We start from the raw sequence: 72,089 nt of genomic DNA, 5'->3' as shown, positions 1-72,089 counted from the left end.
ACATAAAAGCATCTATCATATATATTGGTATTAATAAAGAATTAGGACATTAATTGATATAACAATATGGCTTTTAGCCAGGGCATCTAGAAAAATCTGAATCTTACTTCAGTCAGTAGCCACTTCCTTCCACTGGAAGGAAGTCATATTTATGTTCAAATAACAATAATCCAAAGACACAGGTTCTTATTAGTTGGGCATGAGCTGACAGATTCCATTGCAGAAAATTTGGAAAAGATTGGCTGACCACAGTTCTTTAGCCAAACTCTAGATATAAATTATTTTTAACTAAAGGTGAGCAATCCAAACATGTGCAGCTTCACACCAAGAGGTCTGGTTTTCTAACTAAAGAGGGCAGCTTTGAGCCTGAAACAGTGACAACCCCACTGAGTCCTAGAAAAGTATATATTCCCTTCTGCTCTAATGGATGGATTCATCAGATGTCTAGGGTTTTGTGGCATATTTCAGGAGTAGGAGAAAGTTATATGTGTGTAAAGGCATTTAACACAGACTTACGCTCTAGAAAATGTAATCCAATCTATGTCTTCCAATCAGATAAACTTTAATGAGTGCTTCTTTTTTCTAGGGGTGAGGGGACAGGAGAAGAAAGCCTTGCCTATATTATAGTTGCATATTACATATAATCTTAGTGCACTTTAATAGTCTTTTTTTATACCTACTATTTTCATGTTATAGATAAGGAAGTAAATTTCCAATACACTAAATATCTCCCAAGGTTAAAAAACAAAAACCATAGTTAACAAAGCTTGCCCCTATCTGGTTCTGATGCCATGTGCAGTCTGTTTCTACCATATTACCCTACCCTTTATGGAAAGAACTGAATATATAAGGAATGCATTTATATTTTAGGCTTCTTGAATCCTGTTGCTGTGTGACAGTTGATTTCCATGTCCCCTCTAAAAGTGTGCTTTCAAAAAGTAAACTTGGTACCTGAACATTTGCTCTGACTGGGGAAAGTGACCCTATATTTCTGGCATATAATTTATAGTATCAGCTTAAAAAATAATTTCACACCTTTCAACCTGACACGTACTTTGCAATAGAAATGGCACCTAACCTGCAATAGGCTAAAACCCTGAATAATTTTAGAAATTGTGTTTATATAAAGAATTGTGCCACAAATTACCTACATTTAAAATCTACTCTTGTACAGTTGCCTAATACGTGAATTAAAATGCAAAATGAGGATGATTAATAGGCTACTTAGAATTTGGAGTGGCCATCTGGATGCTTTTCTATCAGATGCCATGAAATTGAAGCTACCCTGTGATTCTGGGCTTCACAGGCTCATCATATTATAGGATTTGAGTCTTTCTGCCTTCCTCAAAGATGAGTGCTCAGGTATTTCAAGGTTATCATTTCCATTATTCAGAAAGAATTTTCTCCTCCTGATTGAATGTGAAATTCCTGCTCTTTTGCATGTGCCTTTGTTATGACTAGAAGCTTATTTTAGGAGCATGATTCCAATGCACTCTAGTCTGTGTGAATATTCCATCAATTATAGGAATATTTCTCAGACCTAACTGTTCAGACCTTTTACAGTCATAGACTGATATTCAAAACAATGAATTTTAAACACATAGCTGATTGCCTTTTTTTTTTTTAACCCGGGTCTATAAGACATAAGTCCCTGCAAAAGGTGTCTGATAAAGTCACATCTATAAAAAACCAAAACAAATATAATGTACCATTTTAAAAAAAAGTAGTCACATCAATTTTTTCTCATTTCATTGTTATTGGTGTTCTATAATTATACATAATAGTGACATTCATTATTTCATATTTGAACATGCACATAGCATAATTTGATCAATCTCATTTTCCTCTACTTTCTTTTTTCCCTTTTCCCTCCCTCACTGCAAGATTTCACACATACACTAATAAAAATATTTCTTGTAAGTATCTCACTATTACAAATAAGATGATTAGATATCAGACCAACTTATTGGTTAGGAAAGACATTGCTCCCTCTTTGAGTAAGTATTAACAGCATCACTGGGGATGTGGCTCAGTGGTAGGGCACTTGCTTAGCATGCACAAATCCATGGGTTCCATCCATCTCTGGCAGTGGGGAAAAATGGTCTTGGCATTATCATTTGCAAGTTATTCAAAAGTCTAAAAAATGCCTGTGCATTTTTACTTTTCCAATCACCGCCATTAAAAATAAATCAGGGATTAAGGAAGTAAATGGGTCTGAATTCCATATTTGATTTTATCCTGCATCCAAGCAGCTGTTAGAGAAATTGTGATGGAGAATCTCTCAGTTGCCTTTGGTGAGCTTGATTTGCCACCTGGATGCTAATTGAAGAAGGGGAAGCAGGTTTTTAGAAAGAGTAAAAGTTTGTGTCAAAGTTGCCACCATGGTTTGGATGTGATTTGTCCCCTGGAGGTTCTTGTACTAGAAGCTTGGTCCCCAGGGTGGCAATGTTGAGAGGTGGTGAAACCTTTAAGAATGGGGACGTACTGGGAGGTAATTAGGTCACTGGGGTATCACCATTGGAAGAGATTAATGTAGTTCTCCTGAATCCAGTTAGTTCTCATGAGAATGGGTTGTTAATATTTTTGTCACTCTTAGACCTTTTACTATACGGCCCTTCTTGACTTCTTACTCAATGGATGCTCCACAAACAAGCAAGTAAGAAAACACAAACACACACACACACACACATCATCTCAGATAATTTTCAGTGAGAAGGTGTCCATTAGACCTATTTTGGTTTTCTGCGTTTCATGATCTCATCACTATTTGGCTTCTTCAAATCTGAGGAAAGAGGAAAAAACTAAATTCAGAGAGACTTGCAGGAAGGCTTTATTTCTAGTGTTTGACAAGAAAGGCCCTTTGTTTTGATACTGCTAGTGTGCAGTTCCCTTTCTTAAATGAATCCCTTAGTCCACATGTTTCCCCCTCCACACAGCCAGAATTACTAGGAAGAAATCTCCTTTTGGAGTTCACTCAGAGACTCAGAGAATTTTTCAAGGTCTCAGTCTTTGAGAGTAAGCTGTGTCCTATTGTCATTGTTAGTTCTCTGTGAATCCGGGTCTTGAGGGGTTTCCTTACTATCTTTCCTTTTTCATTTTGCCCTGAACTGGACATTTTATTTGTGACAGCTTGGAATTGTTTGAGCCCTGGGCAGATCTCAAATACTCATCACCTTATATGTCTGACATTGTGTTTACATAGGTTAAATTTGGGGAAAATGGTTTCTCTGGAACTGTGGATTCCAGAATTCCAGTCAGGAGATAAATAATGGTGCACATGCTCCTTTAGAGAAGGAAAAGGACCAATCCAGCTATGTGCATCTGAGGAGGGTAATAGTTTCTGTAGTGTTGTCTTTTTTGGGCAATGCTCATGAAGATCTTCTCTTTCATTCTTGTGTACTAGAGCAAAGACTCTGCAAATGTCCATTTCCTGGTACATAATGATGTTTTGCCTGGTTCTCAAAGGTACTTTGGCCACTGGTTATGTGCAAAGATTTTGGCTATTCTATTTTCAAACAGCCGTGGTCTGTTAGATCTAACCATCAATTTAATGGCGCCAAGGGCCATCAAAACAAAGAAAATTACACAGTCAGTCAGTCTTTCTTTTATGAAGGGAATCATTTTCATCTCATTGTGGTACAATGAGATGTACCCCCAACGCTTCTCAAACATCATTCACACAAGAGGGTGAACCAAGAATGCGGAGGTCATTTTATTTTCGTTATCTTTGTTTCAACGGTAGAAAGACTTTTCCATGGAATCACTTCTATTTTTTTTAAACATGTATAATGTGGAAGAAACTGAGTAGGAAACAATAGCTTTCCAGAAAGAGAAGGAAAGAGTGAGCCTAGGGATGGTGAAGAATGAGGTGCCCATGGGAAGGTCAGGGGCACACCAGGGTGAGGGAGACAGAAAGGGTTGCACACCTGTCTACAGGAAGCTTTCACTTGGCAATTTTAAAGTGTTTTAGAATCATACTTTAATGGAATACAGCGAAAGGTAGCATGAAAAGAAAACATCTTCATAAAGAGCAAGAAAATAAAATGTCACTTGATTCAACTGAATATTTCGTAGGAAAAATTATATGATTAAACTGTGGCCATGGACATTTGGTTTAAAATTTTATTACTTAAAATGGATAAGCATTTCCAAAGTGCTAATCAGTTTGAACCACAATTATATCAAAGGAATGAATGGGTCTCTTGTCATTTGCTTTGGGATGCCTTTTAACCAGAACACAAACTAAGTTTGATTGAAAAATAATCTTTTTATGTAGTAACAGCTTTTACCTAGTAATTTGAAGTTTTTTGATTTCTTACTATAGTTTGTGCCCTTGTGCTTGCTATGTGTCTGTGTCTGTGTCTAAGTCTACATCTATAAGTATCTGTGTATCTCTAGCATCTATCTGTGTATTTGTCTTGGAGAAGATAAACTGATACTAAGTTATCCCCTATAAATTCTTTTAGTGTCTTTCATTTCTGCTTTATTTTTTTTTAAACTCCATTTACCTTTTTCTCTCTTTTTATTTTGAGACAGGGTATCACTATGTTGCCGAGGCTGGCCTTGAACTTGTAATCCTCCTGCCTCAGCCTCCTGAGTTACTGGGATTACAGGCATGTACCACCATGCCCAGCCCCCATTCTTTATTGTAGCTTCTCTTTAGGTTTCTGTAAGACTATTATTATGTTTACCCCTTCATTTTCATGTTACAGTTCTTTTACCAATCATTGGCTCCCTTTCTTTATGTGACAACCTCATTACAATGCAGTTAGGGTCTGCTTTTTCTCAATCATCTATGACTACGTTCACTTACATGTCCCTACCCTCAAGTGTGATATTATTAGGTAGTAGCTAGCAATGAACCGTGAAATGCAGGCCAGGTCACAAGTGTTCTTTAAATTACTTTAGGGTCTACAAAGAAACTATTAGAGCTAATAAATGAATTCAGCAAAGTGGCAGGATATAAAATCAACACGCATAAATCAAAGGCATTCCTGTATATCAGCAACAAATCCTCTGAAATGGAAATGAGGACAACCACTCCATTCACAATATCCTCAAAAAAAATAAAATACTTGGGAATTAACCTAACAAAAGAGGTGAAAGATTTATACAATGAAAACTACAAAACCCTAAAAAGAGAAGTAGAAGATCTTAGAAGATGGAAAAATATACCCTGTTCATGGATAGGCAGAACTAACATCATCAAAATGGCGATATTACCCAAAGTTCTCTAAAGGTTTAATGCAATGCCAATCAAAATCCCAACGGCATTTCTTGTAGAAATAGAGAAAGCAATCATGAAATTCATATGGAAAAATAAAAGACCCAGAATAGCAAAAGCAATTCTAAGCAGGAAGTGTGAATCAGGCGGTATAGCGATACCAGATTTCAAACTATATTACAGAGCAATAGTAACAAAAACAGCATGGTACTGGTACCAAAACAGGCGGGTGGACCAATGGTACAGAATAGAGGACACAGAGACTAATCCACAAAGCTACAACTATCTTATATTTGATAAAGGAGCTAAAAGCACGCAATGGAGGAAGGATAGCATCTTCAACAAATGGTGCTGGGAAAACTGGAAATCCATATGCAACAAAATGAAACTGAATCCCCTTCTCTCGCCATGCACAAAAGTTAACTCAAAGTGGATCAAGGAGCTAGATATCAAATCAGAGACTCTGCGTTTGATAGAAGAAATGTTGGCTCCGATCTACATATTGTGGGGTCGGGCTCCAAATTCCTTAATAGGACACCCATAGCACAAAAGTTAATAACAAGAATCAACAAATGGGACTTACTTAAACTGAAAAGTTTTTTCTCAGCAAGAGAAACAATAAGAGAGGTAAATAGGGAGCCTACATCATGGGAACCAATTTTTACTCCTCACACTTCAGATAGAGTCCTAATATCCAGAGTATACAAAGAACTCAAAAAATTAAACAATAAGAAAACAAATAACCCAATCAACAAATGGGCCAAAGACCTGAACAGACACTTCTCAGAGGAGGACATACAATCAATCAACAAGTACATGAAAAAATGCTCACCATCTCTAGCAGTCAGAGAAATGCAAATCAAAACCACCCTAAGATACCATCTCACTCCAGTAAGATTGGCAGCCATTATGAAGTCAAACAACAAGTGCTGGCGAGGATGTGGGGAAAAGGGTACTCTTGTACATTGCTGGTGGGACTGCAAACTGGTGCAGCCAATTTGGAAAGCAGTATGGAGATTCCTGGGAAAGCTGGGAATGGAACCACCATTTGACCCAGCTATTGCCCTTCTCGGACTATTCCCTGAAGACCTTAAAAGAGCGTACTACAGGGATACTGCTACATCGATGTTCATAGCAGCACAATTCACAATTGATAGACTGTGGAACCAACCCAGATGCCCTTCAATAGATGAATGGATTAAAAAAATGTGGCATTTATACACCATGGAGTATTACGCAGCACTAAAAAATGACAAATCATGGAATTTGCAGGGAAATGGATGGCACTAGAGCAGATTATGCTTAGTGAAGCTAGCCAATCCCTAAAAAACAAATACCAAATGTCTTCTTTGATATAATGAGAGCAACTAAGAACAAAGCAGGGAGGAAGAGCAGGAAGAAAAGATTAACATTAAACAGATACATGAGGTGGGGGGAAAAGGGAGAGCAAAGGGAAATTGCATGGTAATGGAGGGAGACCCGCATGGTTATACAAAATTACAAATAAGAGGTTGTGAGGGGAATGGGAAAATAAACAAGGAGAGAAATGAATTACAGTAGATGGGGTAGAGAGAGAAGATGGGAGGGGAGGGGAGGGGAGGAGAGATAGTAGAGGATAGGAAAGGTAGCAGAATACAACAGTTACTAATAGGGCATTGTGTAAAAATGTGAATGTGTAACCGATGTGATTCTGCAATCTGTATTTGGGGTAAAATTGGGAGTTCATAACCAACTTGAATCTAATATATGAAATATGATATGTCAAGAGCTTTGTAATGTTTTGAACAACCAATAAAAAAAATAAAATAAAAAAGTAAAAATCTATTAAGCGCTGTTTCATCTAAACCACAGCAAATGATTATTTTAAAATTTGTAACTAGCAAGCCTGTAATCTTATAAGTATAATGCTAACTCAGAATCATATGAGAATCTTATTAAAAGCAAAAACCGAACTTAAGATGAGGGTTGTATCTAAAATTTTGGAGGTTTGGGAATCAGCATTTCACCATCTACTTCAGTTGGTTCTTAATACATGCTAAAGTGGGAAACTCACATTCCTACATAGTATAATATTAATGAAGGGAGTAGGCATATGAAATTATGAATAAGTAACTTGATGACATGGCTTAAAATTAACTATGCAAACCAACACAGATAAAAGAAGAAAAGAAAAATCTGACATTTGTGCATGGTGAGAGACTTAAACATCCCTGCTCCCAAGGGTACAAATATATATTCAAACAATATGGGCATTGAATAACCTGGGCTGGCGAAAAGAGAAAAATAATTCTTTTCTAAGTATAAAATTAATCTATTTTCAATATTCAAGTATGTTTTTGATCACAGAGAAGATCATTTACTATGATTGATGTTAAAAGTTCAGTTAAAATTGAAGAATGAGGGGTTGAAATGTAGCTCAGTGGCAAAGTAATTGTCTTGCATTGTGAAGCCTTGGATTTGATCCCCAGTTCCAAAAGAGAAAAGATATATTTTTTTTTTCTGTAGGGACAGAAAGCAGGATCATTCTAAAGCTGGGGAGGAGAGGAGGTTCTGATTGTAAATAAATGCAAAGTAAATTTTTGGAAAGTGATGGAAGTTCTTTAAAACCGGACCATGAAAATGGTGGCACAAGTGCATAAATGAACTAAAAATTATTTAACTTTACATTTACACTGGTCAAATCTTATGTTCTATAAATTATAACCAAATAAAACTGCTAAAAGCTTAAATATATATATATATATATATATATATATATATATATATATATATATATATATATTTTTTTTTTTTTTTTTTTTTAAGAATGAGAACAGTTAATTTAAGTAGAATTTCACAGGTGTGGCCAAACCAACTACTTGAGGATCTTCTCACTTATTTTAGGAACTTTTCATTTCTGTGCCTGGGAAATGATTCTCTATGAGCCTTTCATGCTTTGAGGTGCCATGTGAACAGAGACTAGAGACTAGCAACCTTTGTTCTTGATTATATTTTCAAGGATATTCACACTTGGAACAGCCTTGAAAGTTAGAAGTGGTGTTCCCTTCTGAGAAAAAGGAAAGGAATTTTTTGCTGTCTAGGAAAATTAAGGAAATGTGTCCTTTCAGGGCAAAATTTGAGCAAATTTATTTGTAGTCTACTATGAAGGATTAGGGTTTCCTAGGAAGAAAATCCATTTGTACCTAGCTAGCATCTCCCTGGTCCACTCAGGGTCACTCTTGTGGGACTTAGGGAGCTTGGGAAACAGATGGAACACAAAATTTAAGCTGTCTGATGCTTGGCATGAGCAATGAAGTCTTTCTTTGACTTAGAGGTGTTTTATGTCTTCCGCCAGCATCCACAGAACAATAATAAAGTAACTTTTACACTGCAAGTAGAGTAAACCCTTAGGCCCTTTATAATTGACAATGCCTCAACCATTTCCACAAAATTGAAGAATTAGAGAACGTAGCTGTTTACGTCCTTATGTTTTACATCTGGGTTTATACGATAGATGCCTCAGTACCTCTCTTTAGTATGGAATAGTTCACCAAACATTGAATGGACACAGTTATCTAGTAGATATTTTCCAAGGTCTAAAGAATCCAAAGATAAATAAAACATGATTTTTGACCCTGAAATGCTTCCAAGTCATTCAGTATGCAATACATAAATGATATATTTTCATAGTATGGAATATATGTTATGACAACAATATTCAAAGGGTGTTTTATGAGCTCACAGAAGTGCACCTATCTCAGCTTGTTGTGAGAAGCCAGGAGAAGCTTCTGGAATGAGATGTCACTAAGCAGTTTCCAAGGAGGTATATGAAGACAAATGAAAAGATAATTTTATAACAAAGCAACATAGACAAATATAGAAAAATATAGCACAATGCCTAATCAGGGATCTAAACACAATCTGGTATTGCTAATTTGTATTAGTGTTGTATGGCGGTAGGAAGTTAAAGATGGAGCTTACTTGAGTTGGAGCAACTTAGACTTTATCCTTAGTTGACTGACTCTAGACTTTTTGATTCTGTATTCATTTACTAAAACTTTTAAAACTCATTTCTTTCAATATACTGTGTTTTCTGTGTATTAAATGTTAGCCATTTATTTTATTTTGTAGGAAAAAAAATAAAAACATGACATTTCTAATATGTTCTTCAAGATCCCAGTTGATTTTTTCACGCCCCTTAAGGACTTTTATGCTGTTTACAGGTTCTAAATAAGGACATGGGGGAGATCACAGATTTGCCTTTTCAGTCATTCATTGTTTCCACTCTGTGGATAGAGTTCAGGGTGACAGAATTGGCAAGAACAATAGTAACCAAAATGTTGCAATAGATCAAGTAAGACAAAATGGTGACTCAGAGAAGTCATGGACGTGGAACGAAGGGATAGATAAGAAATAATGTCTATTGAGTAGGAGTAGAGGGTGGATCTGAGAGGTAGGGGTAAAGAACAGAGAAGAAATTGTTGTACATTTTGTTTAGGTGGCTAGAAGAATAGTAGCGGTGTTTAATGAGACAGAATTCAGTAGATAAAAGGACTTGAGGTCATCTTTTCAAAGATTCATTTCCTTTCACTTTTCTTTGTACATGTCATCCAAACTTTGCCTGTGGCTTTCTCCTAAACAACATGTGTTGCTCTCCTTTCTTTTCCAAATCTCTATACTTCAGCTCAATCTGTGTTCATTAGTGAATACATTGTTTTTCTCCTGAAATGTCAAAGTCCCCCTTTCAAGTACCTTCTTTGTTATTTGTTACACAGTGTCTTTTATTTTAATTTTCTATATGGCTTGTTTTTTTTTCATGGTAAAGACAAATACACACACACACACACAAACAGACACATTCATTCACTTCAGACTCTGCTACTTTTTAGAACAAATAACCTCAAAGTTTCAGTGGCTTACAATAAATAAAATTTATTTTCGCTCAGGCAATTTCATTTTATTTCATGTTACTTTCATCCCAATGTACACGTCAACTTGGGACCCAGAACAAAACAACCATTCAAGTACAAGTGGTTTACTTTGTAGATATTCCTATGAGAATAAGTCAGACAGGGAAGGAAATAAAGATTAAAAAGTCTTTACTTACAAGTGAGTTACTACTATGGAGAACTAGAACTTAATCCTCCTGTAGAATTCAAGGATCCAGGGTAAAATATGTACCTAAGTAATCCCACCCCAGGATCAAGGGAGTTGTGATATTTATACAGCAATTTCCATCAAGTATTGCTTGAGACTATGCCTAGGGATTCTTCAGTACTTTGGGTCTAGAGAAGGTAACCAAAAGGGCTTAAGAGTCAGAGAAAGGCCTCATGCTGTCATTTGTAAATCTGTCAGGCAAAATTGATGTGGTGAGAGTAAAAATATAGAAAGAAACCAATAAATTTATTAAGAAATAAGCAAAGAAATGGGGGGGGGAACCACTTTTGAATTAATTCAATAATTTCATTCTTACCACTATTTCTTGACCTTTTTTTTTTTCTACCATCTACTTGTGACAGCTAATGTGAAAATCTTATGGTGTGCATTAATTTGAATCAAATATTTGTAATCAGTAGAACACACCATACTTTTATATAGTCTTCAGGCTATTCGTCCATCTTTCCTGACTTTCTCTGTGTGTGAAATCTGACTGAGGAGTCACATTCTGTCTCAGATAATATCTTTTAAATAAAGACTTCCCAAAACTTCAGTCAGAATCAATCACTCCCTATTGGGTGTTCTTGTAAAATGTTACCTATACTTTTTCCATCTTACTATGTTACATTATACTTTATAACTGTCTCTTTAAAAATAGTGAACATTCTTCAAAGTCTGAATTGTGCCTTGCTTACTTTCACTTATCTTGCAATTGTCACCCAATAAAGGCTTGCTCACATTATCAGTAAATATACAAATAGGTGCAACTAAAATTTCCTTGAAATTATGAAAGTTGATCTTGCTTTGGAAAAATAACGAATGCCTTCCATTTTTAAATGTACTTTTATAAATTTCTTAACAACTATTTCATATGTATAGAGCAGTTTAATTCTATGTAAAAAGGAATTTGGTTACATATAGCATTACATATTTTTATCAAATGAGCATCACTTTTTACATTAGCTTTTTTGTTGTTGTGAACAAAATACCTGACAAGAACAACTTAGAGGAGGAAAAATTTACTTGGGGCTCACATTTCAGAGGATCAGTCCAGGTGAAGCAGAACACCATGGTGGAAGGGCTTAGCAAAGCAAAGCTGCTTACCTCTGGGCAGTGAGGAAGCAGAAAGAGGGGGAGTCAGAAGCAAGATATAATACCTAAGAGCATGGCCCCATGACCTACCTCCTCCAGCCCTGCCCCCCTTCCCTACAGTTAACCCCCAGTACAGTAGTCCTTTCTTATTAATCAATTCAGTAAATTGATTAATTATGAATCCATCAAACTCATCAAACTACTGATTAGGTTACAGCTCTTATAGTCTAACATTCTCTGAAAATTCCTGCATTAACACAGAAGTTTTTTTTTTGGGGGGGGGGGGAGGAGGAAAGGGGAGTCATATCATATCCAAACCATAATGATTTTTCAAAGAATTTCTTAAAAGAATTGAATGAATATTAATTAATGAATATTACAGAGTCCTTGGACAGAAAACATTAATGAAATTGCTTAAATGTATTATTTGTTATTTTGTAGAATAGGAATTTCTAATACAAAAAGTATAAGAAGTACTTCATAACTTAAGAGCATCCACTTAAAGTTGTAAAATAGAGCTAGTTATATTATCATTTAATGTTTCATATGAATAGCAAATTGATATCAATGAGAAACTTGAATATTTGGGAATGATGCACAAATTGTTCCTATGTGGTCTCTGTCTTAAGTTTTGGCTGTGCTCAATATATCTGGCTATAAAATTCTTTAAAATTCTATATAATTTAGAAAGCAAATCCAATGTATGTACAGCTGAATTTCCCTTGAGACAATTTATTACAGGAGAAATTCCACTGACAAGTATCTTGCAGCCCATAAGGTGCACAGAGCATTCAGAAAAGTTATGGTAGGGGAAAAAGAAAAGTCATTGGAACTACATTGCCTTAATTAAAGTTTTGGAGCAGGCTTTCCAACAACCAAAACCACCTTCAATTTGCCTTTTTGCGGTAGTATTTATCATTTATGAAAAGAAATTCCAACCCTTATTTTCTTGCTATAATTAGTCAAGGTTCATGGTCAAAATAGATTGCTCCCAGAATTACCACAAGTGGTCTTTGGGCAGCAGCAGAACTGTATTGGAATACTTATTTGTTTGTGTGTTTAATATATAGCTTTACCCATCTTGAGGCAGAACTGCACGTGCTGGTCTTGGTTTTGATGAATGAGATGTGGTGCACAAATGGAGAAAAGGTAAATATCTCCCCAAAACATACCTCTGTGGTTCATAAATAATTTATGAAATTATTCAATGTGCTGTTGCAGTGGTCAGAGCCAGTTTCTCATATGGAGACAAGAGCTCTTTAATCACATCCTTTCCCTCTACAGAAAGAAGATTGGCATTTAACAGAGAGCAATAAGCCAAGAACAGGATAGGAGTATGACTGTAAACGTGAATTTCTGATTAGAAGAGGAGTCGACTATCATTTAGAGACCTTGAAAGTTGACTGCCAATTTCCTGAGCCTACATAGTAATAGCAATGATATCTTAAATATATCTAAGTATTTTCTCCATAATGTCCTGAAAATAGTTTTAATCTATTACCAGCATTTTATAGATCTTTTTAACAAGTAGAAAGTGAGCACACACTATCTCTGTGTTCCATAATCAGAAAATATCACCACTTTCCTGGGACAAAAATACGTAAGTTTAAAATTTTAGTGCTAGTCCAGCAGTCACAATTTATCAATAGTACTTTTTATTATTATTAGCACATATTATACAAATGCATGGCATTCATGATGCTATTTTCATACACTCAGTCATGGTTAATTGATGATGTTCATCCACTCCTTCTCTGTACCCCTGCCCCATCTTAGGCCCTAGTAATCAATCCTCTGTTTCTGCTTTCAGTCTTCTTCTTCTCTTTTAAGTTTCTACACATGAGAGAAAACATGCGACACTCGTCTTTTTGTGTCTGGCTTATTTCACTTAACACGATGTCTACCAGTTCCATCCATTTTGCTGCAAATGACAAGATTCATTCTACTTTGTAATATTCAACTATGTATATATACCACATTTTCTTGATCCATTCATCTGTTGACTAGCATCTACTCAGAGTCTATAACTTAGCTATTGTAAATAGTACGATAGTAAACATGGTTATGTAGGTATCTGCTTTGCATGCTGACTTTATTTTCTTTGGATATACACCCAGGAGTGGTACATACTGTTGGTGGGAATGTAAATTAGTACAACCATGATGAAAACAGTATGGAGTTATCTCAGTATTTGTATTTTTGTGTTTTCAGTGATAACTATTCTAATTGGGATCATATGGTATCTCAATGCAATTTTGATTTGCACTTTCCTGATGGCTAATGATATTGAAGTTTTTTTCACATCTTTATTGGCCATTTGTATTTCTTATTTGAGAAATAATATAATTTGTCTATTTTTAAGTTGTAATACTTACATTTTTCTGAGTTCTTCATATTCTGTATATTAACCCTCTATCAGATCAATAGCTGCTAAATATCTTCTCCCATCTGTAGGATATCTCTTCACTCCATTGATTGTTTCCTCTACTGAGCAGAAGTTTTTAGTTTGATGTAATCCTGTGTGTCAATCTTTGTTTTTGTTTCCTATGCTTTTGGAATACTATCTAGGATCTCATTGCCTTTATCAATATCTTGAAGTATTTCTCCTGTTTTTTCTCTGTTAGTTCCAGAATTTCAGGTCCTACATTAAGGTCTTAGATCCATTTTGAGTTGATTTTTTTTTTGTACAGGGTTAGAGATAGGGGTCAAGTTTCAATCTTCAACATGTCTGAAATACCCCAGGACCAGGTACCAGACAATTGAGAGCAGTCCCTATGCCCTATAGACCACTGAAACATCCAGCTCAGCCTGCGGATCCGGCCTTTGCCATTCTCTCCCATTAAAATAATAGAAAGTCTCCCAGCCCCCCCACAGCCTCTTCCTCTGCCTGCAACCAACTCTGGTGTGGCCCTGTGTGGCATGGCAAGCCACCCTTTTTTCTTGGAATTGCCAGTTGTACACTATCTTTTCAATGGCAATTTGTCATCTGCAGGATTCACCATTCCTGAATAAAAGTAAAATCTATATTGTAGAAAAGTGACCGACTTGCTCTCATCTCTGCCTTCTCTGTATTTCTGTCTTGTGTGTCTTCTAAGGACACTTATCCTTGAATTTAGGGACCACCTAGATAATACAAAATGATCTCATCTGAAGATCCTTAATTTTATAACTAATGAACTCTTTTCCAAACCAGACCATAATTATAGGTTCCTGGAATAAGACATGGACTTACCTTTTGGGGGACAAATAGCCCAGTACAGAAAGAAGACTATGTATTCAGCTCTCTGGAATTTGAAAAGAGGCTTCTTTTCTTGCCTTGATCATGGGCTGAAAGGGAAGCCAAGAAGGGCTTTGTTTTGATATTATTGTAGGCCTTGATCTAGACATACAACAAAGCTTTCTCTGTTTCACCCCAGTGGAGCACGATACAGAGAATTGATTGCCTGTAATCAGAAACTGGATCATTTTTCTTGGAATGTATTCATGGCTTCTCTTCCTTGAAATCTTAACAGAGTACGGTGAGGACAGTCGCTGATGGTACTCCCTCAGCCCTCAGTGCTCCCAAGAACATCACGCTCTTGTTACCGCAGCAGTGTACAAGTCAGCAGCCCAAACCAGCAGGTGGGAAGGACAGGCCTGGGAACAGCTCTCAACCATGATGAAGGAAATTAGCACATCAGGACTCCCAGCTCGATGCTCCATTGGTGGAACAATTTCGAGACCATTTCTCAACAGTTTTTCAGAGGTACCAGTAGAAGTAATCTCAGTTTCTTATAATACCAACCCATTACCATACCCTACAGTTGCTTCTTTTGTCTCATTTCCACATTTTCTAAGTGCATCTTGGGACCAATTCCCAAATGAGCAATTTGCACTTGTGTTCTGAAGACCCAACACCTAGGTAAACCTAGGGATCCTAGCACACAGATTCTCAGAATGAGATTCTGGGGATTAGATCATGAGGCAGCTACATAGCAACAAAGACTCTGTTGCTAGCTGTCATTTGAGTGGTGATAACTACTGGCATCCCTGGCAACATGGTTTGTGAGTCTCACCTGTAGGAATATTAGAGAAGGGAAGAGAGGTGGAAGGGTTTCTACAGCTCAATGAAACAGTTTGGATATCCAGACGACAATGGGTTACTACAAATAATGTGGAGCCCTCTGTTTCTTTTCAATATCCAATAAAGCCCTGCCCTGAATATTTAACGATATTCTCCCTCCTGAGAATGCAGAATATGATGAATGTCAAATCCAGGCTCAATTTTAAGAATGATGTTACAAAAGAGGCTGTATATTAATTTCCTAGGCTTGTTGTAAAAAATCATCCCAAACCAGGTACCTTGAAATAATAAGAATTTATTATTTCACAGTTCTGGAAGCCAGAATTCAAAACTAAGATACCAGCAGGACCAAGTCATGCTGCCTCCAGAGGTTCCAGATAGTTTTCACTTCTTGCTTCTGTCACCGATGGCATTTCTTGGCTTGTGCCTGTGTCACTGAAATCTCTGCCTCTGTCCTCATATGACTTTGTGTCTTCTCTTCTATGTGTCTCTGTTATGGACACTTGTTATTATATTTAGGGATCATATGAATAACTCAAGATGGTCTCATTGTGAGATTCTTAATTATATCTGCAAAGACTATTTTTCCAAATAAGGTCAAAATCAAAGGTTTTAGGGACTAGAGCATAGATAGATATGTCTTTTGAGGGGACCATCATTTAACTCACTACAGGCTAAATTTATAGTCCGAAAAGGGCTTCTACACAAAGTAAGGAACTTCATTTTAAAAATAAAGAGAGAGAGAGAGAGAGAGAGTCTTGAGATGTGGAATAGGATCATGTGGATGGAACATTCAACTAATTCCTCTGGATTCTAGGAGTCTTTGGAAATGACTCCTTCCCATCTCAGGTTCAAGATGATGCAAAGTCTCTCTTGGCTTCTTGCATGAAAATAAGTCTAAGTCTGTTACAGACGTCTTTGTCTGAGACTATCTTTCACTTACTTCTTGCTTTCTGTATTTATCTATTTTCACTATTTTTAAAAATTTCTTTCTTTGTAAAAAATTTTTTTTAGTTGTTGATAGACCTTTATTTTATTTATTTATATGCAGTACTGATCCTTGAACCCAGTGCCTCACACATGCCAGGCAAGTGCACTACCGCTGAGTCATAACCCCAGACCAGTATTTTAAAAATTTTCTTAAATAAGATATTTACATGACTTATTCATTAAAATTTCTTCAAAAAACAGTCTTTGAATAAAAATTAGTAATGCTTCCATTTTATTTTAGTCAGAGTTTTACTTTATTTTCTTCTATATTTTGTTGGCATTTAAATATTTTTCTTGTGTTTATGTTAGTATCATTATTAAAGACCACAGAATATTTTCTGGGTATAGATTTACCTGCATCATATAGGTATTTATTTTTTTATTTTGGGGGAATACCAGGGATTGAACTCAGGGGTATTCAACCACTAAGCCACATCCCCAGCCCTATTTTGTATTTGATTTAGAGACGTGGTCTCACTGAGTTGTTTAGCCCCTCACAATTGCTGAGGCTGGCTTTGAACTCACGATCCTCCTGTCTCAGCGTCTCTGAGCCACTGAGATTACAGGTATGCACCATCCTGTTGGCAGACTTTTGATGTGTAGTTGTTTATATTATAGTTCTTTTAAATATATTTGCCAACAAATATATTTAAAAGAACTATAATGGCCCTTGTGAAGCTTTTTGAAAAATGCGTTCTTTATAGCATTTTGAAGTTTTATTTATTTTTATTTTTTCTTCATTTTAATAAAGAAATGCTGTTGGTACTTTTTTAAAATACTTTTTGGAAAGGAGATTTTTTTTGGTGGTCTTTTCTGGTTTGAAATAGGATGAAGTTTTTTTTTTTTTTGTTTATTTGTTTTTGGATGATCTGTGGATTCGTGAATTCTTCAGATAAAAAGGGCATTTTATATTTTTAAGTTGCCAGGCTTGATATACATCCATTAGAAAAACCATTTAAGTATGTTATTTAAGTTTGGTTCACTGATGTTTGTTCAGTAGTAGATTTTTAAGCACTCCTGGAAACAAAGTTCTCTTATCTTTGAAAATTCAAAATCAGTTTATGCTGCATTTCTGCTTGAATAAAAGTATGGTTTGGTACAAAATTCCTGGGTTGCTCTTTCTTGCTGCAGAAATTTCATGGATATCAACCCACCCATTTGTGAATATGGCTAACCCACTGTACCTGTGATTACAGATTCAACTTAGGCATCAGACTAACATGAAACAGACAGGCTTTCATCTGACAGGCATTTAGTTAGTTTTGAAGAAGGATAAAGGCTAAGAGACATCAGCTGTATCTTGGGATTCCTAGCAGCAACTTTTTTTTTCAAGTAGGGCTCATGGTCCATAGATGGCCAACTCCATTATTCTGAACCCATGGTGAGGCAGAACATCATGCCAGAAGGGTATGGAGTAGGAAAGTATCTCAGGACACGATGATAAAGAAGCAGAGAGAGCTCTCTCTCTTTTTTTTTTTCTTCTGGTTGTATATAAAGTTTATTCATACCATTCATGTCTTCATACATGCACTTAGGGTAATGATATACATATCTCATTCCACTATCTCTTTTACCCCCATATCCTCTCCCTTCCCTCCCACCCATCTAGTGTTCCTCTAATCCTCCCATGCTCCCCCTCCCAATCCTACTAGGAATCAGACTCCTTACATCAGAGATAACATTTGGCTTTTGTTTTGGGGGGGATTAGCTAACTTCATTTAGCATTATATTCTGCAACACCATCCATCCACCTGCAAATGTCATGATTTTATTCTCTTTTAATGCTGAGTAATGTTCCATTGTTTTTATATACCACATATATCCTTTTGTCTCTTCCCTCCTATTTTCCAGTTTCTTTTTTCAATCCTTCCTTTTTTTGAGGATGGGTAGAGGTAGAGAGTATTGCCAGAATTGTATTTTCCTAAAGCCCTTCCTGTTTCTTCTTTTTCACCCTGGATCATTGCATGTGTATTTATGAATGTGTGTGTAAAAGAATTGCAAAAGTTGCATGTACACTTTAGTAAGTAGATGGCCAGCCAATGCTATGTAACACCTGCACAGGTGAAGTAGAGATGGTCCCCAGCTTATGTTCAACTTTATGATGCTGTGAAAACACACTCATGTAATCATTTTGGTTTTCACTTTCTGTACAGTATTCAATAAATAACATGAGATATGCAACTTTTTATTATAAAAATAGGCTTTCTGTTAGATGATTTCTCCTACTGTAGGCTAACATAAAATATCTGACCACATTTGAAGTAGGCTAGGCTAAAGTAGGATGTTTGGTTGTTCAGGTATATTAAGCGCATTTTTTACTTAAGATATTTTCAACCCCTGATAGATTTATTCAAACACAACCCCATCATTATTCACTGAGCATCTGTATTGCCAACACCTCAGCATCTTTGAAGGGGTCCCTCCCCATTTACAACATTACTCTTGCCCTCCAATCTCAAAATCCCCCATAGGCAAACACTTTTCTGCCTTAAGTACAATCATTTCTTAATTTTGCTACTTATATTTTCATTACTAAAAAAGGTTGCCCTCCTTATTTTCTTGTTCTTATTGTAGATATCTTATTGTATCTTCAAGGATATTGGAAAAAGTTTTAAAAATGTAACTTCTGTTTCTGCAATTTCTCTTTTTCTACTGGGTACCTTACATCTCTTTGATCCTGTTCCACTTAACTAAAAGTTTGTCTCAAATGCCTATTGATTTCCATTTTTAAGAGGGATGAACCAGCACATCATTGAAAGTCCAGTATGTGTGTGGATTTTTTGGTACGTGGACTCTTAAGTGGAGTGAGCCTTTTCTATAGGGCATTAGCAAACTTCAGTGATTAGAGGACAATCTCTTTCTTTGGCGGTCATGTCTGACTACACCCTTCTGGGAGGAGACAGGAAAAGGCTTGTGTTTCACCATTTAAAATGCATGTTATCTGAGGCTGGGTTGTGGCTCAGCGGTAGAGCTGCTTGCCTAGCACGTGCAAAGCCCTGGGTTCTGTCCTCAGCACCACATAAATAAAGATATTGTGTCCAACCACAACTAAAAAATAAATATTAAAAATAAAATAAAATGCATGTTATCTATAGGACACAATGATGCATGCCTGTAATCCCAACAACTCAGGAGACTGAGGCAGGAGAATTGCAAGTTTGAGACCAGTCTCAGCAATTTGGACCCTAAACAACTTAGTGAGGCTCTAAGCAACTCTCTTAAAAGGTTCTTAGCAAGAACCTGTCTCAAAATAAAAAAAAAAATCATGTTATCACTTAAGTCCTCAACTTTAGCTTCATACTTTCATAGTTCAACCAATCTACTTTGGTCCTGTGAAAATCAGAGGAATGTTACAATGAAAGCAACACTGAAATTGCTTTTCAAAATTCCAAAGTGGAAGGCACTATGGACACAGTACTTGTGCAACATTCTAGCGCTTACTTAAAATATAAACTTTGGTCCTTTGAATTTTGTTAATGGCATCTGGGAGGACATAAAGGACCAAATAATTACATGGTGCCCAGAGGCTCAAGATACACAGCAATAGCTACCAAACTCCTTTTGTTATAGACATTGCCATTCTGTTTGCACAGTCTTCTCTTTTTTTCAGGCACCTATCACCTGTTTCTTGCCAACAATCAATAGCTTGGGCAAGCTCCCACTATTTCTGCCTTCTTTGGAACACTGATTTAGAACTATCTGAAACTATGTCTCTTGAATCACAATTCCTGAGTCCCCAGATAAAGCCCTTTTTACTTTTACAGTATCTGAGTTTGGATTGAGTGTCAGTCCTGTATATTTGATGGGTGTCTTCTGTCTAATTGCTTCAGAAGTGGAACGCTGGTACACTTTCTTGGAGAGCTGAGTGTGGGACTTCTTTCATACAGATATTCAGCCAATTCCCTCACAAAGTTTAGCTTCATATTTGCTGATGTATCAGTGACTCCAAGTTACAAAACTTTCTGAAATTCTCTGGGTGATTATTTTTTTCTTCTAATACTTATAATTTCCTTTATCCCACTAAATCAGTTACCATTAATCTTTTAAATGCCAAAGAAATATTCAATTTCTTGCCTGCTAATTTTACCTCTAATTCTTTTTCTCCTGTGTACTTATATGTTTGCAAAATTTCCTTGCTCTCCGTTTTGTTTATTTTCTTAAAGGAGAGTAGATTCACAAATGTGCTCAAACTATCACACTTGACCCCATTTTTAATCAGGGTAGTTGAAAAGGAAGTCTGTGAAAAGATTTCACCTTTTCATCTATTCTCTTTGCAGAATCTCTTTAATATTTTTATTACTGGTAATGTTTTGTATGCATGCCAAAATGGGACATTAGGAGTTGTCGAGTTCCAGGGTGGTGATATTAGACATTTATTTTAGTAGTGAAGCTAAATGTCCACATTATGCTGTCTCTTTAGAAGGTTTCACTCATACTTTTTTTCCCCGAATCAATGCAGAGATAACATTTATATCTCCGATTTTATGAGATTTTGCAGATGACATATGGTAGAACAGACACTTTCAAAGATAAAGGAAGGTTATAAAATTGTAGAGCTCGGTTACCTTATTCATGAACACGGTTCTCCTAATCTAATAAACTCAATATCTTAGCATCAGTAGGACTTTGAGATTTACCCATGACCAGTTTCTTCTTTCTTCCTTCCTTAAAGCCTTTGTTTTACTGTCCCATTTTTATTACTTTCAATTACTGAAGTTCAATTCTGGGACCAAGAACTCCTGAGGTGTTGGCCAATCACCGGATCCTCCCTACTGCCATTCTATTCTATCTGTTCAACCACTCCTCACATCTCAAGTTAAGGTCATTAACCTCACATCACGCTCCCTATTTCCCCTTCTATTGTCCTCAATTTTCCCAGTGTGGGTAATTCAAATGTAAATTGTCTTGGTCACAAAATACAAATTCCTTGTTCACTGAATACCCACTGATCTGCTTTTTGCCATCATCAGTTCTTTCTGGAGGGCACGTTGACATCCTCGATTCCAAAGGCAACCAGCTCTGCCATGCTACAACCTCCCTGTAGCTTTGAACTGCAGCCTCTCAACTCCAAGGAGGCCACCAAAAAAAAAAAAAAAAAGGTTTTTGCTTTTCCTTGTTTGACTACCTCTGCATCTCCTAATTATTTTAAAGAGAATGGTGGTGTGAAGGACAGAGACAACTTTTCTACATCTTGATTTTAAAATGTTAGTCCCGAATGCTTGAGATTAGAAGTGATTTTTTTTTTTTCCTAAACAGAGCATGGTTCCTTCACTATAAGCATCGCTGCCTAGGGAACATCTTAAGAGATGCTCCATTGTAGTAAAAGAACATGTTCTCTTTTTTTATTAATTTTTTTTATTGGTGCATTATAATTGTACATAATATAGGTCATTTTGACATATTTGTCCATAAACATACATAATTTAGTCACTTTTCTTCCACAGCACTTTGAAATCTGATGGTGCTGGGGTTAAACATGGTCCCACCTCTTATTAGCTTTATATTAGGATGGTAGGAATCCTCTCTTTACTTCTTTACTTGTGGGAACTGGATCCTATCTCCAAGAGTTGCTTAAAGGATTGAATGAAAACAATGCACTTCATATTCATGGTAGATAAGAAGCACCTTATAAAGAGTGATACTTTTTATCATCCATGGTGTAGACATTAGTTTGTGAGGATGCTCTAGGATTATTGTACTCTATAATTCAGTAGTGGCTTCATATGCTCTGAAAAACTTCTCTAGGATACTGATAAAAGAGTTTTCAGTGATAGTTTACCCCATTTTAGATACTTTTTTTTGAGCTGTCTAGCTCTGAAGAAAGAAAAAGACAGTTTAGATTTTTTGTAAAAAATTAGCTCATTTATTTTTCCTGTTCATATTTCATATCTGAGGGGAGACTCCATAAATCTCTCACCCTTGGCTTCCAAAAACCACAAATACACTTTTATATCTAGGGAGGAAGAGGGTAGCAGAAACTCAGCAGAAAACTCAGGTCTTCTTGTTTTCCAATACTTCCAGGCATCAATTCTTGTATAAAATCCCAAAGTGTTTCAGTTAGTGTTGAATATTGGATTCGGGCCAATCAACTAGATCATATTCCACTGAAAGGTCACATCTTCTAATTTCAATGTTTATGATGCCAAGTGAAATCTATAAATACCTGTTCAGAGTGTCATAAAATTGAAGATCATCTTCTCCCAGATGGATCATCAGGATCGTCACAGTATTTGGACAAGTCAACAGTCAACATTAGAACAGTAGGTGTGTGTGTGTGTGTGTGTGTGTGTATTGAATTTTAGGTACAGCTTAAGACATTTTACAGAAAATATTCTCAGGTATGGAAAACTTTTTTTCCTTTGAGATTAAAATAAATATAGTCTATTTCCTTGTAAGACATAATCTATCTTTGGGCCTTTAAACAAAAAGATTGTAAATTAATACAATCACTGTGGAAATCAGTATGAAGCTTCCTTCAAAAACTAGGAATGGTGGGGCTAGGGATGTAGCTAAGTGGTAGAGTGTTTGTCTCCCATGCACAAGGCCCTGGGTTCAATACTCAGAACCACCAACAGAATAAAAGTAGACTAGGAATGGAACCACCATGTATCTCAGTTATACCACTCTTTGGTATTTATCCTAAAGAATTAAAATCAATATACTATAGCAATACTGCATATCCATCTATATAGAAGCATAATTCACTATAGTCAAGTTATGAAACCAACTTACTTGTCCATCAGCAGATGGATGGGTAAAGAAATGTGGTATATATACACAATGGAGTTTTATTCAGCCATAAAGATGAATGAAATTGTGTCATTTTGCTGGCCAACAAATGAAACTGAAGAAGATCATGCTGATGCAATAAATGCAACTCAAAAAAAGTCAAGAGTCACATGTTTTCTTTTATAGGTGGAAACTAGAAATAAAAAAGTAAAAAAAATGACGGGTCTCTCCTGTAAATAGCAGAGACCAGTAGTATAGAGGAAGTAGACAAGAACAAGGGGGAAGGGAGGGAAAAAGGAGGTATTGGGGAATGAAACTGACCAAGTTATACTCTTATATTGTGCACATGCACAAATATGTAACAAAAAAAATCCCACTGTAATTTGTAATTATAATGTACCAATAAAAAAATTATTTTTGATTGTTATTTTCTCCAAGAAAGTTTTTATCTTTCAAATCAGAAGAGCTGATGATTCTTTTTCCTTAAATTTGTCCTTGATGCACTGATGTTTTTTAAAAATCTCCTCAAAATTTGAAAATTTATTTAAATCATTAAACTGCCTTTATCAAAAATGAAAACTTTCCATGGTCCCTGTTGTGATTTGATATGTTTCGCTAATTTCTGTTAGTAGTCTTGGATGTTTTCTAAACTGGTGAGTAGTGTGTACAAACTTGTCTGGGATAGTTCTGTTTTTCATAGCTGTTGTCACTGTGCCACATATTTGCCTCCCTGTCTTTTTCCAAAGAACTGGGTAGATCTTGGCTATCCTCTAAGATTTATTGTCTTTGAACTGCCACTTATTCTGAGCTGCTCACATCCATTAATCAGTCTGACTTACTGACTCTGGTGTTATCTACAATTGTGTGCTTATCTCAGATAGGTTGTGGCTAAAGTCCATTCATTATTTCTAGACTCTAACTTCTCTGCACAATCCTAGTTTAATCTTGCTGGCAAATATCTAGGTAGCATTTATTCCTAAGGGGTTCTGTACGGAAAAAAAAATTCCAATTGGGCTCAGACTATACACTCTAATCCAGAGTCAAATCAGTAAAAAGGTCAGCTGTCATTTATAAGCTATAGGCGTTTCAGAATTGTACATTTTAAATGGAGAAGAATATATACTGATGGCACTCTTAAAACACAAAGAATGAAAACAATGAACACACAGATTCAGTGTATCTTTGCCTTGGAAAAATAGGTAGGCTTGGGTGGTTGCATTTTACCTGGTCGTCTATGGTTCGTTGCTTCTGACACCTAATTAAATTGATCAGCCACAATGCTGATCAATTGCTACTAAAACAATTGTTTGTCAAATATGCTGGAAAATAAACTTATTATGTACTTCTGATTTATTGTATGGTTTCTGTCCAGAATTAGAAGCAAATAAGACATTTGTTTTGAATTAAAAAATGGTTCACAATTCTGCGTCATGATTTATGCTGCTATAATAACCACTATATATTTGCTTGTTTCTTACTTTGATAGCCTTCATGGTATTAATTTTAGGGTTTTCCATTTTTATTGTTAATTCAATTTTGCCAATGTTTTCTTTCAACAAAGCTTGCAATTGCATTTAATTGTTTTTAAGAAAAGAAACTAAAAGTGTCAACTTTTGAAAAATATAATGCTTTTGTTAAAATCAATCTTTGTTAAAGCAAATATCATTTAGAAAAATCAAGCAATACATAACTTGCAAACATTTGATTAAAATAGTTTCAATAATGGATTTTTGGCTTGAGTATATCAAGATTATAAGTCTATATATTCTCTCAAATTGTAATAGCATGTGCTAAAAAATGTCCTTCAAAATAATAATAAAAATCAAGTAAATCCAATCAAAGAGGTTACTGATGACTTTGATTCCTAGTTGAACTCAATTTAAAAAGCAAATCCAGTAGTTAAATTTAAAAAATTAGAAGGAATAAAAAAAGGGGGATTTTAATTTTTCTCAAGAAAATGCTTTCTTAGCATTGGTTAAACAGTGTGTTCATTTACATGTATTTTTATTCTATAATTCTGTGTGTTAAAATTGAGGGTGTCCTGTTTAGTTTTTGTTTTATTGAATGACATTACATTAGAATAGCCAAGATACGGTTTTGAATATGATTAAATAAATATCTGCAATAATTATCAAAAAAGTAGTCTTTCCATCAGTCAAAATGATTTTTATGTGGCAGAAAAACATTTTATGTATATTGCCCTACTATCTTTATTCAGTTACTTTGGTAGAAATGTTAAGAAAGTATAAAAATGCAAGAAGAGACTTAGCTGGTATAGCACATGTTAATCCCCAGACAAATTTCATGGGTGAAAAAAAAATACCCGTTTGTTTCTTGTAAAGTTGAATGTCATGTTTATTTTCTGTGTTCTTTTCATCCTATTGTGGAAACTTGGTACCAATTTAGAGTCTCCTTTGACAGTGTAGGTGTCCTCTTTGTCCAGATGAAATCTAAGTTCTTGAAGTCATTTCACAAGCCACATATGTGAGGTAGAGAGGCTTCTTGTCCTTAGTCATGCTCATCTCTGCACAGTGACATCCACAGAGATGTACATTATCTCCTTTGGCCTCCTCAGTTACCAATTCTCAGCTGAACCCTCTCTTTGTGTTATGCCTCTTTGAACCCTTTCTATATCTATATCTTTCTTTCAGTTCCTTCTTTATCCTTCTTTGACAGACCAAAGCACTTAGGCATTTCCTTGACCTAATAGGGTTCTCTGGTAGAGGCCTCCAAGAGCCCTATACCTGGGAGTTCAGACACAACAAACAGATATTGTCATGTAGTATTCCAGAGTCAAGATAAAGATCATAGAGTGGCTGCCATTTTCCCAGACTCTACTAAGGGTGAAGGCATACCATAGGCTCTTGTACCTACCAAACATTTCTGAAGTTTCTAGTACAATAACAGGAGGAATGTGATGCCATTTTGTGGCACATAACATGGTAGAATTCATTAACATCAAAGAGAAGGAAAAACCATAAAACAACAGGAAATGAATGACAGTGTCTAGAGGAACATAATGTTCTCACGCTCATTCACCATAATGGATTGTCTAAGGATAGAGAATCTACTTCTGATGAAAAGTTAACCCAGGTTTGGTGCCACAGTTTGCACTCAAATATTTTTTTTGAAATTGACTATAAGAATTTTTACATTTTTTTTCTTATAAAAGAACAAACACTTTTGGGCTGGGGTTGTGGGTGAGTGATAGAGCGCTTGCCTAGCATGCATGAAGCACTGGTTTCAATCCCTAGCACCACATTAAAAAACAAAACAAAACAAAAAACCCTTCAAAATCAACATGTGTAGCTGAGCTAACTGAGTATATGTATGTGTGCAAGTACATAAATAAATGAACTTGTTTTTCCAAATTAGGTACTTTAAGATAGCTAATTCTAAAAAACAAGTACAACTTCATTAAGTTCATTTAAATTTATCTATATCACATATGAATATACACATATGTTATGGAGCTGGAGCCCTCCAAGAAACCGAGGCAACATGAAGACCCCCTGTTCAAACCCTGATTCTTGCAAACAAGTCAAAAAGATTTCATACATGTTGCTCAAAGTAACAGGAATGAATTTATTGAAGGAATAGGGAAAAAAAGGAAAGGGGACACTCTCAGGAGAGAGTAGGTCTTTTCAGAGAGGAGAGGGACAATGTGCCTCTCCTGTACTCCAGTTTTATTGGGGGCTCCAGAGATTCCCACCCAGGTCCACTTCTTGATTTACGACTGACAGCAGGGTGATATCAAATCCCCACTGTCATGGCAGCTCTAGGTCACCTATGCCCATGCTGACTCTCTACTTGGAGTCTTAACCATACAGATTTTATGGTTAGGAGTAACTATCTTTATCTCCCAGAGTTTCAGGATCTGGTCACAAAAGTCTCCTCCTTCAGAGTAACTTGGGTTCCTCTTATTAACCTTATTTTGGGCCTGCATTTCTTGTGCAGTGAACAGGTAGTTTGCTGAGGAATGTGACATATCCTGTGCACTGAAGCCAGACAGGGCTGCAGGTAAATTGCTTCTTGAAAAAGAAAGCATGTGGGGTAAGCACAGTGGGCCCATTTTATAGAATTATTCTCTTAACCTCAGTTTCCACCAGTTAACATCTAACATTTATATTATATTAGTAAGGATTCTTCAGAGAAACAGAACTCCCCCCAACACACACCCAGACCCAAATATATGTATCCATGTTCCTATCCTACCCTGAATTTCTCATACTCTTATATTCACAATTATTTTTATTTACTTGGGAAGAGGTTAGTTATCAAGATTCCTCTAGAGGAACTGTCTGTGTGCTCCTGACTTACAAACCTTGACTCTATCTAATCCAAGTTAAACCCAACAGTGAATACTAAATACATTTGTTTTATGTATAATATTTTAGCAGATAAAAAATTTCATTCCAAAACATTTAGTGAACACATACTATATGTGTTCATACATTTTTGGCTTTGCAATACATAAACAACATATATCCCAATGTGAAAAAAAAACAGATAATAATAGAGGATTGTAGAGAATTTCAAAAGAGGGTAAGTTTATGGGCAGAAAATAGGATAGGAATTATAGAGATTTGTTCCACAATTTTAAACAGTGTGCATGGCTGAAAAAAAATTTTTAGAGTGTTGCTAATACATTCAATGACATTTTAGAGAATATTGGACAGTCATATAAATCTAGAATTAGGAAAATAGCTATAAAGAACAGAACTGAACAGAACTGAAAATTCAAAATTAATGTACTGAGAAATATTTGAAACTTTTAAATTATGGCAAGGTCACTAAAATATATTATTTTCACAAAGACATCAATTTCATTTTGTTTTCAAGGATTAGGCCAAGGCTATTTAAATCTTCATCAGTACAGCTCACCTTTGTAGAAATGAGAAAGTGCTGCAGCTCTTGGTAAGCAGGATGGAATGCTGGAAGAACAGGGATGTGAGCCAGAGCTGCAGTGATCCCAAGTGGTAGATCGATTGAGACAATGGCTTTCAATTTGCTCATACCTCCCAGTAGCCATTCACTTTGGTAGTATCCTCTCAGACAGACTCTGGGATTGGATAGCTAATTGCTTTGACAAATGGGACATTAGCAAATGTGATGCATGCAGCAACTTGAAAAGGAAGGTGCATTGAGGCTTATTTGTTGCTACTCATAGAGTCCTGAGACTATTAAAAACAAAACATAAGCCCAGAATGGCCCACTGGAAGATTGCAAACACTGGACTCCAACAGCCCAGCCAAGCACCCATCATCCTCCTGGTATCTGAGAGGTCAGATTGCTGACCCACCAGCTGACCAAGGTAATCATAGACATGAGTCTACCTGAGACTGAAACAGCCAGTTAAATTCTCCATTCATAGAATAATGAACTAAAAAATGATTGTTATATTAAACTACTAAGATTAGATGGCTTTTTACACAGTAAAAGCTAATTGACAGTGTATTTCAGTTCTGATAGCCTGCCATCAGATATTTTATTTCAGAATTACTTAATCTTATTCATGGGCTTTTATATTTTCCTCTGTTGAAAATATTTCTTAGAAGTAAACTAGACCTATGGAAGTGAAATGATACATCATTATGCACACTTTTTTGTAGACTATATAGAAAATTAGGCAATATGATTGTTTTGAAGTCCTAGGAACACTTACAACTTCTAGATTGACATTTATCAAAATTTATTATGTCTAAGCAGTCTTTCTCAACTTCTCCAAATATCTACCTACTAGGTACATATCTATCATATGCATTTGTCAACCCTAAGGAACAAGGCCAGCAGTAATGTTTAATTATACAAAAGAAATACATACTATGACAATTCAAATGAGACATGCTCAAGATAAAATGTGATGATTATTTTCATTCAAGGACAAAATTTAAAAACTATCAATAAGAATTGAACTTGAATTTGCTAAGGCTGGAGGGAGCTAACTTCTACCCAGCAATATTTGAAGAGAGAAGCTGGCAAGGCCAATAACCTGTTTGTCACCGGTGATAAAATTAAAAAGAAAAAAAGTCAATAAATTACTTTTTACTACAGGAGAAGTTTCTGCTTTATATGCCAACAAAGAGTTGAAATGCCAGAAGCTGTTGAGGACTAAATTACTAAACACTTATTTTATCACAACAGAACGCTAATGCCAGTGCTTGATTACAACAAGCAATCCAATTGCATGAATTTGGATTGCAAGGCACCCAGGCTTTTATATTCATTAGAAAAGTTATTGATTCTGGAAAGTTACCACTAATAAAACTACACTATTTTCTCAGGCCTGTTATATGGGCACAGACAGATTATTTGATCAATGATATTGAGCAAAAGGAAAAGCATTCATTGCTTCTAATCTCTTTTTCCCTCATTTTTAAATTGTACATTGATAACAGCAGAAACGTGGAGAGTAAAACATGCATCCCACCACAAGTCCAACGTCAGTAGCTCTGTGCACAACAGAAATGCCTTCTCTGGAGTCATATACCTATATATAATTTTTGATAAATTTATATTACTTGGATAAAAATTATTAAACAATCTAGTTTTAAAACTGACACAATAATGTGATATGATAATAAAAATGCCTTCAAGTTTATAAGAGGGCATAATTCTCTACTGTAAATTGATTGAGCAGAACCATCCCTGAGACATACAAGTTATTTCAATTGGCAACAGCTTGAAGTTCTTTCTTTGCAGGTTAGTGTTTTGTTTGTTAAGAATGTAGTTCTATAGCTTCTATAAAACATTATTAAATTAATTTTAATCAAAAAATACTGTTTCACAGTTTTCATACTGAAGGGGATTTTCATTTGTAAAATTAATGAAGATGTAATTTTAATCACTTTTTAATTTTTAAAAAAATAGGATGAGAGCTATTCTGTAACTATTCATGTTGCCATTTAAATACTAGAATTACTTTGGAAATTTCTACAAATAATTTTGCTGGCATTGTATCAGTTTAGGGAATCTTAAAAATATTGATTATTGAGTTTTCTAATCCATGAACAAAGGTACCTCACTGTTTATTTAAAAATTTTATTTCTTTCAGCAAGTTTTTTGGGTTCAGTATGAACAGTTTATACATTTTTTTGTTAAATTTATCTCTAAATATATACTTTTTATGTCTTTGTACAAAGTATACATTAAACTTTTATTTTCTAATTGTCACTAATATATACAATGTATATTGACTGTTGTGTTTGGGCATTGTGTCTATTGACCTTGCTAAATTCACTCATTACTTGTAATATCTTTTCCCAGATTTTTTAGCGTTTTTTTGCAAAGAAGAAAAATTAAAATATTTATTCAGAAAATCAGTTAAAAAGATGAAAATTCAAACCACCATTTGGGAGACAATGTTTGCAATACATGTGTCTGACAAAGGGCTTGTTTCCAAAAGGTACAAAGAATTTACAATTAATAATAATAATAAAAAGAACAATTGGAAATAGGCTAAGTTGTAACAGACACTCACAATATAAGACATATGAATTAAAAGCTGATGAAAAGCTGCTTAGCATTATTTATTTTCAGGCAAGTGCAAATTAAAACCAAAATGAGACATTAATACAAACATTAAAATGACTGGAATTAAAAACACAATAAGACTAAAATCTGGCAAAGGTGTGGAGTCAGGAGAATTCTTATATATTGCTGACAGATTTGTAAAACAACACAAATACTTTGGCTCCTTTTCTTTACTCTTAGGTATTTACCCCAAGAAATAAAACACAGGCCCACAAAAGTACTTGGAAAAAGTATGCATAGCATAATGAGAGATAACCTATCTTATCCCTCACATCACAAACATGAAAAAATAAAATACAGTGTGTGTGTGTGTGTGTGTGTGTGTGTAGAGATAGAGATGCAGCAAAATAGGGATTATATTATTTTAGATAAATCTCTTTGAAGCACATATGAATTTTTTTTCAATTCAGTAAGATAATCTTTGGTAGAAAACTAAAAAATTCAGTCAATTTATTTATGTGGTTATTTGATGTAGTTATATTCAATTCATGTTGTGATGATATTTAAAAGCAATGAATCTTAAGCAAACTGCCTGGTTTAACTTTTGCCTCTTCTGTTGGACAGTCATTTAACCCATTATGGACTGAATGTTGCATCCCCCACCACCTCCCAAATTTGTACGATGAAGGCCTCACCTCCTAAGAGATGGTATTTAGAGACGGCACTAGGGAAGTGATCAGAGCTACATGATATCATGAAGGTGCAGCTCTTATGATGTGATTAGTGCCTCAAAGAAAGAGACACCCTAAGTGCTTGCTCTCTCACACGCCTCGCCCATATGGTCACCAAGAAAAGGTCAAGTGAGCATAGAGACTGCAGCTGTCTGTGAGTCAAGAGATGAGGCCTCACAATGAAATCCATCTAGCTGGTGCCTTTATCCTGGACTTTCTAGTTTCAAGGAGTGTGGGAAAAAAAAAGTTTTTTTGTTATTTAAGTCACCCGGCTTGTGGCATTTTGTTTTGGCAGCCTGAGGAAACCAGGATAACCTCTCTGCCTAAGTGTTGTATCTATAAGCTCCTAGTAGTGCTGGCTCAGTGTCTGTTGTGAGTGGTAAATGACTTGGTATATTTAAAAATGATCCAAACATTATCAAATTCAATCCCAGTATTACTGAAACATTTACATGCCTTGCTTTCCCTGTGTCTTGTCTCACTGCTCCTCTTATTTCTGGCTTCTTTTGAAAAGCTTGTTTAATTTTCTTCTCCTTTATTATTCAGAATTCCTGTCCTATGTTATATTATTTTAATGGTTACTTTTATGGTTTGGATGTGAGATGTCCCCAAAGCTCACACATAAGACAATGCAAGAAGATTTGGAGGAGAAATGATTGGGTTTTAAGTGTCTTAACCAATCATTTGTGATCAGAGTTACATTATATCATGAGGGTGCAGCTCTCGTGATATGATCAGTGCCCTCAAGGGAAGAGACACCCTAAGTGCTTGCCCTAAGTTATTCCCCTGATAGTGATTATCTGAGTGATAACTGAAGTGATAGGGTTGCCTGAAGGAGGTGGGAGTTGGGGCATGTCTTTGGGGTATATATTTGTGTTTGGCCTCTCTCTCTCTCTCTCCTTTGTGATCATCATGTGAGTTGCTTCCTTCCACCATGATGTCCAGTCTCACCTCGAGTCGAGAGGAATGGGAGCCAGCCTTCTATGGACTAAGACCTCTAAAACCATGAGTCTTCAAATAGATCTTTCCTCCTGTAGAGTTGTTCTGGTCAGGTCCTTTAGTCACAGTGGTGAAAAAGCTGACTGCAACAGTTACCCTTAAAATCTAAAGATGTGCATTTGACATAAATCCTGAAGTTAATCTGTTACTTCCTTTCTTCTTGAATTCAAGATGCTTAGACCACTTTATTTCCCATCACCTCTTCCAAAGCACATTTGCAATTAACATATTTTTAAAATGTCTATCTTGTTTTCATAACCGACAAACGAAAGCTTCACATTTTATACAAAGTTCACTACACGAACCCTGATGTCTCATCCTCTCCCTTTCTTGGTGCATTTCAGATTGTCCAGGATCCTTTTCCCTTCTTTTTTGAAGGACTCCCTTAAGGAGTTACTTAATTGGGGGCTGTTTAGAAGCAAATTCTCAAGTGCTGCTGCTTTGTTGTTATTTTGTCCTCATTCTTGACAGACACTTTAGCTGTGCAAACAATTCTGGGTTGACCGTTAGTTTCTCTGAAAAACATATTTCACTATATTCTTGGTTCATTCATCATTTTTTTTTTTTTTTTTTTGTGGACGAGCTAGCTGTCACTCTAAATGCACCTTAGTAGGATTTGTGCTTGTTTATTCTAGGTCTCCATGAGCACTACAGGCTCAGATCCACTTTATATTATATTTGGGGCTTGGAACTGAGGTCCACATAAACAATATGGATTCAGGCTGCAAGCCAAGGGCAGACCAGTGGACATCAAATTAGCAGGGAAGATGTTTGTTTTCCCTCCACCCTCATCCAAGTCAAGACAGCAGTTAGCTGTATTATTTTTCCATTTCTTTGGGTTCTGACTTTATGTAGATGGCCTCATATCTGAACCTCTAGGCCACAGGACTCTGGATGTGGTCCAGGGTGCCTGGTGGCTTCCTTGCCCACTGTCCTCCCTGTGCTTGTGCTCCTACTTTGCTCCTGCCCATCTGGACTTCCTTTACTTCCATGCAGGCTTATCTGTTGCTTCAGAAGTTATATCTGCCATGTGTGTCTTCATTAACCATTTTTATTTGTCATATAAACAAAAATCAGGAAAGGTGTAAAATCTCTAGTCAATCATATTTGTAAAAATTGAAATCCCTACACAAATTTACATTCATTCAAATTTATTAAGTTTAAGGGAAAACAATGACAAGAAAGCAAGTGTAGTGGATCTTAAAAAGTGTAGCTTTAACTTGGGAGTTACTGTGTCAATTACATAGTTAAGGGAAAAAACGATTATCTTTTTTATATTAAAAAAGATTTAAAAATAACATCTTCATGTCCATTCCTTGTATATCTATGAGGCAAAACAGACAATGGAGTATTATTTTAAATATTATTATCTATGAGCAAATTGAAAGAAGGATGATTTTGATATGAAAAATGTGATGAAGATAAAATCTCACCTAGACTAGAAAAATATATTATTTTCTACATGTTCTAAAATATTCTTTTATATAAAATACAGCTAAGCATCAAAGGGCCATTGACTACTGCATCAATCATCTTATTTGCTGAGGCTTAAAAGGGCTACTGAATTGCTTCTGCTAATTAAATATCAAAAATATCAATGATTTTCATATTTCATATCTTGTACTTTTCTCCTATGTCCTATGCCAGATGAGAAATCTTACAGATTGTCTCCTGTCCAGATTCTTTTGTTAAATCACTTATGTTGGGATTAGCCAGTTATTAAATTCAGTAACTGCCGCAGTCTGGCTGGGCACACAATCACGAGCCACCACACAGCTTGTAGATTCAAACAGCAACTCTTTATTCCCGAACTCACACCAGCCATCTACAAACACGTTCTGGGGAAATCCACGTTCTCTGCCCAAATCCACCTCCACTGGGCTTCTATCTCCCAAAGAATATACTGTCTGAATCCCGTGAGAACTCAAGGGGAACTCAGGCAGCAGGATACGCCCTATTCCCAGCAGGAATAATCTTAAACCTTAAACCTGGAACCTAAACCGGGAACGCCCTAATCCGCCTTGGTCCTTGAACAAGGTCACCTACATTCAATGTCACTGCAACATGGGGTACACTGGCAAGGAAATTGTCATACCTACTTGGCTAATGGCTCCCAGCAAGTAACCCCTTGTGCATCCAAAGGCTTCCTCATATCAGAATCTCATCGATAAGTTGAGGAGTAACGATGTCATTGCATGCCATAGATTATCACAGCTGAGAGAAGCACATCACCACCACCAACACCTTTACCTTTGCAACAGCAGTGCTTTTTATTTTGTAGCACTTTAAAGACTACAGATCATCTCACATAGATTAATAAATTTAACCTTCAATGCGACCCAGATACTTCAGTCTTAAAAATATGAAGTTTGAGGCTTAGAAATAAGTTAATTACTCAAACAGACTAGAAAGTAATCGTACAAACCTGGATTCTAAATCTATTGCAAGTCAATTTTTCTTTAGTATTTTATTTTGTTCTAGTTGATTATAGTAATCTTAGGAGACTAGGAAAAATTAAATCTAAAAATAAGACAACTATTCTTTCTCTGTATCGAAAACTAAATAGATATGAAGATAATTTATCCAAATGAGCCAAGTCAAATAAAAACATACTTCAATTCTCTAGATACTGTAAGAAAATAGGTAAGAGAAAGCTTTGTGTGTTTAATGAAGAGTGATCAGGCATTTGTAAGATACAACTAATGACATAATATTTATCACTTCTTGGGCGTCTATTGCTTGGTGTTCAATAGTCTTGTAAGATGGTTATAATTATGCCTTATTTGCACATGAGAAAACTGACTCAAAAAAGTTAAGCAATTTGCTCAGAGCCATGCAGATAGCAAGTGGCCCAGGCAGTATTTGAGCCCAGATCAGTCTCACATCTGACATTTCCTGTACACAATTCTACCTTGTCTCTGTTTGCCTCCCTTCAGTTTCACTCCCATTGTCCTATTGATTTATCTCTTTTAAAAAAATATGTATGTACCTTATTTTAATAAGCACATAAAATTTGTTTCTATACATGGCATAAAATATGCTATTTTTAATACACATGTATTATAAAATGGCTAAATCAAGGAAATTAGCATACACTTTACTTCACATGCTTATTTTGTGCCTGTGTGTTGAGAACACTTAAAAATCTACTCTTTTAGCAATTTTTAAGTATCTAGCATATTGTTGTAAACTATAATCACCATGATGTGCACTAGATCTCTCAAACCTATTTACCCTAACTAAAGTTGTGTATCCTTTGACCAGAGCACCTTGATTAATCTTGAGTATATTTTATTGCTACATAGTAGCAGGCAGAATTTTTGTCTTCATGACCCAGCCTCTTATTGTCCCATCCCTAGTGAGGTTATGTTACAAAACAAAGGATCTTCGTGGCTGTAAATACTGTTACTAGTCAGGTCTTAAAACAGGGAGATTATATTAAATTATCCAAATGGGCTTGATCTAATCCCATGGCCCTTTAAAAGTCAGATGAGGATGGCAGAAAGGGAAATAAAAAAGATTGTTAAGTAAAAGGGTCGCTCATATCATTGCTGGTCTTGAAGACCGAGGGAGCTTTGGGCCTTGGAATGAGTGGTGACCTCTAGGAGTTGAGAATGATCCCCAAGCAATAGCCAACAAGAAAAGAAAGAGGTGGGTGCTCCCACAGCAATACTCTGCCAGCTATCTGAGGGAGGCTGGAAGCAGATTGTCACCTATCCCCCAAAGAGCCTAAGCCAGCTGACAGTTTGACTCACCATAATACACACATGTACACATGTGCACACATGCAATTTCAGAGCTACTCCGATTGTAGTCCTTCAGAATATGCTCTTTCTTGTGTTTAAATCTGTGAGTCTCTGCATTCTGACTGAGCCATGTTATTGCTTTCATACCATTTTGAACAACTGTCTGTGTTGTCACCCTCAGTTTGTTTTTCCATTGTTACCTCTATTTTCCCCCTCTTCTCTGTTCTCTATTAGTGTTTCAGTTCCTTGTTTATTTTACTAATTCTATGACATAATTATATACACAGCCAGTTGATTAACACATGCATATTTTTTTTTCATTAGGAAACCAAGGAAACTCTTGGCAGTATGTAAAATGTTTGCTTTCTTAATCTTCATAGTATGCTTACTGAAAAGTGGTACGTGGATGCTTCTTTCCTGCTAGATATTTTAATAGAAAAATTCCTCATTCTAGGACTGCATGACGCTTGAGATAGGAGAAAATTTGGCCTTAGGAAAAGTGAATCATTGTCATATTTGGTTTTAATTAGATTTGATATGGTTTTGTTATTTTATTACTATCTGGAGAAAGATTATATTAAAATAAACAATTATGATTTTAGTTAGAGAAACAAAACTGCAATTCATCAGTCTGCCTATTAATACAAATTCAACAACCAAAAATTCATGCTATGTTTTTTTGTTGTTGGTGGTGTTAAATTAACCTTTCTTAGTTTCATATATAGGTAGTCCCAACTTACCATTGTTTGACTTATGGTTTTTCAATTATATGATGATAAAAGAGTTAATACTCATTTATATATTAGATGTATATGCACATTTTGAAACTATATTTATAATTTCAGCCCCCAATCAGCCACATGATAAAAAGGGTGAACATCAAATACTTGGTAGTGTATGATATGACTAATTCATAATGCTTCATAGGTTAGGTGTACTAAGTGCATTTTTGAGCTAAGATATTTTCAATTTATGATAGGTTTATCAGGATGTTACACCACTGAAAGTTGAAAAGCATCTACAAATGTAAGCAATCAATCTTGGAGTCCCCCTGGATTCCACTCTCTCCTTTACTTCCAATGTCTAGTCAGTCCTTGAGATTAGCCCATAGTTTTTCCTACATGCTTCTGAATGACTCTGAGGAGTAGAAATAGAATTGAGCAGTTGGGATTTTATGATTAGCTACTGCACAGGAAAACTTTTAATCATTGACACTTTACAAAAGTCTGATTTATCCTTTGGTGGAAAATATTTTTCCTTTATTTGGCATTTGCTGACCAGACAATAGGACTATCCTAGGAAATGTGTTGATCTCAAGTTGTTGAAAGGTCTACTGCAAACATGGGCATTTCTACTTCTGCAATCAATTTCATTCTCCCAAGAGCGCTGGGTGCTCTCGGGGTAGGTTCTAGACTTTGTTCAGAACTTAATCAGTTTTCATGAAGAAAGGGTCCTCAGGAAATGCTTTTGAACAAATTAAATGGACTTTAAGGAATTTTTAATGTTTTTTTTTTGTTTAGAAAATTTTTGAATCTGTTGAATTACTTTGATTAAATATAATAGTAAACTTTTTACAGCATTTTAACAGAATATAATTTGTAGATTGTTGTCACCTTGAAATGATGGTCATTACATACATATTTTCAGAAGGAACAGCATCTGTTTCACAAAATAAGAACTTGAATTTATAGCACAATCAATACATGATTGAGGTTGATTCAAACAGCCTTCTTTAAACTTTTCTAAATTTGGCTACTAGCATAGTGTGAATGACCTCATAAAATGCAATTCTGTGAACCAAAATATTTTCATAAAAATTAAATGAAGTCAAAGACGTTTGATGATTATTTTTTCCTAAAGAAAAATAATCTACTAAAATCTATTGACCTAAATTATAGTTTCTTACAGTATCAAAATAGGCCATTTTAAAACACACACACACACACACACACATACTTCATAGCATACTTTGTCACCTAATATTTACTATTGTATGATAATAACTCCATAGAAGTCAAGTTGTTTTATGAAAACAACTATGTAAAGAGTCAATTTTTTTCTTTCAGACAACAGTTAAATGTTGGAATCCAAATATTTTTTGAATTCCATTAAGCTGGTTGCATTTATGAAATTAATCTGTGAGATTTAAGAAAAGAGAATGGAATATATAAATTCCAGCCAGATATGGTGGTGCACACCTAAAATCTCCCCAACTCAGGAGGCCGAGGCAGGAGAAGCACAAGTTCAAGACCAGTCTTAGCCACTTAGTGAGACCCTCAGCAACTTAGCAAGACATTGTCTCTAAATAAAATAATAAATAAACATTGATTGGCTTTATCATTGAAGTATGCTGATTTTGGTTCTTTTGGATAAATACCAAGAAGCAGAATAGCTGGATCATATAGTGATTCCATTCCTTATTTTTTGAGAAATCTCCATACTGCTTTCCAGAGTCATGTACTAGTTTGTAGTTGAGTGTGCATTTCCCCCCACATCCTCACTGGCATTTATTATTATTTGTATTATTGATGTTAATAGCAGTGCAACTCACAATAACCAAGTTATGAAACAGCACAGGTACCCTTCATAGATGAATTCATTAAGAAAATGTGGTCTATATTATACACAACAGAGTTTTACTAAGCCATAAAGAAGAATGAAATTATGGCATTTGCTGGGGAATGGGTAAAAATGCAGAACATCACGCTAAGTGAATAAGTCAGACTTAGAAAGTCAAGGGTTAAAAGTTTTCTCTCATATGCAAAAGCTAGAACAAGGTAAAGAAAAAGATGGTGTGTGTGTGTGGGTCAGGTACCTTAGGGTAAAAGGAAGACCAGTGGAAAAGAAGGAGACTGAGGAGGAGAGAGGAGCAACAGGAAAGGGGAGGAGATGCAGAATAAACTTGCCAAAATTACTCTGTGGGCATGTGTAAATATACCACAGTGGGTTTTACTTTTTTGTATATCTATAAAGCCCCAATTAAAAATAAGTAGATAAATAAATAAAAGGAAGTCCAGTAGAGTAGAGAAAGGGGAATAGGGAAAGAAGGAGGGGAGATGAAGAGAAACACCAGGAACTGAAATAGAGCAAATTATGTTAAAATGACTCCATAACTATAATGCACTGGTAAGAGCATTTTAAAAATAAAATAAAATAATAAAAAATAAGAAAATGCCTGGTATGTCACTCATTGGTACCGTACCCCTAGGTTCAAGCTCTAGTATCGCAATAAATAAATAAACAAACAAACAAACAAATAATCAGAAAAAAGGGGACATATAAATTTTATTAAAATAACATCATTAACAAAACCATTGATATAGTAAAAAATTATATAGCAGTATCAAGTAGGTTATTACACTTTAATTATGTTCAACTTTTTATTAAACAGTGTAACTGTTAATACTTTCCCCCCAAATTTACTATTGCACTGGATTCCTCTCATCTGTACATAATTTAGATAAAGCATTAAGATATTGGGTAAGATATCTCTTTACCTTATTCTAGGGAATATTTTCCTAAAGAAAAATAACCCATTGTATGTTAATTATTCTAATTAATGAATGTGCATATTCTAAATTGTTACAAGGCATTATTTCATTCAACAAACATGTATTAAATGCCTATTGGGCATCAAGTTCTAATATTCTGTCCTAAATATTAGAGAAACAATATTTAAAAAAACTGTCAAAGTCCATAATATCAGAGTTTATATTATAATGAAATAGATAGATAGTAAATACAGACTATAATGTCAAATGGGGATAATATTTTTTAAAAAATAGTAAAATAACCCACGGGAATGGAAAGTGATGGGGGAAAGGGTAGGAACCTGGGAGTGGCTGGGAAGACATCTCTAAGGAGACACTATTTGTGTAGAGAACTAAAATGGAAGTGAAAGTCCTGCAGATATCTGGGGAAAGAGGATTCCTGGCTGGAGGAACAGTGGCATCTTAGTCTGTTACTATGTTTGAAGAATAATAGGGCAGAGGTCACTGTGGCTGGTGAAGAGGAAAAATGTTGACATGCAGAAGGAAGATGAGGTCAGATGAGGCCTATCAGGCATGTGAAGTTTGGCTTATCATGACTAGGCTTTGGAAATTATTTTGAATGTGTCAAGAAGCTATGGAAGGATTTTCAGCAGGAGAGTAAATGTAATCTTGTCTACATTTTGAAAGGACCACTTTAGTTCCTCTAAAACAGAAGCAGAAAACCCAGGTAGCAATTATTAGAGTGGCCAGGAAAGAATGGGTGTCATGGAGGAGTGAAAAGTGAAGATAATTTGTAGACAGAAAGATACAAAGAAAGAATCTACTTGAGTTTTTCTTTGTACCTTTTTCTTTTCTATTTTTCTTTCTTTTCTTGTGTGTGTGCACGTGTGTATATTTGTATGCGTGTGGTACTGGGAGTTGAATACAGGGCCTTGCACATGCCAGGCAAGCTCTCCGCTACCGAGTTACATCCCTGGCCCTTTTCATTTTATTTTGAGTTAGGTCCTTCCTAAGTTATCCAAGATGACTTCAGAATTGGAATGTGCAATCCTTCTGTGTCAGCCTCCTGATTAACTTGAGATTACAGGCATGTACCACCATGTCCAGTTAAAATTACAGTGTACTCTGGAAGCTGCAGAAATCCAGTGTGATTAAGCTAATGGGGCAGGGTGTGGAGGGTGGAGCAGAGTAGCATGAGATGAGATTATAGAAATAGGTAGAATTAGATTACAGGAGGCCTCGTAGGCCAAGGGACAGAGTTCCGTTGTATTTTTATATGAGAAGTCATTGGAGGATATGGGTGCAGAATGATACAGTCTGACTTAACGTTATATGAAGTTTATTCTGTCTAGTATAGGAGGGGAGAGTAGCTCACAGGGAATGAGGAATAAAAACTGGGACCAATTTAAGCAGTCACTGCCAGAAGTTAAGCAAGGGATAATGATGGTGATGTGTATGGAGGTGTTAACAATAGAGGTGGAAAAAGTGAGTTTATGCGAGGTTTGAAGTTGGAACAGATTAGATAATTGGATATAAGGGAAAAGGGAAATAGAAGAAAAAAAGATGTTCCAATTTGGGTAACTGAGTTATAATAGTTCAGATAATAACAAAACTATACATATAAAAATAGACATACACACTTCTAAAGTCCTTTATTATTATTTTTTATTTTGACCGAACAGTATTGTATCGTACTGTACCTGTTACTCTAAAGCACACCTTTATCACTTAACATTTTAAGTGCATGGAATATAGTAACCTTAAATAATATTTGGTTAGCTGAGCATCCTCTATATCTTATGCATCGAGGTAAAATCTATTTCTAGTCTATCCTTTGTGGAGAGTGAACTTCAAAAAATTTCTAAAAACTAAGTCATGCTCTTTCTTCAAAGCTGCCATTGGCTCTTCTCTGCTGCCAGCAAAAGAACCAGGGCTGCAGCAGAACACACAGGCCCCTCTTCCACTAGTAGATTTATTTTTCACATTTTTATGATTCAACTTTTCCTTTTCCCCTTCATTCAATATTGCTGCTAAAGTGAACTACACAACTGAATTATAACTTCTTAAATGTGATGCTTTTTTAATTAGTAATTTCCTGCTGCCCCTCTTTATGCTATTATCACACACTGAAGGATTTCTTCCTATAAGACTCTCCAACTTTCCAAGTCAAAGTCAGGTTCCATCCATAAGCCACCTGTAACCCTCTATTATAACAGTATGTCTTTGACTTGTAATTGCTTATTTATTTTGTGTTTCTTCCATTGAGCAATAAATTCCTTAAAGCTGGAGATGTTTTCCTGTAATTTTATTCTCAGAACGTAGTACAGTGTGAAATGCTCAGAGCTTGGTAAATACAACATTGCATGAATAAATTAGAATTACTATTATAGAGCAGAGAATAAATTTTCTATGGAAAGCATGTAGAGTGGAAAGAGAATAGGCTAACAAAAAAGACCTGGGGAACAGCAATATTTGAAAATTAAAACACAAAAAAAGGAAAGTTAAGAAATAAATGGCCATAAGGCATGAAGAGAATATTCAGAGTGTTGTATCATGGTCATCCAAGAAAAATAGAATTTTAAGAAATGATCATCAATGTCAAATATGCATAAAAATCATGAAAATGACTGTGGAATGTTCAATAGATTCAGCTATTAAAAAGACTTTGATGCCTTTATGGTACCAATTTAGCACATTGGTGGAGACAGAGCCAGATGATAGGGTGCTCCATAATGAATGGAACACCGTGGGTCGATCACAGCCAGCTCCAGTGTGAACTGCAGGCACACCCTGTGTTCAATGTCATCCTCACTGTCCTCTGTAGATGGTGAGTCCTGGTAACTAGTGGGTATTTAATTTCCTGAGAGTGAACAGTCATGGCTTTTCATACACCTGAAGATACGTATGATGGGTGATGCAAACTTGCATCACCCTGCAGAAAAGAGAAGGGAAGAAGTGTAGAAAAATCACTGGAGATGATGTCTTCAGTGAGTGAAGTTTGAAAGACTACATCAAAAAGAGGTTCCTTGGGAAAGCGGGTGGACTCTCCAGTAGATTCCAGAGCAGACAGACTGTGAAGGGACACTTGTGGTGGCCAAGTGAATACACCTCGCCTATGCACAGCTCCAGAGAGAAATACTGTATCTGACTGTTGAGCTCTCAAATGCTGTGGTCACTTTTCCCATGGGTGGCTCTCCAGTCTGTAACTGAAGGAAGCAGAGATACTGAGGCAGTCTGTTCCTGGGGGTTTGGGCTTCTTTGTTGGCCCAGGTTGACTCAAGGACTCCACAGTGGCCTTGATGACCCTTCCTTAGGTTGGAAAGTAGTTTGAGATGCTTTTTTCCCCAGCCTTCTCCAGGCTTCACAATTTTATCTTATAGGAATTTTTCTTTTTCTTTCTTTTGTGTTGGAAGTGGAAGGATTGTGTTTTTTATTGTTCCTTATTTTATGTTTAAAATTCATTTTTAACTGACACAAAACTATTTATGGGATGCAGTATGATAATTTGATACATGAATACAATGTATAATGATCAAATCAGGGTAATTAGTATTTCCATTTCCTTTTCATGTCATTTATGGCAAAATGGATGGAACTAGAGGACATTAAATGAAACAAGCCAGGTGCAGAAAGACAAATACCTTATGTTCTCATAAGTCAAAACCAAAAAATTGCATATCATAGCAAAAGAGAGTAGAATAGCGATTACTAGCAGGTAGGAATTGTAGAGGGATGGGGAGAAAGGGGGGTTGGATCACAAGTACTATAGTTTGCAACTACCTGTTATGTGTTGTATGAGAACTAGAAGAGAGGAGTTGGAAGGCTCTAAACACAAAGAAATCATTAATGTTAAATATTTTCTTAATAAAATCCTTGCACGTTTAATCTTGCACTAGTACCTGCTTCTCAGAGCACCCAGACTGACATAATATCTAATGGATACAGTATTCTTAATATTTGAAGAGAGGCATATGACTGGGCTGTGATGTACCCCTGTTTCTCCAAGACACATTCAGTAAAAGATCTATTTATCACTAACACTTACTGGAGTAGATTTTCTTTCCTGGGAGAAGGGATACAGTGAAATGATGTTGACTGTTCAGGGATGTCATAGGTCAAATACAGAAGCTGCCCACAGCGTACAGCCACATGTGTATATTGGGTCATGATTAAGTAGCAAGTTGCTCCCATAAAATAAAACCACGCCCATCAAGGTGAATGTTAATGCTGATGTGTGTCATTCAGAAGTTTTGCAATGTACCTCAAACAACAAACAAGCAAAATTCCACACAAATACAGGTTCCTGGCTTTGGAACATCTTTGGACATAGAAGGCAGAGAATAATTCTATAGAAATAAAGCAAAAATAACAGTATAAACCAGGCTCAGGGGCGCATAACTGTAATCCCAGCAGCTGGGGAGGCTGATACAGGAGAATCGCAAGTTCAAAGTCCACATTAGCTACTTATTAAAGTCCTAAAGCAACTCAGCAGGACCCTGTCTCTAAATAAAATATAGAAAAGGGCTGGGGATATGGCTCACTGGTTAAGCACCACTGGGTTCACTCCCTTGTATAAAATATAAAAATATATATCATTATAAAGGATACAGTCTCAAGGTTTCATAGAATATTAGTGTTAAATGGCCATTTTTTTTTCTGAGTTTAGTTTCCACTCTTAGTTTTAAAAGTTTTTTTTGGGGGGGCATACTGGTGAGAGATACTGCTGCCTGTCCACATGACACAGGAACATATGTATGAAAAGAAGAAATATGTGTAGATGAAGGCAGAAAGAGTATCCCCCTGTTCTTTCCTCTTTAATGACAATTCTGTTATTAACTGAGGTAGGACTATATGCCTTATGCTTATTTTATATGGATTTAGGAAATCTTCACAAGACTCAAGGGGCAAATAACAAAATTCTATTTTTATAAATGATAAAAATGAAGGACACAGAGAGGTGAAGTACTTGATTTTACATAGCTAATCCCACTTCTTTCAAATACCAAAACTGGAACTGTTTATTGAACCTTAAACATCTTTTAAATGCTTATAATCATCTATCTGAAAGCCCATCTAAATTGGCTTTAGATAATTACATGTACTTATTTTCTCATATAATTTGTTTATTACAAAAGAAAAAAGTAACAGATGCATTTGAAAGCTTTAAAAACATTTAAACAGGTGGACCTGAAAGTATAGGAAATGAACATATTGCTGTTTGTTTATCATAATTTTCCTTCTTTCTATTTTTTGCTAAAAATCCCTCAAGTCCTTTCAACACTTGAAAAAAAAATGAGCATTTGTTTTATTATGTTAATATAAGCAATTTTTTAGAAGTGTTAATTTATGCAGTGGTCAAAATACAAAATCTGAACATCAGCAACAAAAAAGAAGATATTATAAATCCTGAGCAAATTCTGGAAATGTGTTGTTCTCTCTGGCATATATGCTGTTATTGTATACATTTCTGATATGTGTCACCAATAAATATTGATATTTTTTTCTATTGGTCTTAATTTCACTTCATCAGCTCCTTTGATTGATATATTTATTGAAGCATTCATTGCTATCAAGAGAAAAAAAGGATATAGTAAACCACATATACAGAAAGGTATGGCCACAGGCTAAAAAATTAAGAAAACTAAATTTGCTTTTGTATTTTCTTTTCCTCCTCCTTCTTTGTATTATGGGTTACTATAATTTTAGAACTCTATTATTCTTTTTTTTTTAAATTTTTATTGGTTATTCTTAGTTATACATGACAGTAGAATCCATTTGATATAATTACACAAGCATGGAATATATCTTATTCTAATTAGGACCCTATTCTTGTGGATGTACATGATGGTGAAATTCACTGTAGTGTATTCATATTTTTACATAGGAAAGTTATAGAAGATTCATTACACTACCTTTTTTTATAATTATTTTTTAGTTGTAGTTGGACACAATACCTTTATTTTATTTATTTATCTTTATATGGTTCTGAGGATGGAACCCAGGGCCTTGCACATGCTAGCCACAACCCCAGCTCTCATTACACTATCTTTCCTATTACTATTCCTATTCATCCTCCCTTCCCTGTATTCCCCTTTTGTGAATGCACTGAACTTTTCCACCTGCATGCCACCTTATTGTGAGTTAGCTTCCAAATATCAGTGAAAACATTCAACCTTTGGCTTTTGAGGCTCACTTATTTCACTTAGCATGATAGTCTTCAGATCCATCCATACACTGGCAAATGTCATAAAGTCATTCTTCTTAATGGCTGAGTAATATTCCATTGTGCATATGTTCAACATTTTTTTTTTATCCATTCATCTGTTGAAAGGTACTTAAGCTGGTTTCATAATTTAGCTATTGGGAATTGAGCTGCTATAAACATTGGTGTGGTAGCATCACTATAGTATGCTGATTTTAAATCCTTTAAATATATACCAAAGAGTGGGATAGTTGGATTAAATGGTGGTTTCATTTCTGTTTTTTGAGAGTGTTTGCACCAATTTACAGTCCCACCAGCAATGTATGAGTTAACTTTTTCTCCTACATCCTTACCAACATTTATTGTTGCTTGTGATCTTGATGATTGCCATTCTGGCTGGAATGAGATGAAATCTCATTTTAATTTGCATTTCTCTAATTGCTACTGATACTGAACATTTTTTTTTCATGTATTTGTTGACCAGTCATATTTCTTCTTTTGAGAAGTGTCTGTTCAGTTCCTTTGCCCATTTATTGATTGGGTTATTTGTTTTTTTGTTTTGTTTTGTTTTTGGTGTAAAGTATCTTGTGCTTTTTCTATATCCTGGAAATTAATACCCTATCTGAGGAGCCGATCGCAAAGATTTTCTCCCATTCTGTAGGCTCTCTCTTCACACTCTGGATGGTTTACTTTGCTGTGAAGAAGCTTTTTAGTTTGATTCTATTTATTAATTTTTTTATTTTACTTTTTGCACCTCAGGAGTCCTATTGAGGAATTCAGTTCTTAAGCTAACATGTTGGAGTGTTGGGGCTACTTTTTCTTCTAGTAGGTACAGGGTTTCTGGTTTTTTTTTTTTTTTTTTTTTGTCCACTTTGATCACTCTTTCATTCTTACTTTTACAATGTGACATAGTCAACCGCATTTACATTTTGCAGTGAGATTGATCAGAATTTTTCTTCTCCCACCTCTTTCTTCTTTTATGACCTGTTACTTTGTGTCCTAAGTCACAGTTTTAAGTTAATGAATGAAATGTTTCAGAAGATGAGGGTGAAAAAAAGCTAGAGAGATGATGATACCCTGAGACTATGCTGTGAATTATGGTCCAAATTCACAAGAGGAAGCTTCTTTACTTGGTAGATATGTTGCTGTAAACTTTCAAAGGAAAGGCAGATAACTGTCACATTCTTTTCTACTCAGGAAGTGAAGTTTTAAAACCATCTTCTAGGCACACCACAGAAAAGCCTACGTGAAATTGAATGACAAGCCTGCTTAGATAGATTAAGAGAGAAAAAAGTAAGACCCCACAAAGGGCCAAAGAGGCTGAGGAACTATGAACTATGGAAGCAAGAATGTAGGAGTCTAGTCTATGGTCAGTCTAGTAGTTAAAGAAAACCAGGAAAGGTCATTTTACATTATTTTCTAGATTCTATGTGTGTACTTGATCATATTATAAGTATATATTTTTTATTCTTGGTATGGGATTTGATCTTTCTTTCCTTTAGATGTCATAGGCTGAGCTACAAAAAGTTTTCAAAATTAATAAGACAAGAATTGGGTATTTTAAACTGCTGAATTTTGCAAACCCTCATGAAATTGAGTAGAACAAGAATTTCGATATTGCCTTCAACCCCTTGATTTTACTTGTGAAGAAACTGATGCTCAAAGGCAAAGATTTTTCCAAGACCATATTATTAATGATTAGAAAATCTAATATTGGAGCCATTTCATGATCTCTAATTCTTATTGCCTTACCGTGATAAGGTGAAGATATCTTATGAGGAAAGCAATGAGATAAAGGGAAAACTATGGTTGCTTTGATGATCTACATGCTTCCTTGACACTGGAGTAAGGGAAAACAGCATGGAACCACAGAAATGTACAGGTACCTTGGAGTGGTTGTCATAATTGGTGATTACTAGTGGCTGTCCAGGAGGCATGAGGGAATTGAAGGATTGAGAATGGGAGAGAGAGAGAGAGATGATGATGATGATGCCCACAGAAACAGGAAAGCCATTAGCAGTTGATCTAAGTATAAATCTTGAAGGAGTGGAAGAAGTGTCCAATCAGCTTCTTACAGAGCTTTCTACTTATAGAACTTTCTGTATATAGCTCTTGGTCAGTGATTTGTCTGTTGGTGTTCAGGCTCATTCCCTCCCTTCTGTGCTCTTTATCATATCACAGGGGGCTGGATATCTGCAAACTACATGTTTCCCATTCTTTTGTGTTTGATTTCAAGTAAGCTTCTGACATTGGAAATCACTGGCAAGAGATTGAAAGGTGAAACGAAGGACAAACATTTTTTTAAGTTTTTATTTTTTCCTTGAAGTGCCTCTGGAAATAGTAACCAGAGTGACAAGTGAATCTGTGTCCAGGTTCCTGCTTAGGTAGCATAGTTCCAAAAGCATTAGCAGCAGTGTGTGCTCCAGTAGCTTCATTAGCAGCAGGACTCCTGGGCTCTGACTCCTGCAGTATCAGGCGAGTGGGCTCCTGGCTTCCTGCATCATCAGCAAGAGGGTGATGGCTTCTCAAAAAGTGCAAGTGGCAGTGCTAACTGAGGCAGTGGTTGTAGGAGAAATTCCAGCATCCGCAGCAGCACAGCTGTGTGGATTTAGGGTTACACCATTCCCCTACCGATTCTTTGGCCCAAGGAACAGTAGTACAGTTCTGCTGTTGCCCAATCTCTGGGGGACCTCAGGGGACCTCATCTCCTCTTTGTTCCCACCTTGCTCTTTTTTGTTTTTACTTTTACAATCAGTTTTCAAATTTAATGTTTTAAATGCTTAGAATTGCTACTGTTTTCCCAATAGTTATGGTTTAAGTATTAAGTGTCCCCTGAAAGCTCATGTGTGTGACAATACAAGAAAGTTCAGAGGTGAAAGGATTGTGTAATGAGAGCCTTAACCTAATCAGTGATTTAATCTGCTGATAGGGATTAACTGGGTGGTAACTGGGGGCAGGTAATGGTGTGACTGGAAGAGTTGGGTCACTGAGGTTGTGTCTTTGGAATTCATATTTTGTCCATGGTGAGGGGAGCTCTGTCTCTCTGTCTCTCTCCTTCTTTCTCTTTCTCTGAGTTGCTTTTCTCTGCCAAGCTCCTCCAACCATGATGTGCTACCTCATCTTGAACTTAGAGTAATGGAGCCAACTGTCTATGGACTGAGACCTCTGAAACTGTGAGCCTCAAATAGATTTTACCTTCTCTTGTCAGGTCTTTTGGTCACAATGACAAAGAAGCTTACTAAAACATTAGCCGAATACAGATTAACGAAAGCAATGTATGATATGCCTATGTCATGCCCATTAAAAAAAACTGTAGAATATTACATTATTCTTCAAGAGTTCTGCTGTTTTTTTTTATTTGTTTTATTAAGTAACTGTGTCCAAAGTCTATTATATGTGGCTCCTTGATATCATCCTATATTTCTATTGTGCCTATTTTCTTAGAATATATAAACAGTGAGTATAAATAGCACTGTTAGGATTAAATTACAGTGTGATTTTATATCAGAGCTCAGTATATTGCTTTCTTAGTCCCAGTTATTTCTGTGTAAAACTTGCATATATAGATGAACCAAGTGGTCATCTAGCAGTGAGATCAGTATCCAAATAGTAATTAGTAATTAAATTTAAAAGGTATGTATTCTCTAGTAAAAGAAATATATATATATATATATATATATATATATATATATATATACCTAGCATTGTTATATTTGCTTAAATATTTGTTATAAAATTATTAGATCATAATGACAATCAAACAATTATGTGATATTACAGAGCAATAGATGTTTTCTATCTTTAGAAAATGTTATAAAGAGACAACACACTTGGTTGGTGAAGAAAATAGCCCCAAACAATTCTAGCTAATGAGAACTCTGTAGACAAAGTTTGAAATGGGATAATGGCCAGATATAAGGCAAATAACAGTTAAAAATATGGAGAAGAAGCAATGTAGTTTGAAATATACCATCAATCACACTGCTTTGTGTTTAAAGTTATATATTTCAAGAGAGCTCTTGCTAAAATAACAAAATTTTATATTGGAAGAGCAATGTACTATTGTTATTACATTATACAGAGGTAATGTTCAGGTAAAACAATGTTGGACTGATTGCAAGAAATAATAGCAACCAATGAGTCTTGAGGAGTAAACACTAAAGGAAAAAAACTAAATGGAAAAAAAACAAGAAAGAAAAAAAAAGAACTAAGAAAATAAAACACAATCTGATGGCTAATTTTCTTTGGTTTTGAAAGGCATAAAAGAAAGTAATGAGAGGAAAAAAATGATGGTAGGCAGATATTTAATTGTTTTCTAGTTTAAGATTATAGGGTAATTCTTGCTCCTGTGTTAAACTGAGAAAAATGAGGAAAGAACATTTATAGAAAAATGAACATCGAGTATGAGTTCCAGGAGACAATAAGAAAGCATTCCTTGAAAGCATAAAAACTAGAATAGAGCAGAAAAGAGCAGAGGTCTCTTCACAGGGTTTCAAAGACAAGGAAGAATCTCTATCACTTTACTGACCCTGAGCAATATTCTCAGGTCACTTAAAAATTGAGATTTAATTTACTAAAGTGCATGCATCCACATGTACTCAGCACATGCAATCTTTATAATATGTGTATATTTTCAGTAGTTACAAATTCCGTTTTAGCATAAAATTAAATGTGCTCGCAAGGTGTGCGAGCATGTGTGCGTTTGCCGAATAGGGGCAGATGCTAAATGAACATTGTCTTTTCAGCATAGCATATCATTCCCAGGTGGGGGGGTAGCTACATACCATATGAATGTAAGGAGGTTCCTAAAAGTGTTCACATGGTCCAGATGTACACTGTAGATGAGCAGGTTGCACATTTATTTAGATACACAAATAAACCTAGATCAATTAGCATTTTCTGTTGAGCCTCAGAGCAAGACAGAGTGAAGGACACTGAGGGATGGTAAGAAACACAGAGGAGGCACAGAGGAGTCATGAAACAGCACCCAGGACAGTGGAGAGGATGAAGGAAGACTTGTTAAAGGGGAAATGATAGTGATAGTCAGTGGCTCTGTTCAATTACTATTTGGGTCTTAGCCAAATATGCACAAAAAATGTGATACATTAAAAAAAATCTTTTAGTATAGATGATAATGGTGATGTTGATGAAGATGATTTTGAATAAAAACATATCATGATTATAATTATCTATTCAAAGCTTATGTTGTACAAAATTGAAAAAAAAATCTGAGGTTCTTCATCAATTTGAGATTAAGAAAACTCGGTATATTTTCCAGTTTAGTTTCTCTTGATTGAACGATTGAAGAGCAATCAGTATAAAACCTAATTTCAAAATCCTTGGCAGCTATAATGATATTTTAAATCTCACACGAGGAAATTTTCATTCTAAATTGTATTCCCTTGCTTCAGAGGAATGTACTCAACCGGTTTCAAAGATCAATGAAAATAATGACACATTTGTCACTTGAATATATAGCCTTATATTATTGTAGTTAGTCATCTTATTTCTAAAAACAAACAAAAAGCCCTAGGTGAGAGTACATTTTTAAGCTGTTCTGAGGGACCAGGACCCTGTCAGAGACAAGATGAAAGGAAAGTAAAAGGATGCATCTCAGCATGGGACACGGATGTGCCAGAAGGTAACAGCTGCCCACTAAGGACACCCACAAGCTCCTTTCCTTCAACCCTGCTTTGTTCCCTTCTCTCAAATCTCTATTTCTAATGGAAAAGGTAAGAAAGAACTGAGGCCAGTACTGGTTCATATGGTAATATCAAGCTTCTTTTGTTCCTAAATCCCACATCTCCATTATGTAATAAGCATGGTGAATGGGGAAAACTGGAAGTGAGGAGCATGCTCACCTGTGTGTGGAACTTCCCCTCCTCCCCTACCATCCCAGGTTATACCCAGGACCTTTCTTCCTCAAATCTACTCCTCTTTCCAGCTGTATTTTCTTTGCATTTCTTTTTTTTTTTTTTTTTTTGTGTGTGTGTGTGTGCAAATGTTGTTAAGAGTTAAAACAGAAATTTCAAAGGAGCAGTATGGAGCAGGTTTGGGTGAGGGGTGGAAAGCTGAGATGGAGAGTTTGATTGTTCTGCCTTGACAGAGGTCAGAGATTTCATTCCATTGGGTCTTTTCAGGGATCTGGTATGGAAGCCAGCCTTCTTTTCTCCACTGGCTACTGTCCGAGTCTTTCTGTATTCTCTGAGTCCTGCAATAGTTGGTGCTCCTGGAGAGTAACCACCATATTTATCTGCTTAACCATTTCTGTCTACACCTTGTTAAAAGTGAGGTTAAAGGGCCTAATGCAAGGGTGCATGCCTGTAATCCAGCAACCGAAGAGACCCAGGTGGGAGGATCACAAGTTCAAAGCCAGCCTTCGCATTTTAGTGAGGCCCTAAGTTATTTAGTGAGACCCTGCCTCAAAATAAAAAATAAATAAATAAATAGGGTTGGTCATGTGGCTCAGTGGATGAGCACGCCTAGGTTCAATCTCTGGTACCGGAAAAAAAAATGTGATTAAAGATTAATGTAAGACAATTAGAACCATTACATCCAGAGTTGTAAGCCTCTGGGTTTGGATGAACATTTTCTTACATTCTTCAACTCAGAATTACTTAATTTATTTCTTTGGCTTACTTCAAAATATTTCCAAGGCCAACAAAAGGTCAACAGCTTTGACTTTGTATAATATGAAATAAAGGGGGAACATTTATGTATAAATATTACACATAAATGTTATAGGTAACACTATATTAATGCAACATTTATTTATATAATATTTTATGTAAAAATATACAAATGTGTATATTTATATAAAAACTTACATGAATAATGTAAATATGTAAGTATAGTTATATTTATATAAATGCATACTAGTGTATCAATATATGAATTATAAAGTATATATTTTAAGATATATTATAAAATATAATATTTGTGCATAAAGATTATATATATACACACACACACACACAATATAATATGTTTTATTTATTGTCCCTGTCCAATCTTATTGTCAGAATCAATGGCACAACATCTCTGAAAGCTCTCACAACCGTGTTCCCTGCCAAGGTAACTCACAATATACTTCTTCCATTTGTTATTCATATAGTCAGTTCTAGTTGCAATTGCCATTTACTGATTCCCATCTGTTAGAGGTTTTTCTTGTACCCGATGGCAGTAGAAGCAGATTGGGAATGTAACAGAAAACATTTTCTTGGCATGGAAAAGGAATATTTGTTTTAATTGACAAGGTGTAACATTTATGGGACAAAAATGAATTTTAGCCATCTCATTTGTTTTATTTCTGTCTATTCAAGACAATTATTGCCTTTAGGTGTATATACAGCAACCTCAGGAAATTATGGGAAAGACAGAAAAAAAAAACCTCCTGGAAGAGTCAATTCAAGCTCTTTGATATTAAAACTTTCAAAGCAACAGCAGATTTGGAGGATGGGGAGGGAGGATTAGGGTGGTGGTGGAAGTTCTTAGTATCTTAGGTGCTACCATAATTATTCATTTGTACAAAGTAAGGAGTATTATTACTTTTTAAAAAGCAATTTACCCTGCTTGGCAATGATAAATAAATCATTTTATTATGAATGAATCTGAAGTCAATGCTTTCAAATGAGAAAAAAAATCAGTCCACTATTTCTCCTTAAGAATGATCCTATATTTGATGAATATCTTTCGTCTCATAATGATTTTTAAAAATCTTATTTCTTAGTACTCTCATGAGCAGTAGAATATATCGAACAGTGAAATGCTAAACACTTTTTGAGATGAAGTTGCTGTTTCCATTAAACTTATCACAATTAATGAGTGAACTGAGGATTTCAGATACATACTAAATTAGAATAGTTTAAAGAGATATTAGAAAGATGCCAAAGAAAAGTGAAGTTGAAATTAGCTATTTTGATCAGTGGAAAGATACTATATAATCCCCAAAGGAACCAAAAGTGTTGGCAATGTTCTCATGAGATCATTTTATCACAGAGAAAAAGGAAATAAAATGAAAATATTCTTTCCCATTTGTAACCCAGTCAGTCTCATTAAATCATTGTACCATGCTAAAAAAAAAAAAAAAAAAAAAAAACAATTGTCTGCAGACTGAATCCCATTTTTCACCTGGAAAAATATCAGGTGTAATATGAAGTATCCCAAGGGTAAATGTGCTATGGAATAGGAAGGACAATTTTAATTGATACTAGTAGTTTTAAGCCCCAAGGGACACATTAAGTATCCCTTTAGAGCCACACTGTAAGAAAAGCACTTACACTACATTCCATCTTTTTTGGATCTGTGTTATCCCTTTGAGAGGTAATTTGCCCATAGCTGTTTTCCTATATCTTTAATTGATTTAGGAGTCAGGGTTAAAAGAGGAGCAGGAGAAAGGGCAATGTTTAGAAAATGCTAAGGGTCCACTCAGTTATCGCTCCGTCTCTTGACCAAGCAGAAATGAGAATTTGTACTTTCATCTTTTCAAATTTTCAAAAGAAAAACCTCTTATACAAAAATAATTTTTGGATAAAGGTATATCCAAGTTCAGAATTTTTTTTCTGTCAGTTTGATTAATGCTGTGTTGACTCTCATCAATTTCCTAATAATTGACTGGGGTCACAGTGTCTATAGGGATGACCTTGTGCATTCCCAAGGGGTGATGGTATTTAGAGGATGCTCTTTAAAATCTGTTTCCCATTGACCTTTCAAATCCTGTTAATTGCTTATATTGTGAGCATTAAAAGTCAAGCCTGGCAAAATAAAGAAAACTGAAGGGAACAGATGAAGTTTTCATTCCAAGGAACACAGCCAAGAAGAAGCAAGGAATAAAACCATGCCAAATGTGGGCCAGGTGGAGACCTGGATTGGGCTGTAGAGAGGAAGCAGATTTGTTCTGCTTGACCCCAAGGGTAGCTGAGGACATGGTATTTATCTCTAGGAATCTTTTTTTCTGAAATTACTGAGACTTCTGGACATTTCAAATATGTAAATACAGGATAAGCTATTAAGTGATTGGTATACATTTGAGAAGATTCAAATACCAGGTGAGGACGAACAAGTAAAAAATTATTTCCAATCCCAAGGCTCTATGTTTCCCAGTCTAAAATTTGCATTTATTAAAAATTTATAATCTTTAAAATTCTATTTAAAAAAAATAAGAAATAAGGTGGATTTTGATTTACAAGGAAAAATGAGGCATGTGTGAATTTTAAATTTAAAAAAATCACACAGCTTAATTCATGATTTTTGTTACATAACAATTATAATATTCTTTTCTAGAGATGTTCTTCAGTATTCCCTGCAATTAGTGGAAAGATAAGCAAATTTTCCACTAAATTATTTTGGGCTTCTATTCTATTCTGCCAAATTAAAAAAAATGTAGACAAAATTAATTTTGTCCTTCCAAAATACTTAGTTAGCTACTGATAGTAAGATATGAGAAGTCAGGAAAATTCACTGGGCAGAAAAGTTGTTCTTCTTTTTATTAATAGTTATATTACAAGCCTGAACTGAGGCTAATGGCCCCTTTCTCTGTGCAGGAAATAATATTTTTGTTCATGTTTTACTTTTGTAACCAGTAACACTTTCACAATTGCAATGTGACTCAAACTGGACAGAGGGGCCTCTGGCACAGGGTCCTTCAGTCTGAAATAATAAGTAATGTGTAGTTTTCCAACAGTTAGTAGAAACTTCTCATTTGCATGGATGAGTGGGACACATAAATCAGATAAGGGGAGGTGGACCAAAATCTGAAGAGGAAACAAGGGGAAAATTTCGGAAAGTTTTAATCTATGTCTAGTTCTATTAATAGTTTATCATATCATGCATGCAGACTGAGCACACATTTGTTGAGTCTAGTATTGCCGCCAAGAGAGCTGTCAATCTGATATGTATAAAAACACATATAACCTCTACAACATGATAGAGCAACTAGGCTTGATTGATACTGCAGTTCACATAACTGCAATTATGTTCCTATTGAACATCCAAACCATAATTTTCAGTTTAGTCTTTTTGCCTTGCTATAATGATTGAGCTTTAATAATGCAAATCTACTCTTGTTATTCCCCTTAAGCACCTTCTGATGGTCTCCTAACTCCTTGAGGATGCAGACCAAATCCATTCTAGAACAGCTCCCATGTTCTAGTGCTAGCCCCTGTGTTAGCCCATTCATTTACTACCTTAGCTATAATAAATTTTAATGCTTTATCAGTCCCTGTCTGTAGAGATCTTCCATACACTGTATTTCTCCCCTAAGTTTCCTTTAATGGTCTAAAGCTACTTATCCCTCAATTTTCATCTTGACAGCTTTTTTTTGGGAGATTTCCTTCTCACAGCAGACTGATGTAGTCCCCGGGTATGTACTCCTAAAAGTCTCATATCTTTGCAACACTAATTATATTTATTTAATATGTGGCTTTCTTACCTTACCTTCAAGTTGAATAAGGGCAGGAATTTGGTAAATGATTTTTTGGGTAAATAAATGCATGGTAGATCCATATCACTTATAACCACAGATCTAGACACAGTCTCAATACCAAGATACTAGTTCAATTAAATTTCTTGAACTTTTTATTTTCAAATACATGCACACAAGTAAATGCACATCTCACCTTCAACTTCCTAAAATTAAAATTCCAGAGCTGCAGATTGTATTTTCCAACTTGTCCCATGTTCTCATATTTATCACAGCTTCCCATTGTGTGGGGATTGTGAAACAGCATACTTAGGTTCCCTGTTCCAATGCCAATGGAACAGGAGTCATTGTGTCACAAAGTAGATTGCTTTGTTCCTGCCAGAGAGAGGACAGACAATATGCTCAGGATAGAGAAGACAATTTGGACATTCAGATGAAGGAGTGCTATTCAAATAACACCTGTTGCAGAGTTATATCCTGAAGATTCTGTGTGCATCCTTAGTTAATAATTAGTGGGACTCATGACCTATGAAAATGATTGTGGAAAAACAAATTGTAACAACAGAACCTGAGCTCCTTGTTCAGGAAGAATGCCAACTACACCCAGGCAAAAGTTGAATAAAATAAGAGCGAATAACAAGTCATGTGACATTATTGTGCACAACTCACTGTTTGTCTTGAATACTTGAAAACCAGATTGAAGTTTCCTGGGGAGAAAAATTAAAGATTGAAATGTTCAGTAGATTGCAGCTACATCAGCCTTCAGCCAGGTATGTAGCATTAATGTCTACCCTGCTCTTACCTGATGGAAGGCACCATGATAGGCATTCAGCAAATGGAAAGAAAAATATCTGTTTTCAATGAGTTTCTGATTAGGTGGAGAGGAGAGGAAAACAAGACAGTAAGTGTAAGAATCAGATTAGAATGCATGCGATGATACAGGCACAGAAATATGCTATAGGAAGTCAAAGGAAGGAGATTTGTTTGACCACAGGGAATGATGGAGACTTCAGTGACAACATGCATCTGAGGTGGTACTGGCAAGGTGATATGGAAGAAAATAGCTAAAGACAGAAGCAAGCAGGAAACATGAGCAAAGGGTAAGAAGTGAAATTGTCTCAAGAGTTAAAGAAAATCAGCTCAAGGAACAAAATAGCTGTCTATGGCCTAAGCACAGAATGCCTAGACAGAAGAGTTTGGAATCAACGAGTGGTAGACTTGGAATAGATAATACAAAACCAACAGACCTTGAAAATAAGGCCGGAAGTTTTAATATTATACTATAGGCAATACAAAGATAATGAACTTTTGGTTTTGATTTTGTTTTTAGGAAGATAGATTTAATTTTTTCAGATTATGTAATTTATCAATTCTATGACCATTTTTTTATATGAGTATTATGGATCAGGCACTTTTCTAAGAATATGGTCTCTTCTCTCGTGGATCCTACATTCTGTGGGAACTGACAAACAATAAACACATTAAAGGGGCAGGGTGATCATATACTATGAGCAGGGGTAGGGAGTGGGGGGCGGATGGAGTCCTAGGAAAATTTAGACACTGGTTAAAATGCCTTTTGGAAAGGTGTTTATTAATGGGACTTCTTTTCTACTTCACAGATCCATGGGATGTCCACTATTCTTGCACCATATTATCTCTTTTTATATTTACCCTGCCTCATGGAATCAGAAACACTTTAACTATAGATAAATTAGGGTAAAGCACTTTGTTTTTCCTTTTTGACCCAGCTTGCCTCATGTTCATAAGACCTTTTCTCCTATCTCCTCCCTACAATGAGATTTTCAGGCATTATTTGGTTTTGAGAGTTTGTATCTGAAAATTAACTAAGGTCTTAAATTTGTAGTAAGTCTCACTTAAGCCAGGAAAGTATAGAATGCTTGATTCTAGTCTAAAGAAAAGCTAGGTTTTATGAAACAAAGTAGAAATTTTTAGCACTCTCTCTCTCCAATGTGGAAACTAGGAAGGGCTGCCTACTCTCAGTGGCCAAGTCTTCTGTCCTTTGAGAGGTTAAACATCTAGAATTTCATGCTAAACTATCGATTTTATGTGTTGTTAATCACTGTTTTCTTCCTTCCTTCCTTTCTTTTTTTTTGTATTGGGGATTGACCTTACATGTTCTCTGCCACTGAGCTCTGCCTCCAGTTCTTATATTTTATTGTGAGACAGGGTCTTAGTAAGTTGTCAAGGCTGACCTTGAACTTGAGATTCTCCTGACTCAGCCCTTGGTTGGTTACTTTTAAATGTAAATGTACCATGATTTTCAAAGGAACAACACAAGGCAATACAAGGCAAGCAAACCAACTTAGGGCCAGGAAGAGCCCACACTAGAGGAAGAATAGAATTGAGGGATGAGCCTAAGAAAAGATATTGGGGAAGTGTTACAATAATAGGTCAAGTAGGGTGGAAGAGAGCAATAACAATATGAGCACCAAGGAGGAAGTCAGTATCAGGCAAGTTAGAGCCAATGACATATAGGTCCAATGGGGAAGAAGTAAGGCTGAGCCTGAGTTTAACGATTGGGAAGTGGTGGTTTCCATGAATTATACCACTGAAGTCAAGGAAAGATCAAGATCAAAAAGGAAGATAACACTAAGCCCATTTCCTTCACATGATGGATCCATAAATGTGTTCAACTTCAGGTTCTTCAATTTATTGTTACCCCTAGGCGATGTGCACTGGTATTCTCTGTCAGTACAAAGAAGAACAATGATATGGGACCTATACTTTCTGATTAATGTATGTACAACTCAAGAACCTTAGAGAAAAATGCTATTTGATAATTTAAAGGAAGAATATTCATCTGATAGAAAGTACGAAAGTGTCCTTAGAGTGATAATACAGATGACAAAATGAGGTTGCAAATTTGTTGTTACTGAGGAGAATTTTTAAAAAGACTATATTAAAATGATGGGCAGATCACTTCAAAGCAGAACAATAAAATGACTAAACTTCCTCCTAATAAAGCGGTTATATGATTTTTATGAGAGAAGATTGAGTTTTGCTTCTAAGTAAAATTTCTGGGTAATATGAACATGAACCAATATAGAGGGTTTGAAATAAAAAGGATCAATATTCTTGTTTTTATTAAATTTGTTTCAAAATTAAATTTGTTTCATAGTTACACATGCTAAGATGATTTATGCATTTTTAAAATAAGATAATTGACAGATGTAACAACTATTGTCAAATTAGTCACATTTGCATTTGGTTTCCAATTTTCAGTTCTCTTTTAAAAATGCAATTATTCTTAGCAGTGAGGAATATAAATCTCATAAGATACATGCAAATCCTGACTTTGATTTATAGGTTTCAGTGTTAATTATACTAATGCCAACTATGCTAACAGTTTGGAAATTCTTTGACAAATACCAATGCAAATGACAGGTCTAGCACATACAAATATGGATGAAGACTTGCCTGATTTTTAAAATTTATTTTACAGATATGGCCATATAATACTTAGTCTATAACTACTCATTTTGTTCTGGAAAAACGTCATCTATAAAATTCTGGAGAGAAATTGCTCTGTAGAACAAATTGGATTTACACAAGAATAAATCACTTATTGCCAAAAAAATGTGGAGGATGGAGACGCAAAATGGCCAAGGCAAGCTAAGCCCCATCAACTTCACCCCTCCACCCACATATACCTTGTGCAGATATGAGTAAAAGAAAGGCTTTACTAAAGTCCTTTCAAACTTCTGAGTTTCTCCTCTTCCTTGAAATGTATCAGAGTATTTAGATAATTCCTTTTATTCCAACTTTCTCTTAAAAATAAACATACTTGGTAAGACTTGATTTTACTTTTCAACCTTCTACCCTATATGCCATCAGTTGTATTAAATATGATATTGAAGGTTCTAACATTGGTTTCAGAAAACAGTATATACCAAATATTAGGTGAACATGTAAGTGAAATTTAAGTCAGAAAATCTTGTATTTATTCCTGGGTTTATCATTTACTAGATAATTTATTTTAGTCTATTAATGTATCTTTTAATTTTAATGTATTTTAAAGCTAACAGATTTGAATGAAATCATAAAATAGTAATGTTAACATGTATCTTAATAAACTTTTGAAACCAAGAGTTGATTCTTCAGAACGATCAGCAAAATTGATAAAACGTTAGCTAGATTGACTATAAAAAAAAACAAAAAACCTCAAACATCTAACATCAGAAATGAAAGAAGGAGCATTACTATTAATTCTGCAAAACTAAAAAAGAATTATAAGACAGTACTGTGGACAATTATACCTATTGTCTGATTATACCAACAAGTAGATGAGCTCAGTGAGATGGACAAATCCCTAGAATCACATAACTGACAAAGACTGAATAATGAAGTAGAGAAACTGAACAAACTTTTAACCAGTACGAATATTAAATCTAGAAGAACTTCCTGCCCTCTAAACAAAACAAAAGCAAAAATAAACAAAGTACAACAACCAAGGACCAGATGGCTTCAAGAAGTGTTAAAACAAATTTCTCTAAAAGATTTTCTAAAAAACAAAAATGGGTGGGGGGGACTTCAATGAGACCAATATTATGCTAATACAAAAACCAGAAAAAATACTGCAAGAATTACAGATTGATATCCCTGATGAATATTGAAGGAGAAATTCTCAACAAAATACTACTTAATACTAATGTGCTGAATTCAATAGCAGGATATATGCTATATATATGTTAATAACTATATATCATGTCCTAACTATGTATCTTGTTCTTGTCATTAAAGCATGGTTCACTGTTTGAAAACTGATCAAGGTAATGCAACCTACATTAACAGAATAAGAGATAATAAACACAGGATTATCTCAACTGATTCAGAAAAGCATTTAATCAGATACAACATGCTGCCATTATAAAAACACTCAGAAACAAGGACAGAAGGACACTATGTCAGCACAAAAGGGCACATATGGAAATCCCACAGCGAACACTATACACCCAATGGTTGAAGAATGAAAGTTTCCCCTCCATTATCAAGTGGAGCAAGGCACTTCTACTCTGCCTTGTACTGGGATGCCTAGCCAGCAATGCAGTAAGAAAATGAAATAAAAGGCATCCAAACTGGAAATGAAGAAGTACAATTACCTCTGTTCACACATGATGTTACATGTAGAAAACCCTAACTATTCCATCCAAAACCAAAATTGTTAGAATTAATAATTGAATTCAAAAAAGTTGCAGTATAAAAAAACAACACATAAAATCAATTGCATTTCTATATGTTAATAATAAAAAATTCAAAAGAAATTTAAGAAAACAATTTATAAGCACTTAAATACATAGGAATAATTTTATTCAAGAAGGCAAAAGACTAGTAGATTGAGAACTACAAAAGAAATGAAAGAAGACATAAATAAATAGATTCCAGTGTTCATGGACTGGAAAAGTTAATATTGTTAAGGTGGCAGTACTACACAAAGTGAGATATGGATTCAGAAAAATCTCTATTAAAATAGCCATTTTTGGGGGTGAACTATAAATATGTATTCCAAAATTCATATTGAAATCTGATGTATTTGGAAGAGAAAAAAATCTGGAAAATGAAAAATAAATTTGTAGGTTTCATAATTCTTGATTTCAAAACTTTCTATAAGGTAACAGTTTTCAAAACAGTGGGTATTGGGAGGCTGAGGCAGGAGGATCGCCAATTCAAAGCCAACCTCAGAGAAAGAGAGGTGTAAGCAACTTAGTGATACCTGTCTCTAAATAAAATACAAAATAGGGCTGGGGATGTGGCTTGGTGGCAAATACCCCTGAGTTCAATCCCTATACTCCTCAAAAAATAAAAACAGTGGGTACTGGCATAAGATACACAAATACCAAAGGAATAGAACACAAAGCGTAAAATGAACCCTCACAACAAAGGTGAAATGATTTTCACCAAGGACTCCAATACCACTCAACTAAAAAAAGGGCAGTTTTCTCAACAAACCATACTGGGAAAACTGAATATTCACATGCAAAAGAATTAAGTTGGATCCTTATCTTATAAAATATACAAAAATAATTAATAAAAATGGATCAAAGACTTAAATATAAGAGCTAAAAGTAAAATATATGATAAAATATGATAAATATTAGATACTAATACATAGATAAATATATAAATATGATAAATATTAGATAAAATAAATATGATAAATATGTTATGATAAATATTAGATAAAAATATGAAGGGAATCTTCATGACATTGGCTTTTATAATCATTACTTGGATACTGTACAAAAATTATAAGCAATACAGAAAAATAGACAAATTGGAGTACACAACAACTTAAAATCTCTGTTCATTGAAGTACACAATCAACAGACTTTAGGATCATCAAAAATGGGAGAAAATATTTGAATATAAAACTGATGAGAGGTTAATATGTACAGTATATGGAGAACTCATATGGCCCAATAACACAATACCCCCCTCAAAAAAACAAAGGAATTAAATAGATATTTCTCCAAAGAGGATATACAGACAGCTAATAAGCACATGAAAAGATATTCAACATTACTAATTATTTGAGTAATGCAAATCAAAACTATAATGAGATATCACTTTATACTCATTAGGATTACTACTATTAAAAAAATAAACCCCAAACCAGAAAATAATGTTAGCTATTATTATATAGAGAAATGGGGAACACTGGTACACTGTTGGTGAAATGTAAAATGGTGCAGTTGCTATGGAAAACAGTGTAGTTGTTCCTCAAAAAATTAAAAATAGAATTATCATATTATCTAATCATTCTACTTCTGAGAATATACTTTAAAAATGAAAGCAGGGAATCAAACACATATTTTAGCATCTACATTCAGAGTAGCATTATTAAAAATAGCCAAAATATAGAAACAAACCAAGTGTCTTGTTGCCCCACAAATAAAGTGTGGTGTATGCTTGCAACTGAATATGATTCAACCTGTAAAAGGAAGGAGTATCTGCCACATGCTGCAACTCAAGAATGCTATGTTAAGTAAAGTAAGCCAAAGATAAAACAGTAAGACAAACTGCATGATTCCACTTATATAATATACTTAGAGTAATCGACTTCATAAGGATGGCAAGTAGAATTTCAGTGGCTAGAGCTATTGGGAAGGGAGAATGCACAGTCGTTTAATAAGTGTAGCTGTTCAGTTTTGAAAAATGAAAAGGTTCTGGGTTGCACACAATATTATCAACATTTCTTCATTGAAAAATGGTTAAGATGGCAACTTTCATGCCTTTTATGTTGTCTACGTTACCACATTTAAAAATGTTCTTTTACTTTAAGAAATTTAACAAACAGAAACTTCTCAGAGCATAGCATTATGGGAAGAACAAAGCTACAAATACCTAAATTTGAAATGGTTCAGCTTCATGCTCTAGTGTTGTGACCTCAGAATTACCACCTAATCACTTTAACACTCTAGTATGAAGTCATTTTTTGCTATGACCATCTTGTAAGGATGTGATAAGGAATCATTCATATTCTGTGTTTATAGTCACTGGGATAGCATGTAGCTCTTGATAGATTTGCAACAATGATTATTTCTTTACATTCGCCCCAGGTAATAGTAAAGCCTAATTGACCACAAATAGGTATCTATGGATTTAAATGAAATGATCAAATTATCTTACATGGACTAATACATTTTTATAGCATATTATGATTTACACAGGGATTTTATATGCTATTTTATTTTTAATACCTCTGGAGGTGAGCATTATCAATTTTATTTTACCAATGGATAATTTGAATGTGTGATTACATGCTTTGCTTAAAATCACATATTGCTGTGATTCAATACAATATTTCCTACTTCAATTTCATTGTTATTTATATTGTACAACCAGGAAAAAAATCCAATCTTTATACTTAACTACCTCTGATAGTTTCAGAATCTTTTTAATTCTCTTTTCAAGATCTTAAAAAAATAATAGAATTTATTTGCTCATCTGGACGATTAAGCAGTTTGAAGTCAGGGATTATATCTCAGCTGTTTTTCAGTCTTACAGTTAGTCCATAGTTCAAAGCCCTAGATATATTAGGCAATAATATATTCCTCAAATCAATAACATTTGCTCAATTTTATGGTGAAAAATGAAAAACAAGAATGACACAAACTATTAGCCAGAAATATTACATGTCAGACTTGATTCTTATTGCATCCTGTTCATATCATTTATTCATACCATTTATTTAGAAATTTAAAAATTTTTACTTGGAATCTTATGTTTTCATAAAAATTCGTTCAAATGCTAAAGTTTAACATTGATATATCTTGGGAATAGAATTCAACAAACTTGTATTTGTATGGTGTAATGATCACAGCTACATAATCTTTGACAATATGATATAATTGAAACATATGTTGGACACCAATAAAACTGACCATTCGTTCTGGATTCCAAGATTAGCTCTGCTCCTAACTGTGCAGGTACCCTTGAGCAAAGAACACTTAAATGCTTTCTGTCTAAATTTCTACATATGCCCAATGGAGATGATAAAGCTTATTCTACTCTTTGTCCAAATGATAAGACAGCAAAACAGTGTTATAATCATAAGCAAATCTTTATCTCCCATAAGTATAGCTAATAATAGTACTTGCCTTCAAGTTTATAATGAGGATTAAATAAGTTAATATTTATAAGTTACATAGAACAGTATGTAGTACATAAATAAGCACTATGTAGGTGTTGGTTAAACTTTGTGTGAAAATGTGTGTGCATAGTTTGAAAAGTACAAAAATGCATGGTAAGTCAATATTAAATAAATAGATAAATAAATCCCAAGCCTCTTCACTTGAGGCCAGTATTATTCCCCCAAAATGTTAATCTAGATAAATTATATACTTCCAGGACTTGAGTCTCATTTTCCTTATCTGAAAACTGGATTAAATGATCTTTCATTTACTTATATTTCAGATAATATATAGATTTTGTATCTCCCATTTTTCAAGAAGGCAAAATTAAATATAAATATCTAGTGTGAAGTTAAGAAAGTGAACTTTTTCTACATCAAGAACAATGTTATTTTTTAATAATTTTTAAAAATTTATACATGACAGTGGAATGCATTACAATTTTTATTACACATATAGAGCAGAACTTTTCATATATCTGGTTGTATATAAAGTATATTCACACCAATTCATGTCTTTATACATGTATTTTGGATAATAAGTCCATCACATTCCACCATCATTTCTAACTCCATATCCCCTCCCTCTTCCTCGCACCCCTCTGCCCTATCTAAAGTTTGTTTATTCCTCCCACACTCCCCCTCCCTACCTTGCTATGAATCAGCCTCCTTATATCAGAGAAAGCATTCAGCATTTGGGTTTAGGGGATTGGCTAACTTCACTTAGCATTATCTTCTCTAACACCATCCATTTACCTGCAAATGCCATGATTTTATTCTCTTTTATTGCTGAGTAATATTCCATTGTGTGTGTGTGTGTGTGTGTGTGTGTGTGTGTGTATCACATTTTTTTATCCATTCATCTATTGAAGGGCATCTAGGTTGCTTCCAGTTTAGCTTATTGTGAATCATGCTGCTATAAACATTGATGTAGCTGTGTCCCTGTAGTATGCTGTTTTTAAGTCCTTTGGGTATAGATCGAGGAGAAGGATAGCTGGGTCAAATGGTGGTTCCATTTCCAATTTTCCAAGAAGTCTCCATACTGCTTTTCATATTGGCTGCAACAATTTGAAGTTCCACCAGTAGTGTATGAGTGTACCTTTTTCCCCACATCCTCGCCAACACTTATTGTTGTTTGTATGCATAATAGCTGCCATTCTGACTGGAGTGAGATGAAATCTTAGAGGAATTTTGATTTGCATTTCTCTAATTGCTAGAGATGATGAACAATTTTTCCTATATTTGTTGATTGATTGTATATTACTTCTGAGAAGTGTCTGTTCAGGTCCTTGGCTCATTTATTGATCAGGCTATTTTGTTTTGTTTGTTTGTTTGTTTGTTTTTGTTTTGTTTTGTTTGGTGCTTAGCTTTTTGAAAGAACAATTTTAATTAAGAATGATAGAGAGAATGAGCAAACTACTGAGATAAATTGTTTATTTATAGAATGTAAGGTGCAAGTAATTCTCATTTTTCAAGTCTTCTTAGAGGCCCTTGAAGAAGAGGAAAGAATTCATGAAAAGCTACAGCCACTGTTATGGTATGAGGAATTCTGGCAAAAGCTCCCATGTTAGTGTAGGATTATTCAGTGGTAAAGTGATTGGAGGGCTGGGACCTCATCAGTTCATTCTTATTTGAATGGACTGACTGGGAGGTAAGTGTAGGCAGGTGAGATATGCCTGGAGGAGGTGGTCACTCAGGATCTTCCCTGCAATCCTTTCACCTTTCTCTCTCTGCTTCCTGGTTGACGATCAGTGTTCCTTCACCATGCCCTTCCGCCATGATGTTCTGCCTCCCTTTGTGCCCAGAGCAATGAAGCCAGTTCACCATGAATTTAATCTTTGAAAATGTGAGCCAACATTAACTTTTTCTCTCTAATTGTTTGTGTCAGGTACTTTGGTTACAGTGACAAAACCGGAGGAACACAGAAAATAAAAAATCCACCCCATCCTTTAATTACACTCAGCCTAACTACAGCTGCCAGCTTTCACCTAGGGAAGTATTTCAGTATGGCTCAGAGAAAAGGGGTACTCTAGAGCAGAACAGAACTGCCACAGCTAAAAACCAACTTCCCAGATGCTGGTAAATTGTCACCATTAGCAAATACTGAGAACAGCCACAGTGATGAACTTTTAGTCAAATTTGTGGTGGCCTGGAACCAAAGACTGGGATCATGTGAAGAGGCTTGGGATTTATTTATCTATTTATTTACTATCAAAGTACAACTTTATGGTAAAATGTGCATTTAATGAGTTTAGATAAATCAATATTAATTTTGGTGAATCTCAAATTGTTTTGTTAAAGGGTATGAAGATGGAGCTAAGTTTTGAAGCAGTCTTCTTGTGATTATTAGACCAAAGATGGAATGTACTCCATAGAATTCTTCCACGTTTTCAAGTGTGTCCCAATATTCTGATAAATATTCATAAAGCATATTTTGATGTTTAGTATTTTAAGTGAATATTTGGTGGTTTAAAAGAAGAAAACCCAAATAAAGCTTCACTATGTAAAAATTTACAAAGTCAAAGCTCAACACAAAGTGTGTTAAATGATACTAATTAGTAATTGAGAGGCCCAGGGTGATAAAGTGCAGGATAGATAGTGAAGTAGCTAAAGGAATAGCCATGATGTCTCTGAAAGTATGTACAGTGAAGTAGGAATAGAAAATAAAGGCAACGAGGGCTTGGGTTGTGGTTCAGTGGCAGAGCACTTGCCTCGCACATGTCAGGCACTGGGTTTCATCCTCAGCGCCACATAAAAAATAAATAAACAAAATAAAGGTATTGTGTCCATCTATAACTAAAATAAATAAATAATAAAGGCGACTAAAGTATGCAGTTCCAGTAACAATGAGCATAAAAATGCATTCACAACATATTTTGAAAACAAATTCAAATTATGTTGAATGGACCTGAAGAAAAATTAAACAGATTTATTTGTGTGTGTGTGTTGGGGGGGGGGGGGGTACTGGGATTGAACCGAGGACCTTCTGCATGATAGACAAGCACTCTACCTCTGAACAACATCCCCAGTCCTGAACTGAAATATTATTAAGTGATAATTTCATGTCTAGATTTTCTCTAACTATGATATATTTAAACTCATAAAATTATCTTACTATATGAAAGAGCAGACTAAGGGACCATTAAGAAAATATCAGACACAGTTTAGATGGACAGGGATTCTGGTTTGAGAGACACGTACATTTCAAAGACTGAAAATTTTTCTATAATGATACTTGTTATCCAAAAAGGAAAAAAAAATCACATGAAAATCTCACTGGTCATTTACACTTAGCTCAGTTGCCAATGTTTTGTACACGCTGGGTGCTTTATTCATACCAAATTGCTTTATATATACTTCAAGAGAAGCATTGACTCTTACTTTATTAAAATAGTGTAATAAATTCTGATTCCCAGAAATAAACAAGTCTTTGAAATAATAAATTCATTCTATTAAGTCACTTATAAATAGGTACTTTTTGAGAAAATTACATACCATTCACCTTAAAATCTTTTTTAAATTTTTAAAAATTTATTTAAAAATTTATTTACTCATTCTAATTTGTTATACATGCCAGTAGAATGCATTTCAATTCATAGTACATATGTAGAGCACAATTTTTCATGTCTCTGGTTGTACACAAAGTAGAGTCACACCATTTTTGTATTCATACATGTACTTATGGCAATTATGTCCATCTCATTCTGCCACCTTTCCTATACCCATGCCCCTTCCCTTCCCCACCTTCCTTTTTGCCCTATATAAAGTTCTTCCATTCCCATGTTCCCCCCACCCCCATTATGGATCAGCATCCACATATCAGAGAAAACATTTGGCCTTTGGTTTTTTGGGGATTGGCTACCTTCACTTAGCATTATATTCTCCAACTCCATCCATTTACCTGCAAATGCCATGATTTTATTCTCTTTTAATGCTGAGTAATATTCCATTGTGTATACATACCACAGTTTCTTTATCCATTCATCTATTGAAAGTCATCTAGGTTGTTTCCACAATTTAGCTGTTGTGAATTATGGTGCTATAAACATTGATGTGGCTGCATCACTGTAGTATGCTGTTTTTAAGTCCTTTGGGTATAAAATGGAGGAGTGGATAGCTGGTTCAAATGGTGGTTCCATTCCCAATTTTCCAAGGATTCTCCATACTGCTTTCCATATTGGTTTCACCAGTTTGCAGTCCCACCAGCAAGGTATGAGTGGGCCTTCCCCCACACATCCTCACCAACACTTATTATTTGTATTCTTAATAGCTGCCATTCTGACTGGAATGAGATGAAATCTTAGAGTAGTTTTGATATGCATTTAACATGGTGATATCAATATTTATTCATGGAACATAGAAATATTGCTGTAACATTGGGAACTTGCCCAAACTTTGACTTACTTGTTTTTAGGAATAGTAATAATTATTAAGACTGATGAGAAAAAAAATAGGTATGTATGAGTGGAATAGGAATAAATTCTAAAATGCCTTCGGTTCTCCCATATTCCTTAATAAATGTCTCTTTTGTCAATTTCAGCATTCAGTTAATGCAGAGACTTAGAGATGCTTGTTGCCCTTGGGAACATGCAGCACATTCTCTCATACAGCAGTTGCTGCCTGAGTGAGAGAAGTGGGAATATCATATTTTTGCATCTTCTAATAACCAAAAGGACCACCCTGGGGGTTTCACTCAGCACAGCTCTTCTTGATTCTTACCAATTCTAGTCACAATGAAGTTGGTTTTAAAAAAACTAGGGGAAAAACAAAACCCTAAACAACTTTAAAAATCTCTTGTGGCTCAGATTTCTAAAGTAATCAAGTAATAATGTTAAAGTTTCTAAAATCACCTAGCAAAGAAAGCATGACTCCCCCGGCCCCAGCAAATCAATTGTTTTAACACCCCCTCCCTTTAAAATAGTGGTAGTTATTTAATGAAAGTAAGTATTTTAATTTTATATAGTTTCATTTTCTTAAATATTGTCCTATTGAGATTTCATAGGAATTCATCATTACTGTGCTGTTTCCAACTTGTCCAAGCTCTACATCTGATTTTGTTTGTCTGAATATTATTTTTATGACAAAATAAGAAAACAAGCTTGTGATTGGTTCCACATTTGCAGGATATTCTAAAAAATAAAATCTTTCTTTTTATTTTTTGTTCGTAGTTAATATTTTTCTTTGAGAGAAAAACATTTCTCATTTAAATGTTATCAAATGTATCCCTTTAGTTATTTACATACATTAACCAAATTCACATGAACCCATTTATTTAAATAAAGATAATTGAGCTAAACTAAAATTAATATGTTTTTGGATAAAAACTGCAACAGTGAAAGATGGTAACATTAAATGATGCTTTCTTAAAATTTTCTTAAGAACATGAAATATTTCCAAAAAATATTATTATTATTATTATTTTTTATTTTAAGGCTATTCCATGTTGGTAAGAAATACTGTTGAACAGAATAGAGAAAGGTTAAATGAAAATTAAATGTCCTCTTTCACTCTTGTTCTACTTGTCATAGGATTCGGATTCTTGAATAGATTCCAGTTATTTTCTACACATAGAAAGTATATTATATAATAATGTAAAAATCTATCACAAATGAAATATCACAAACACACTTTCTGAAGGTTATTTTTAAATTAAAATATCTTTTATATCATGAATACCTACTCACACTGCTGTTTATATATCTACCTTATTTTTGGTGACATTTTACATACAATTGTAGTATTTTTTTAAAAAAGTGTCTTTGCAAGGATATCTTTCTTTGCAAGGATATCTGTATCTACCTATCTGTTTATATGAAACCAAGTAGTCTCCCAAGACAATTTCAATTTACATTCTTACATGATAATATCAGTGGGATAATATCAAGAGGCTCACGTTACTGCAACTTGTTTAATGGTGTCATATAGCAAAATTCCAACTCTTGGTCAAACAACTCACTTAAACTAACCACAGTGGTTACAAATGGGAATAATCATCTTTTCACAAATTACTTTTACATGTCTTGCCTCATTTTATCCTTTGCCCAGGTTTGTAACTATTTTCATTGTTTTTTCTGCAATTTTAGCATGTCAGCACATTAGTCCTGTTGTTCATATGTGTTGTACATATTTTCTCCAATTTATCATTTTCAAAAATGCTTTTACTAGATAGTGGGAGAATTTTAGTGGGATACTTTAGAGCACTTTAATTTGGGTCCATTTGCTCAGAACATCTCTCTCTCTGCAGATTTCTCCATCCCTTTTTGGTTTGTGCACATCACTCAGAGAGGATAATGTATGCATGTTTCAAAATGAAGCTCTTGAATTCACAGCTTTTTTCTTTCATAACTCTCAGCTCAACTGTATTAGGCCAGTACAGACTTGGATGCACTTTTCTTCTATGTTTTACTTCTATACAATTTTCCTTCCCTGTGTTTGACCACCAGGGTTGGGATTTGTGCTAAAGTAAATAATGATAATGAGCCAGGGATCTTTTCCCTTAAATCCTAATAATCCTCCCTCCCCTCTCTCAGAGAATGTTGTGAATGTTTTCTACTCCTCAGACAAAATGTTCTCCACTTCTCGTGGCACAATCACATCAGCTTGTATCCTCTAAACTTTAATCTCCCAACCAGGATCATTTTTCTTAAGTCCTAAGGACACTGGATTTCTCAGAGATAGTGATATTATATTCAGAATCTAGAAGTTAGTGTTTTTTCTCTTTATCCTTTTTTAAATTTTGTCCAGAAGTCTCTGTATTCGGAAGATACCTTCTGTGTTCCCTAGATCAACTTTAACCCATCTTCATATCTGTTTTTTTTTTTATTTTGCTTACATAGGAGATATCAAAGAGAGGAGATACATAATAATAGTTTAGTCTTCCAGAGGCTATAAATATATTTAGGTTATTGGGATTTATACAGATTTCAAGGAGAAAAAAATAGTTTCAAAACTTATGATAATATATAATCATAAATAGATATTTGATTTGGTTGCTAATATTATCACTAGAAATTTACTCATTTAATTATTGCACTTTTGGTCTTCTTGTGATGAGATGATTTAGGAAAGTAAGAGGCATAACTGGTCAAGCATGTAACCACAGTAGCAGGCATAGCTCGAAGGTGCTGGTTAATTGGTTATACT

This window comes from Marmota flaviventris, chromosome 3, assembly GCF_047511675.1.
Source record: "Marmota flaviventris isolate mMarFla1 chromosome 3, mMarFla1.hap1, whole genome shotgun sequence".
Classification (NCBI taxonomy): domain Eukaryota; kingdom Metazoa; phylum Chordata; class Mammalia; order Rodentia; family Sciuridae; genus Marmota; species Marmota flaviventris.
Note: the sequence above shows the minus strand (reverse complement) of the source record.